The sequence below is a fragment of the Megalobrama amblycephala genome, linkage group LG3 (genome assembly GCF_018812025.1).
Source record: "Megalobrama amblycephala isolate DHTTF-2021 linkage group LG3, ASM1881202v1, whole genome shotgun sequence".
Lineage (NCBI taxonomy): Eukaryota > Metazoa > Chordata > Actinopteri > Cypriniformes > Xenocyprididae > Megalobrama > Megalobrama amblycephala.
In genome coordinates, this window is record NC_063046.1 from 58,652,239 (window position 1) to 58,724,028 (window position 71,790).

At 39.4% G+C, this 71,790-nt stretch overlaps 4 protein-coding genes across 12 annotated transcripts in view; 1 reads left to right on the forward strand and 3 right to left on the reverse strand.

Moving 5' to 3' along the window:
• Window positions 1-11,983: 11,983 nt before the first annotated feature.
• On the reverse strand, window positions 11,984-14,011 carry LOC125264083 (non-classical arabinogalactan protein 31-like). The gene is made up of 3 exons (XM_048183328.1): window positions 13,817-14,011; window positions 12,800-12,935; window positions 11,984-12,543 (listed from the first exon to the last, which is right to left on the reverse strand). The coding sequence occupies exons 2-3, from the start codon at window positions 12,813-12,815 to the stop codon at window positions 11,984-11,986; spliced, it is 576 nt and encodes a 191-aa protein (XP_048039285.1). The 5' UTR covers window positions 12,816-12,935; window positions 13,817-14,011.
• A 1,120-nt stretch (window positions 14,012-15,131) lies between these two features.
• Window positions 15,132-17,259, reverse strand: LOC125265786 (formin-like protein 5). Of its 3 annotated transcripts, none has more exons than XM_048186259.1 (3): window positions 17,051-17,259; window positions 16,032-16,169; window positions 15,132-15,610 (listed from the first exon to the last, which is right to left on the reverse strand). In XM_048186259.1, exons 1-3 carry the CDS (start codon window positions 17,136-17,138, stop codon window positions 15,174-15,176), a joined length of 663 nt encoding a protein of 220 aa, XP_048042216.1. In that variant the 5' UTR covers window positions 17,139-17,259; the 3' UTR covers window positions 15,132-15,173. The 3 variants fall into 3 exon arrangements, with proteins under 3 accessions (XP_048042216.1, XP_048042214.1, XP_048042213.1); XM_048186257.1 differs by having other exon boundaries at window positions 15,132-15,742; XM_048186256.1 differs by having other exon boundaries at window positions 15,132-15,775.
• A 1,088-nt stretch (window positions 17,260-18,347) lies between these two features.
• On the reverse strand, window positions 18,348-20,366 carry LOC125265785 (formin-like protein 20). Of its 4 annotated transcripts, none has more exons than XM_048186255.1 (3): window positions 20,157-20,366; window positions 19,266-19,403; window positions 18,348-18,877 (listed from the first exon to the last, which is right to left on the reverse strand). In XM_048186255.1, the coding sequence occupies exons 1-3, from the start codon at window positions 20,242-20,244 to the stop codon at window positions 18,387-18,389; spliced, it is 717 nt and encodes a 238-aa protein (XP_048042212.1). In that variant the 5' UTR covers window positions 20,245-20,366; the 3' UTR covers window positions 18,348-18,386. The 4 variants fall into 4 exon arrangements, with proteins under 4 accessions (XP_048042212.1, XP_048042211.1, XP_048042210.1 ...); XM_048186254.1 differs by having other exon boundaries at window positions 18,348-18,943; XM_048186253.1 differs by having other exon boundaries at window positions 18,348-18,976; window positions 20,157-20,365.
• A 24,706-nt stretch (window positions 20,367-45,072) lies between these two features.
• arntl1b (aryl hydrocarbon receptor nuclear translocator-like 1b) overlaps window positions 45,073-71,790 on the forward strand; it is a 29,587-nt gene continuing 2,869 nt past the window's right edge. Inside the window, exons 1-18 of one of the 4 annotated variants that reach the window (XM_048186260.1) lie at window positions 45,073-45,206; window positions 48,874-48,937; window positions 55,665-55,729; window positions 55,965-56,109; window positions 58,547-58,567; window positions 62,295-62,333; window positions 64,095-64,121; window positions 64,240-64,400; window positions 64,576-64,655; window positions 64,738-64,830; window positions 64,913-65,030; window positions 65,491-65,640; window positions 67,156-67,402; window positions 69,490-69,596; window positions 69,679-69,829; window positions 69,918-70,006; window positions 70,327-70,423; window positions 70,522-70,618. In XM_048186260.1, the coding sequence (XP_048042217.1) occupies window positions 55,973-56,109; window positions 58,547-58,567; window positions 62,295-62,333; window positions 64,095-64,121; window positions 64,240-64,400; window positions 64,576-64,655; window positions 64,738-64,830; window positions 64,913-65,030; window positions 65,491-65,640; window positions 67,156-67,402; window positions 69,490-69,596; window positions 69,679-69,829; window positions 69,918-70,006; window positions 70,327-70,423; window positions 70,522-70,618 (1,614 nt within the window). In that variant the 5' untranslated portion in view covers window positions 45,073-45,206; window positions 48,874-48,937; window positions 55,665-55,729; window positions 55,965-55,972. The remainder of the gene's footprint in view (window positions 45,207-48,873; window positions 48,938-55,664; window positions 55,730-55,964; window positions 56,110-58,546; window positions 58,568-62,294; window positions 62,334-64,094; window positions 64,122-64,239; window positions 64,401-64,575; window positions 64,656-64,737; window positions 64,831-64,912; window positions 65,031-65,490; window positions 65,641-67,155; window positions 67,403-69,489; window positions 69,597-69,678; window positions 69,830-69,917; window positions 70,007-70,326; window positions 70,424-70,521; window positions 70,619-71,790) is intronic. The other 3 variants (XM_048186261.1, XM_048186262.1, XM_048186263.1) reach the window with 3 other exon arrangements.

The following is a 71,790-nucleotide window of genomic DNA, read 5'->3' on the forward strand; positions in this document are numbered from 1 at the left end:
CCTCAGAAAGGACATTCAATGTCAAAAAACTTGTTAGTCAGCTACAAAAATGAACTTAGAGAGGAGCATTTTGATATATCAACTGTGACTATAGGCTATTGCTTATTCATGTAGGCTACTTAACATGCGCTTCAATACTGAATGTATAAAACCATTTTATGAAGGTCACCATTTAAATGTTTAGGCCGAAATAAATTAATTTTAACCTTTAATGATGTACCAGCTGTGGTTCCCTGTATAGTTTACAGCATTAGTTGAGAGATATGAAGGCTACTGTACCTGATAATCAAATCAAAATCAAATCGCAAGCTTCTGAATCAAAATCGAATCCAATTGTGAAATTTGTGTCAATTCCCAGCCTTAGTGTCAATAGTTTAGTTTTGTTTGTTTTTTTACTTGATGCGAATGTTGTTTTTTCCTTTTAATTCTTGTGGGAGTGCACCAAAATGCTTAGTTTATATGTTAAAATCATGAAAATTTTCTCATGGGGGAGGATGCCCACAGACCCCCTACTACTATTTACTTTGTAAACGTCACCTTTTTCACCACTTTAGAGTTTGCAGGTATGGATTTATTAGGTCAGAAAACTGGGGATTCTATATATATTCTTAAAAACAGAATTTATTCTAAAACTAAGAGACAAATAATATTATTTTTCACTGAAAGTAATGATGCTGAAATTTCAGCTTTGCCATCACAGGAATAAATTATATAAAGATTTAACTAGAAGACAGATATTTTAAGTTGTAATTTTCATAGTATTACTGTTTTTTAAGTGCCAAAAAATTCTTAGTAAAGAGTAGGACTTTTCTACGAGTAGGAGACTTTCATGAAGAAGCTAAAAGCAACTTTTAGTAAAGTATAAGACTGATTCTTAAATGCTGACTTAAGTGTTATGAACTAAGGACTACAATGATGTCAACTAAAAATGGCCGCCCTCAACCTCTGAATCAGCCAATAGCAAGCCTGCAAGGGTGAAGTCACAGCAGCACAACACCAATAATTTAATGTTATTATAAAAAAAAAGAAATGGAAAAAGACACTGAAACGTTTTAATATTTTAAATTATTTTTAAAAATAGCTTTGCATTGTGCAAAATAATGACAAATTAGTGTGGAATCTTTTTCTTTTGATATATGTCTCCTCATTTACAGTTGGAGCAATGATGTGAACACGAGTTCCATCAATGGCTCCAACAACTCCAGGGAAGACCACTATCAACATAAAAGTGGCTTGCTTCTCCGCATGGTTTGATTGTCAGTTGGAAATTCAATGAACTGCCATAGAGTAGTGGCCAAATGTGATGTCCAGCCATATGAAAATGGACATCTTCAACCTTAATTCAAATATTTTTTAAAAATGTATTAAATGATGTAAGCATATCATGTAGCTGTGCTTGGAGTCAATTGTTTCATGTGTGATAATGAAATTTCAAATTATTTCAAATTATTTTTTGCCAGGCTGGGCCATAGGGGAAAGCTAATGAGGGATAAGTGGCAACAGGTGTGACAGAGAACACAATTGAAGATAAGGATAACGAGTGGAAGGGGAAAACACTACACTGACAGCAGAGCACATGGAAGGCTGTCAAAACAAAACTGATGTGCTTAGAGACAACAGGGCATGCAGACACAGAGACAAGACAACAAAACAAGGCAAATCAGACCGAAGTCATGACACATTTAAAAAAAAAAAAGAAACCTTGGCACATCAATTTTGGCCATTATGTTTGGTGTGGTAAGTTTACACAATACAAAAGAGCTCAAAGGAATATCACTGCAATAAAGGTTTATTAGTGTTAACTGCATGGCCAATGACAGCACAGAATCGCGCAAGCCAATGGTGAGCGAGCCCGCTCGAGCCCGCCAAAAGGGGCAGGTATCGGGCTATATAAGCGGCGGTCTCACCATGGCAAATAGATTTAATTCGTCTGAAGCAATGGCATGAGGCGTCTCGCATGTAGCACGGCAAAGTACACAGTACTTGTTCTGTATCTAAGGGAACCGAGGTTACGTTGGGAACCGAGTATGTTCCCTTGCGATACTACACGAGTACTGCGTCGTTCATCTTTTTAATCATATTAATTATTAATAAGACAAGACGCATTTGGGGAGAGTACAATAAGGCCATGCTACACAGGGGGATGACCAAGCATGGGGGCAGAGCACTTGAAAAAGGGCTTGCGACAGATAGCCTGGGCTTCGTGACCAGAAGACCTTTTGTGAAGACCACCGAAGCAGGCAAAAAGCTGTTCCACCTGACGAAAGGTGGCGGAACGGTCAATGTAAATCCTCAGGGCCCTGACAGGACAGAGTAGGTTCAATTCCTGTTCATCCTGAGAAGGAGAGAACGACGATCTGCGCCCTAAAGGGGGTAGATAGGACTTTGGGGACATATCCATGTCTTGGTTTCAGAACGTTAGGCCCGAATTCAAGACACGAGGGGCTCACAGAGAGCACCTGTAAATCTCCCACATGCTTAACTGATGCTAACGCTAGCAGTAAGGCAGTTTTCAGCGACATGGGCCGTAAGTCGGCAGTCTAGATTGGTTCAAAGGGAGGACCCTCTAAGAACCACAGAAAGGTCCCAGGTAGGAACCATGAGGAGACGAGGGGGATTCAACTTCCTGGATCCCAGTCTCCTGGGCGTATTTGCTGGAAGATCTGCTCAAAGTGATCATTCTGAATGTGCGCTTTATCAGGGCCCTGTTCAGATGTCTGAGATCGAGGATGGGTCTGAGACCGCCATCTTTTTTGGGGACGAGGAAGAACCTGCTGTAAAAACCTGACTCGCTCAGTGCTGAGGGAACCACCTCTATGGCTTCTTTCGCCATCATGGTGTTTACCTTGGAATGCAGGACATAAGTGTCCTTGCTTTCCACAGAGGTTTGGACCACGCCGTTGAATAACAGGGCCCGTTGAGCGAATTAGAGTACATAACCTCGTTTTACTATGTTCAGCACCCAAGCTGACACTCCGGGGATGGCCTGCTAGGCCTCGGCCCACGTGGCGAGGGGATGAATTGGTTCTGGCGCTAAGTCGATGTGAGGGACTGTGGTATGTGTATGGGGTGAAAGAGGAAATTTGCTCTCTTTTTGAGTATGTTTGATTTTTATTATATACGCTATAATAGCGGTGCACTGCCAGGGCGTTTGAACAGGCACTGTGCAGGCAACAAACACTTTTTCTTGAGCACCCGGAACTGAACGGGGTGACAGGAAAGCTGGGCGAGGCATTTTGGAGGGTGGTCCAGCCGCAGCAGGACTTAACCCCCTCCTCTTCCTTTCTTGGACATCAGGCCGACTACTGAGGCGCAGGGTCCAGCACTATCTTGAGCCAGGGTCCCTGTCACATCGGAGGGGGGTGGCGCCTAGCAGAGCGCGAGCGCCATCTATGCTCAGGCCGTGGCATGGGCTCAGTGGCTGGCGGCTTGTCCTTGGGTGGCTGCTGCTGAGCTGGCGCTGACTTAGGGCGGCTCAAAGCAGGGGAGTTGGAGCGTATTGGCAGAAAGTGTTGCATGGCCTGGGACGACTTTTGTGCCGATGTGAAGCGCTCGGTGAAACCATCGACGGCAGGGCCAAAGAGGCCAGTGGGGGAGACGGGCGAGTCAAGGAAAACGGCCTTGTCCGAGTCTTTGATCTTGGTCAAGTTGAGCCACAGGTGGTGCTCCAGCACCACCAGGCTGGCCATCGAACGCCCAATTGCCTGAGCCGTGGTCTTCGTGGCGCGTAGGGCCAAGTCCGTGGTGCTACGCAGCTCCTTGAAGGTGGCTGAGTCATGCCCAGCCTCATCGAAGTCACGGAGGAGCTTTGCTTGGTACACTTGGAGTACCGCCATGGAGTGCAAAGCTGAGGCTGCCTGACCGGCCGAGGTGTACACCCGTCCAGCGAGGGTACAGCAGGGCTTGGATGGGGGGGCGGCCTTCGACTTCAATCCAATGGCATCGGGTGGGCCCAATTGTGCGGCCACAGCTTCGTCCAAAGGAAGCAGATTCTCATATCCTTTCTGCCCGGTGCCGTCAATGGAGATAAGAGCGTGAGAGGCAGAAGGTTGCAAGCGGGCAGAGTAGGGGGCATGCCATGATCTAGTGAGCTCATCATGGACCTCCGGAAAGAAGGGCGCTGACCACTGAGGAGTGCTTGGTGGCATCCAGGCAGGAACCACTCATCTAAGCGGCTGTGTGTGGGTTCTTCAGGCGCAGACCACTCCAATCTGAGCTGTTCAACTGCCTTTGACAGCACACGGGTGAGTTCTGAGTTGATAGATGCCCTGGTGTCAATTGGCTCCAAAGACAGCAGTGGGGTGGGGTCATGAGGCAAGCCCGACCACTCTTCGGCATCTGAAGCCGCCAAGGACATGGTGTCATCCAGCGGCTCTTCATCAGATCTCCCGAACGAGACCAGGTCGCTTGCGATGGCAGAGTGGCATTGGTCTGGGCGGGAGAAATGGATGGGGGAAACGTCTCTGTGTGGAGAGAGTGAGGTATGCGGGACCTGAGCCAACTTGAGCTCACTCTCATCTGAGCGCTGAGATCCTCTGCCCTGCTGTTTTTTCCTCACAGGCTCCTGGGAGGAAGAAAACGGGAGGGCACGAGGGGCGGAGTCACATTCTAAAAAGGATGCTATCCCCGAGCGCAAAGAGGCCAGACTCATACTCTTGCAATGAGAGTTGCAATGTTTCAGTGAGCACGAATTCTGCGTGGGATTTCCCCAGACATAACACACACTCACTGTGCCCGTCATCAGCGTGCAGAGGGCCTCTGCATGTGTCACAGCTGTGGCGCGACATTTGCAACAACGTCACAGAAATTTGCTCTTTAGAATAGCTCTTTTAGTAAAGCAACTGTGTTGCAAAAGGATACACCAAAATGCACTCGTTCTACGCTGCAGGCGGCTCAGGGGTGAAGTGCTGACCAGACTGCTTGGAAGTGGCATGGGAACAAAGCTACTTGAGAGGGGCGAGCTGACCAAACTGCTGCAGAGCGGTGAGTTGATCAGCGGTGAATTCCAGCTGCTTGCAGGTGAAGGCGGCTTCAAGTCTCGTAGATCAAGCGAAGAGATGATATCTGCGTCGCTGAAGGAGAATGAATCGATTTGCCATGGTGAGATGGCCGCTTATATAGCCCGATACCCCGCCCCTTTTGGTGGGCTTGAGCGGGCTCACGCAATTCTGCGCTGTCCTTGCTTTGTTTACTTTAACTTTACTAACCAATGGCTGTGCAGTTAACACTGTGTGATTGTATAAAGGCTTCAGAATCAGAGAAAAAGGAGTTTTCCCCATATGCGTCTTTTATTAATATGATTAATAAGACGATCAACGCAGTACTCATGTAGTATCGCAAGGGAACACTTGGTTGATTGTCTGGAGCTGCTGTTCTGTTGACTTGCTGTTAGCAAGAAACTCTTATTTGTATTTACTCGTGTACTGTACATTCATTTGTGCTTCCTTGTCGTTTGCTCATCTGCACTTTATTTTACATGAAGCATTTTTTTGCACATCAGCTGTGATAAACAGACATCCACTCACATTATGTAACAGTGGCCAGATAAGAGTTTTGCAGGTAACTGCACACCAATGCCCACTAGAGAATGAGAAGTTTCATTGGTGGTGCGTTCGCCTTGCATGCCAGCAGTGATCAGGCTGGGGTTGAGGGGTTCAAGACTGACTCGGAGCAGGGTGGTTAGTATTGGAGTGTGAGTTTGAGGCGGAGCAATGAAGAGAAGGGTGCGTTTGGGTTGATTTCCAAAAAACCATGTTCAACAACTGAGAAATCACATACAGCACCTTTAAACATTACATTTAAAGACATTAAATTAGGCCAGTTACAAAAAGAATTGACAAGTTCATATCATTTTATCAACTCCATGTCATCATATAACACCAATACTTATCTTTATTGGAGAGTGTCTCTTTGCTGCCTTCTTGTTACTCCTAACTAGGTTAGGAGACCTCTCCTAAATAATAAAAGTGATTCATAAAAAGGTTCCCAAGTCTAGGAATAAGAGTAAAATTACATCATTCTTAGAATTGACACTTGAGTAAAATTGCTCCGAGCGGCAAAACAGCAACAGAGAAGCAGTTTTTGGTACCCAAAAAAAAAAAAAAAAACTTCAAATCAAGCAGAAAGACTTTACCAAACATGATTTATTTGGCGATTTAAAAAAAACCCCACACATTACAACTGACATTTGCCATCAAATCATCCCTCACAGTCATGGCCATCAGTCATGTCTGTGGCCTCGCCCATGTCCGCCGTGGCCTCGTCCTTTTCTGCCATGACCACGTCCTCTTCCGCCGTGGCCTCGTTTTTTTCTGCCGTGGCCACCACCTCGATGGGGAGTTTGAGGACAGCTTCCACCACACACTGGAGGCATGGGCGGCTCGGCAGCAGGCTTCACTGGAGGCTTGGGTGGCTCGGCGACAGGCTTCACTGGAGGCTTGGGTGGCTCGGCGACAGGCTTCACTGGAGGCTTTACTGGAGGCTTGGGTGGCTCGGCGACAGGCTTCACTGGAGGCTTGGGTGGCTCGGCGGCAGGCTTCACTGGAGGCTTCACTGGAGGCTTGGGTGGCTCTGCGGCAGGCTTCACTGGAGGCTTGGGTGGCTCAGCGGCAGGCTTCACTGTATGGATACAGATAATCAGTCCATTAAGCAGCATTCAATATCATATACAGCACAAAACATACAAAAGCATGAATAGCAAGTCTTACAGAGTGAATTGTGTTTTAAGCAATCATCTTTATTAATTTTGTAAAGCCATCTGTGTTTGAAACAGTATTATGGGCTGAATTCAGGTACTTTTGTCATTGAGTATGACTTTTTTTTTTTTTTTTTTTTTTTTTTTTTTTTTAAAGACCCAAACACTACATAACTGTACAGTACAAATACCTGTATATGGAGGCATACACTGATGTCCACATCCATTGCTGCAGCATTTCTCATTGTTCGGACAGTCACGGTCACGCGAACACAACTCACCACACTTTCTCACTCCAGATATTTTGCTTGGACACTCTCCTAGCTTTGCTGTTATACAGACGTGACAGAGAAACCCATATGACTGAATGCTGAATGTCACTCATGGTTTGAAAAAAAAAAAAAAAAAAGTTGGAAGTTGTTAAAGATGATCAAAGTAGGTTTTACAAGAATATACTGGTTCCTCCTTTATACTTAAGTTTCAAGTTTAGTTCAATGTGTTACATGTCATTTCCTTTGCGATTTGTGAAAGGATAGCAATTTGTGTGAAAACTTGTTTATGCACCATTTTCAGTTTCAGTTATCTGCTTCTAGTCAAGTATTTGATGCCTGAGAGACATGCCAGTGAAGAGAAAGTGCTGGTTTCAGCCTCATCACCAGCTGCAGCCATTTCCTCATCTAAGAAGTCAAACACCTGCAATCAGCAACTACCTGCTAATGCACTCACATTCACAAAGTAGCGTAGTAGACAAGGTTTGGGTGAGTAGAGGCAAAACAAGATATACTACCTTCAATGCCCCTAGATACTGATATTGCTTCTTTATATCAAACAAACTGCTGCAGAAAAAGTTAGGTGCCATACAAAGTGTAATTTATAAAATTGCATTACATCATCATCACAAATGTAGTGGAGTAAAAAGTACATTTACTTGCTCAAATACAGTCAAGAGTCAGTCAAGAGTAGTTATTAATTATATTAATTATGTTATATTATTATAAAAACACTTTGTATGGCACTCATTTACGCATTTCTTCAGGCTGTGAAATCAAGTTAAATGATCTTCTCACCTGCTACGACTACAGCATCTGTTGTGCTCAAACATGCAGACAGACACAACAAAAGAGCACTCAACGAGCAAAACACTCGAGCTGTCATCCTCTCGACCTGCGAGCTCAATGAACTCTGCTAGAAAACACACTGGATTAATAAGTCAGGAGGAATAACGAGGCACAGAAAACGTACTCGGTTACTAACGTAACCTTGGTTCCCTGAGATACGGAACGAGTAGTGCGTATGGGGAAAAGTCTCCCTTTTTCCCCGTCACTGAAGCCTTTTTCAATAACGCAGTGTAACTGCATCGTCATTGGTTCACTCATGAGAAGTTGTTGAACCAATGGCGGCGCGGCATAGCTGCGCGGCCTATGGCGACAAAGCGCGCAAATATTCCCGCCGAAGGGGCGGGGTTTAGTGCTATATAAGCGGGCGTTTCGCCATAGGATTTCAGGCCAATCGACTGAAGCGACGACCTTCAAGCCGCAGCCTCGTGGCACGGCAAGTAACGCAGTACTCGTTCCGTATCTCAGGGAACCGAGGTTACGTTAGTAACCGAGTACGTTCCCTTTCGATACTTCACTCGTACTGCGTATGGGGAACGAATTCAACCGCGCCGTGCCACGGCAGGGAACGACTGGACATGTTTGGGACGCCTAGGGGGGTCCACGAAACTAATGAGAAGGCCAAAGCCGTCGAACCCATAGTTACACTACAAGAGGAGATTACTCCTGAACCGGTTTGAGGCGGGGCTCGAAGAGGCCGCTGCATCACACCGATAGGACCCGAGCTCGTAAAGTCGGAACGTCCAACTGGTAAAATCTGACAAAGGTGGACGGCGAGGACCAGCCGGCCGCCTCACAGATGTCTTTGATAGAAACTCCACTGGACCAGGCCCATGAAGAGGCCATACTCCCAGTGGAGTGAGCTCTAACTCCTATGGTGCATTCTGAACCCATGGAGGAGTAACAAAGAGCTATGGCGTCGACAATCCAACGCGAGAGGCGTTGCTTTGAGACCGGAGACCCTTTGGTGCGGCCGCCAAAGCAAACAAAGAGCTGATCTGATAGCCGAAAGGGCTGTGATCGCTCTACATAAGTTCTCAATGCCCTAACAGGGCAGAGCAACTCCAGCTCTTGCTCTTCTGACGAGACAGGGAGCGCAGAGAGGGAGATGACCTGTGCTCTGAACGGGGTCGAGAGCACCTTGGGGACGTAGCCATGCCTGGGTTTCAATACGACTTTAGAGTCGTTGGGCCCAAATTCAAGGCAAGCAGGGCTCACAGAGAGGGCCTGCAGATCGCCGACACGTTTTACCGATGCTAAAGCCAGTAGCAGAGCGGTCTTAAGCGTCAGGGGCTTGAGGTCAGCTGAGCACAGCGGCTCAAAGGGATGCCCTTTGAGAGCCCTAAGGACCATAGATAGGTCCCAGGTGGGAACAGTGAGGGGGCGAGGAGGATTCAATCGCCTAGCACCCCTCAAGAAACGCACCACTAGGCCGTTTCTCCCCACCGACTGGCCAGCGATAGGAGAGTGAAACGCTGCGATGGCTGCTACGTAAACTTTGAGCGTTGAAGGGGCTCGCCCTGAATTCAAACGCTCTTGGAGAAAGGACAGTATCAGAGATACGTCACACTCCACTGGATCTATGTTGCGTGCAGAGCACCAATCAACAAAGATTGACCATTTCTGGGCATAGAGACGTCTCGTAGATGGAGCTCTCGCCTGAGAGATGGTGTTCAACACGTCCCCGGGGAGGTTAACCGGCTCCCGTCGAGGGACCATAAGTTCTGGCCGTGGGTGCCAAATTGTCCTGTTCGCCTGAGAGAGAAGGTCTCGTCTCAGAGGAATGGGCCACGGGGCTCTCGTGGAGAGCCTGAACAGCTCTGAGGACCAAACCTGGCTCCTCCAGAGCGGGGCCACCAGGAGGACTCTGTGCTCGTCTTCCTTGATACGTCTGATAACCTGAGGAATCAGAGCGATCGGGGGGAATGTGTAAAGAAGGGTGCTGGGCCAATGGTGGGCCAGCGCATCGTCCTTCCTCGAGAAATAAGTTGGGTAATGAGAATTGTCTTCTTAGGCGAAGAGGTCGACCTTTGCCTTCCAGAAGAATTCCCATATTGTGAGAACCGTCTGGGGGTGGAGCGTCCACTCGTCTGAGGGAACATTGCTCCGAGACAGCATATCTACTCCCAGATTGGTTTTCCCAGGAATGTGTGTCGCCCTGAGCGACAGAAACCTGGGTAGAGCCCATTCCAGAAGACGCTTCGCCAGTGTGCATAAGCGGCTGGACGAAAGACCTCCCTGGTGATTTATGTATGACACCACCGTCATGCTGTCCGATTGGACTAGGACGTGGCGTCCCGTCAGGTGAGCCTGAAAGAAGTGAAGGGCACGTATCACTGCCAGCATCTCCAGGCAGTTGATATGAAGATGGCTCTCCTCGTGTGACCACGAGCCGAAGGCCGGTCTGCCCCAACCCGAGTTGTATGCGTCCGTCGAGAGCACCGTCCTTCGCGACGCCGCCTGAAGGGGTACGCCACGCTTGAACCACTCGGGGTTCAACCAGGGCTTCAGGGCTGATAGACAGGCCTGATTGACCTTGAGACAGAAGCGGCCATGCCGCCAGGCGTGGGGGGGGAACCCGAAACTTCAGCCAGTACTGCAGAGGCCGCATCCGAAGAAGGCCGAGCTGTAGAACTGGGGAGGCGGAAGCCATCAGCCCTAATAGCCTCTGGAAGGACTTCAGTGGAAGGTAGGCTTTGTTTGTGACGGAAGCCGCGAGCTGCTGAATGGCCAGAGCGCGCTCTGGAGAGACTACTGCCTTCATGCGGACAGAGTCGAAAACCGCTCCCAGGAACGAAATGCGTTGGCTGGGAAGCAGCGAGCTCTTGGATAGGTTGACCCTGAGTCCCAGGCATTCTAGATGGCTGAGGAGCACAGATCTGTGAAGTTCTAGCTCTGCTCGCGAGTGGGCCAGAATGGCCTGGGCTGTGGCCTTCGTGGCTCGCAGGGCTAGGTCAGTGGCGCTGCGGAGGTCCCTGAAGGCGGGTGCATCAAAGCCGGACTCGTCCATAGAGCGGAGAAGCTTGGCTTGAAACACTTGGAAAATGGCCATAGTGTGGAGCGCCGAGGCAGCTTGGCCTGCGGAGGCGTAGGCTCGCGAAGCCAGGGTGGAGGTAGTCCTGCAGGGCTTTGAAGGAAGGGCCCTCTTAGATTTCCAGCCCACAGCCGTGGGAGGACAGAGGTGAGCTGCCACTGCTTCATCCAGGGGCGGCGGGTGCTCGTAGCCCTTTTCTTCAGCGCCGTCCACAGTCGTGAGGGCTGAACGGTGCGTGGTGTGCAGGCGGGCAGATTTGCAGTGGTCAGGTGGTACAGCGATCACGTTTTAAATAGAAGTTGGGTTGCGTTCATGTTATGAGAAAATATATTACCATAATTCTGGCTTGTAAAAGCATGTGATTCTAGCGCTAGACTGCGTCTTAATGTGCATTTACCCATGCTAAATGGTATTGAAAATTAGTCATTTTCAATACCATTTAGGGCAGATAGGGTGGCACATTGGAATGTAGGCCAGAAATTTCTGAAAGCTACGAGTTGACCGCTGTAAATGTGTTTTGGAGGTAGGAAAAGTATAATAAGTCCGAATCCGATGACGTGAAGGGCTCCAAGTATACAGTACGGACATGTCTGTGGAAAGAGAAGAAACTGCAGAAATTAAGGCCACACCCACCCTCCACCTTGCCCCACCTCTCTTCTCATTAGCATTTAAAGCTACAGACCCAGAAACAGCATGTCCTGATGAAAGCTTATTATGGGACTGGCTTGTAGTGGCTGAAATTCTGCACCAAGGCTGAATTTTGAGAAAAGAGACTTCAGATACAGTACTAGGGACCACTTAGGCCTATATAAGAGCATCCAAAAAGTAGCATGTCATAGGACCTTTAAATTACACTTAAAGCCATTAAATTAGGCCAGTTACAAAGATGAATTGACAAGTTTGTCATTATCAACTTCATATCAGAACACCAATACTTTATATCTTTATTGGAGTGCCCGTCTATTTGCTGCCTTCTTGTTACTCCTAACTAGGTTAAGAGACCTCTCCAGCTCTCCTAAATAAGTGTCAAGACTAGGTCAAGTAAAATTACATAATTCTTAGAATTGACACTTGAGTAAAATTTTGTTCTGAGCAGCAAAACACCAACAGAAGCAGTTTTTGGTACCCAAAAACAAAAATTCAAATGAAGCAGGAAGACATTGAATAAAGATTTATTTGGTGATAAAACAAAACACTACGACTGACATTTGCCATCACATTGTCCCTCAGTCCCATCACAGTCGTGTTTATGGCCTTGCCCATGTCCGCCGTGGCCTCGTTTTTTTCCGCCGTGGCCTCGTTTTTTTTCCGCCGTGGCCTCGTTTTTTTCCCGCCGTGGCCTCGTTTTTTTCCACCGTGGCCTCCACCTTGATGGGGAGTTTGAGGACAGCTTCCGCCACACACTGGAGGAATGGGCGGCTCGGCAGCAGGCTTCACCGGAGGCTTGGGCGGCTCGGCGGCAGGCTTCACCGGAGGCTTGGGCGGCTCGGCGGCAGGCTTCACCGGAGGCTTGGGCGGATCGGCGGCAGGCTTCACCGGAGGCTTGGGCGGCTCGGCGGCAGGCTTCACCGGAGGCTTGGGCGGCTCGGCGGCAGGCTTCACCGGAGGCTTGGGCGGCTCGGCGGCAGGCTTCACTGGAGGCTTGGGCGGCTCAGCAGCAGGCTTCACTGGAGGCTTGGGAGGCTCGGCGGCAGGCTTCACTGTATGGATACAGATAATCAGTCCATTAAGCAGCATTCAATCTCATATACAGCACAAAACATACAGAAGCATGAATAGCAAGTCTTACAGGGTGAATCGTGTTAAGCAATCATCTTTATTAATTTTGTAAAGCCATCCGTGTTTGAAACTGTATTGGGCTGAATTCAGGTACTTTTGTCATTGAGTATGACAATATAAAAAGGACAAAACTTAAAGAGCAGACCCAAACACTACATAACTGTACAGTACAAATACCTGAATATGGAGGCATACACTGATGTCCACATCCATTGCTGCAGCATTTCTCATTGTTCGGACAGTCATGGTCACACGAACAACTCGCCACACTTTCTCACTCCAGATATTTTGCTTGGACACTCTCCTGGCTTTGCTGTTATACAGATGTGACAGAGAAACCCATATGACTGAATAATGAATGTCATTCACAGTTTGAAAAAGTTGGAAGTTAATCAAAAGTATATTTGACAAGAACACACTAGTTCCTCCGTTGTACTTCAAAGTTGTTTAGTTCAATGCATTACATGTTTTCTTTGCGATTTGTGAAAGGATCTAGCAATTGTGTGAAAACTTGTTGCACCAGTTTCAGTTTCAGTTATCTGCTTCTAGTCAAGTATCTGATGCCTGAGAAATCTATTGTTTCTTTTCACTGGCATGTCTATGTTGAGATCTCATTTTTATTTTAGAAAACAAGACTAAACACCTAAGTGTTGCAATAAATCAAGGTAACAGCCTCTTAAACATCTACAAACTCAAGTCTCAGTTGAGCTCAAGTGCAAAAAATGGCCACAAGTAAACCAATATCCTTCAAAATGGTCTGGTCAATACAGCAGATAAATAAAAAGTGCCATTTTCAGCCTCATCACCAGCTGCAGCCATTTCCTCATCTAAGAAGTCAAACACCTGCAATCAGCAACTACCTGCTAATGCACTCACATTCACAAAGTAGTATAATAGACAAGGTTTGGGTGAGTAGAGGCAAAACAAGATATAGTACCTTCAATGCCCCTAGATGCTGATATTGCTTCTTTATATCAAACAAACTGCTTCAGAGAAAGTTAGGTGCCATACAAAGTGTAATTTATAAAGTTGCATTACTCATCACAAATGTAGTGGAGTAAAAAGTACATTTACTTGCTCAAATACAGTCAAGAGTAGTTATTAATTATATCAATTATATTATAAAAACACTTTGTATGGCACTCATTTACGCATTTCTTCGGGCTATGAAATCAAGTTAAATGATCTTCTCACCTGCTACGACTACAGCATCTGTTGTGCTCAAACATGCAGACAGACACAACAAAAGAGCACTCAATAAGCAGAACACTCGAGCTTTCATCCTCTCGACCTGCGAGCTCAATGAACTCTGCTAGAAAACACACTGGATTAATAAATCAGGAAGAATAACAAGGCACAGAAAACACGTGCTGCTGAACCCCGCAACAAAAATCGCTGAGAAACGCGTTTTAAAAGATCCAAGGAGGTCTGGGCAACTCCAGCCCTGATGAAACTCACCTGCATCTAACTTCCTATCCTAATCTTGTTCAGGTGTGTTTGATTCGGGTTTTGGGGAGCAGAGCGCTGCGTTCACGAAAGATCTCGTAATAATTACCGTAATTAAGAGATTATCTAGCGTTTCTGTGGCAATTATCAATGCCTAAATTAATTTGCAGTGGTCAGGTGGTACAGCGATCACGTTTTAAATAGAAGTTGGGTTGCGTTCATGTTATGAGAAATTATATTACCGTAATTCTGGCTTGTAAAAGCATGTGATTCTAGGGCTAGACTGCGTCTTAATGTGCATTTACCCATGCTAAATGGTATTGAAAATTAGTCATTTTCAATACCATTTAAGGCAGATAGGGTGGCACGTTGGAATGTAGGCCAGAAATTTCTGAAAGCTACGAGTTGACCGCTGTAAATTTGTTTTGGAGGTAGGAAAAGTATAATCTAAGTCTGAATCCGAGGATGTGAAGGGCTCCAAGTATACAGTATGGACATGTCTGTGGAAAGAGAAGAAACTGCAGAAATTAAGGCCACACCCACCCTCCACCTTGCCCCACCTCTCTTCATTAGCATTTAAAGCTACAGACCCAGAAACAGCATGTCCTGATGAAAGATTATGGGACTGGCTTGTAGTGGCTGAAATTCTGCACCAAGGCTGAATTTTGAGAAAAGAAACTTCAGATACAGTACTGGGGACCACTTAGGCCTATGTAAAAGCATCCAAAAAGTAGCATGTCATAGGACCTTTAAATTACACTTAAAGCCATTAAATTAGGCCAGTTAAAGATGAATTGACAAGTTGTCATTTTATCAACTCCATGTCATCATAACACCAGTACTTCATCTCTTTATTATAGTGCCAGTCTCTTTGCTGCCTTCTTGTTACTCCTAACTAGGTTAAGAGACCTCTCCAGCTCTCCTAAATAACTTAAGTGTCAAGACTAGGTCAAGTAAAATTACATAATTCTTAGTGACACTTAAGAGTAAAATTTTGCTCTGAGCAGCAAAGCAGCAACAAAGTAGTTTTTGGTACCGAAAAAGACTTCAAATGGAGCAGAAAGACATTCACTAAACAAGATTTATTTGGTGATAAAACAAAACACTACGACTGACATTTGCCATCACATTGTCCCTCAGTCCCATCACAGTCGTGTTTATGGCCTTGCCCATGTCCGCCGTGGCCTCGTCTTTTTCCGCCTTGGCCTCGTTTTTTTCCGCCACGGCCTCGTCCTTTTCCGCCGTGACCTCGTCCTCTTCCGTCCACACCACCACCTTGATGGGGAGCTTGAGGACAGCTTCCGCCACACACTGGAGGAATGGGCGGCTCGGCAGCAGGCTTCACCGGCGGCATGGGCGGCTCGGCGGCAGGCTTCACCGGAGGCTTGGGCGGCTCGGCGGCAGGCTTCACCGGAGGCATGGGAGGCTCGGCGGCAGGCTTCACCGGGGGCTTGGGAGGCTCGGCGGCAGGCTTCACCGGGGGCTTGGGAGGCTCTGCGGCAGGCTTCACCGGGGGCTTGGGAGGCTCTGCGGCAGGCTTCACCGGGGGCTTGGGAGGCTCTGCGGCAGGCTTCACCGGGGGCTTGGGAGGCTCTGCGGCAGGCTTCACCGGGGGCTTGGGAGGCTCTGCGGCAGGCTTCACCGGGGGCTTGGGAGGCTCGGCGGCAGGCTTCACCGGGGGCTTGGGAGGCTCGGCGGCAGGCTTCACTGTATGGATACAGATAATCAGTCCATTAAGCAGCATTCAATCTCATATACAGCACAAAACATACAGAAGCATGAATAGCAAGTCTTACAGGGTGAATCTTGTTAAGCAATCATCTTTATTAATTTTGTAAAGCCATCCATGTTTGAAACTGTATTGGGCTGAATTCAGGTACTTTTGTCATTGAGTATGACAATATAAAAAAGACAAAACTTAAAGAGCAGACCCAAACACTACATAACTGTACAGTACAAATACCTGAATATGGAGGCATACACTGATGTCCACATCCATTGCTGCAGCATTTCTCATTGTTTGGACAGTCATGGTCACACGAACACAACTCGCCACACTTTCTCACTCCAGATATTTTGCTTGGACACTCTCCTGGCTTTGCTGTTATACAGATGTGACAGAGAAACCCATATGACTGAATGCTGAATGTCATTCACGGTTTGAAAAAGTTGGAAGTTAATCAAAAGTAAGTTTGACAAGAACACACTAGTTCCTCCGTTGTACTTCAAAGTTGTTTAGTTCAATGCATTACATGTTTCCCTTGCGATTTGTGAAAGGATCTAGCAATTGCGTGAAAACTTGTTGCACCATTTTCAGTTTCAGTTATCTGCTTCTAGTCAAGTATCTGATGCCTGAGACATGCCAGTGAAAAGAAACAATAGATTTCTATGTTGAGATCTCATTTTTATTTTAGAAAACAAGACTAAACACCTCAATGTTGCAATAAATCAAGGTAACAGCCTCTTAAACATCTACAAACTCAAGTCTGTTGAGCTCAAGTGCACAAAAAGGCCACAAGTAAACCAATATCCTTCAAAATGGTCTGGTCAATACAGCAGATAAATAAAAAGTGCCGTTTTCAGCCTCATCACCAGCTGCAGCCATTTCCTCATCTAAGAAGTCAAACACCTGCAATCAGCAACTACCTGCTAATGCACTCACATTCACAAAGTAGTATAATAGACAAGGTTTGGGTGAGTAGAGGCAAAACACAAGATATAGTACCTTCAATGCCCCTAGATGCTGATATCACTTCTTTATATCAAACAAACTGCTGCAGAGAAAGTTAGGTACCATACAAAGTGTAATTTATAAAGTTGCATTACTCATCACAAATGTAGTGGAGTAAAAAGTACATTTACTTGCTCAAATACAGTCAAGAGTAGTTAATTATATCAGTTATATTATTATAAAAACACTTTGTATGGCACTCATTTACGCATTTCTTCGGGCTGTGAAATCAAGTTAAATGATCTTCTCACCTGCTACGACTACAGCATCTGTTGTACTCAAACATGCAGACAGACACAACAAAAGAGCACTCAATAAGCAGAACACTCGAGCTGTCATCCTCTCAACCTGCGAGCTCAATGAACTCTGCTAGAAAACACACTGGATTAATAAATCAGGAGGAATAACAAGGCACAGAAAACAACGTGCTGCTGAACCCCGCAACAAAAATAGCTGAGAAACGCGTTTTTAAAGATCCAAGGAGGTCTGGGCAACTCCAGCCCTGATGAAACTCACCTGCATCTAACTTCCTATCCTAATCTTGTTCAGGTGTGTTTGATTCGGGTTGGGGGAGTGGAGCGCTGCGTTCATGCCAGATCTCGTAATAATTACCCTAATTAAGAGATTATCTAGCGTTTCTGTGGCAATTATCAACGCCTAAATTAATTTGCAGTGGTCAGGTGGTACAGCGATCACGTTTTAAATAGAAGTTGGGTTGCGTTCATGTTATGACAAATTATATTACCGTAATTCTGGCTTGTAAAAGCATGTGATTCTAGCGCTAGACTGTGCATTTACCCATGCTAAATGGTATTGAAAATTAGTCATTTTCAATACCATTTAGGGCAGATAGGGTGGCACGTTGGAATGTAGGCCAGAAATTTCTGAAAGCTACGAGTTGACCGCTGTAAATGTGTTTTGGAGGTAGGAAAAGTATAATATAAGTCCGAATCCGATGACATGAAGGGCTCCAAGTATACAGTATGGACATGTCTGTGGAAAAAGAAACTGCAGAAATTAAGGCCACACCCACCCTCCACCTTGCCCCACCTCTCTTCTCATTAGCATTTAAAGCTACAGACCCAGAAACAGCATGTCCTGATGAAAGCTTATTATGGGACCGGCTTGTAGTGGCTGAAATTCTGCACCAAGGCTGAATTTTGAGTAAAGAGACTTCAGATACAGTACTAGGGACCACTTAGGCCTATATAAAAGCATCCAAAAAGTAGCATGTCATAGGACCTTTAAAATTACACTTAAAGCCATTAAATTAGGCCAGTTACAAAGATGAATTCAGAAGTTTGTCATTTTATCAACTCCATGTCATAACACCAGTACTTCATATCTTTATTGGAGTGCCAGTCTCTTTGCTGCCTTGTTACTCCTAACTAGGTTAAGAGACCTCTCCTAAATAAGTGTCAAGACTAGGTCAAGTAAAATTACATAATTCTTAGAATTGACACTTGAGTAAAATTTTGCTCTGAGCAGCAAAACACCAACAGAAGCAGTTTTTGGTACCCAAAAACAAAAATTCAAATGAAGCAGAAAGACATTGAATAAAGATTTATTTGGTGATAAAACAAAACACTACGACTGACATTTGCCATCACATTGTCCCTCAGTCCCATCACAGTCGTGTTTATGGCCTTGCCCATGTCCGCCGTGGCCTCGTCTTTTTCCGCCGTGGCCTCGTTTTTTTCCGCCGTGGCCTCGTTTTTTTCCACCGTGGCCTCGTTTTTTTCCACCGTGGCCTCGTCCTCTTCCGTCGTCACCGCCACCTTGATGGGGAGTTTGAGGACAGCTTCCGCCACACACTGGAGGAATGGGCGGCTCGGCGGCAGGCTTCACTGGAGGCATGGGCGGCTCGGCGGCAGGCTTCACTGGAGGCTTGGGCGGCTCGGCGGCAGGCTTCACTGGAGGCTTGGGCGGCTCGGCGGCAGGCTTCACTGGAGGCTTGGGCGGCTCGGCGGCAGGCTTCACTGGAGGCTTGGGCGGCTCGGCGGCAGGCTTCACTGGAGGCTTGGGCGGCTCGGCGGCAGGCTTCACTGGAGGCTTGGGCGGCTCGGCGGCAGGCTTCACTGGAGGCTTGGGAGGCTCGGCGGCAGGCTTCACTGGAGGCTTGGGAGGCTCGGCGGCAGGCTTCACTGGAGGCTTGGGCGGCTCGGCGGCAGGCTTCACTGGAGGCTTGGGCGGCTCGGCGGCAGGCTTCACTGTATGGATACAGATGATCAGTCCATTAAGCAGCATTCAATCTCATATACAGCACAAAACATACAGAAGCATGAATAGAAAGTCTTACGGGGTGAATTGTGTCAAGCAATCATCTTTATTAATTTTGTAAAGCCATCCGTGTTCGAAACTGTATTGGGCTGAATTCAGGTACTTTTATCATGGAGTAGGACAATATAAAAAGGACAAAACTTAAAGAGCAGACCCAAACACTACATAACTGTACAGTACAAATACCTGAATATGGAGGCATACACTGATGTCCACATCCATTGCTGCAGCATTTCTCATTGTTCGGACAGTCATGGTCACACGAACACAACTCGCCACACTTTCTCACTCCAGATATTTTGCTTGGACACTCTCCTGGCTTTGCTGTAATACAGATGTGACAGAAACCCATATGACTGAATGCTGAATGTCACTCATGGCATGAAAAAGTTGGAAGTTGTTAATCAAAAGTAGGTTTGACAAGAATATACTAGTTCCTCCGTTGTACTTCAAAGTTTCGTGTTTAGTTCAATGCATTACATTACACAAAGAGGCCACAAGTAAACCAATATCCTTCAAAATGGTCTGGGCAGCGTTTCCCAAAAGCATCGTAAGCTTAAGTTGATCGTAGCTCCATTGAAACCAATGGCGCTACGATCAACTTAGGCTTACGATGCTTTTGGGAAACGCTACCCTGGTCAATACAGCAGATAAATAAAAAGTGCCATTTTCAGCCTCATCACCAGCTGCAGCCTTTTCCTCATCTAAGAAGTCAAACACCTGCAATCAGCAACTACCTGCTAATGCACTCACATTCACAAAGTAGTATAATAGACAAGGCCTGGGTGAGTAGAGGCAAAACACAAGACATAGTACCTTCAATGTCCCTAGATGCGGATATCGCTTTATATCAAAAGACTGCTGCAGAAAAAGTTAGGTGCCATATAAAGTGTAATTTATAAAGTTGCATTACTCATCACAAATGTAGTGGAATAAAAAGTACATTTACTTGCTCAAATACAGTCAAGAGTAGTTATTAATTATATTAATTATGTTATATTATTATAAAAACACTTTGTATGGCACTCATTTACGTATTTCTTCAGGCTGTGAAGTCAAGTTAAATGATCTTCTCACCTGCTACGACTACAGCATCTGTTGTGCTCAAACATGCAGACAGACACAACAAAAGAGCACTCAATAAGCAGAACACTCGAGCTGTCATCCTCTCGACCTGCGAGCTCAATGAACTCTGCTAGAAAACACACTGGATTAATAAATCAGGAGGAATCACGAGGCACAGAAAACACGTGCTACTAAACCCCACAACAAAAATCGCTGAGAAACGCGTTTTTAAAGATCCAAGGAGGTCTGAGCAACTCCAGCCCTGATGAAACTCACCTGCATCTAACTTCCTATCCTATCTTGTTCAGGTGTGTTTGATTCGGGTTGGGGGAGCGGAGCGCTGCGTTCACGCCAGATCTCGTAATAATTACCGTAATTAAGAGATTATCTAGCGTTTCTGTGGCAATTATCAATGCCTAAATTAATTTGCAGTGGTCAGGTGGTACAGCGATCACGTTTTAAATAGAAGTTGGGTTGCGTTCATGTTATGAGAAATTATATTACCGTATTTCTGGCTTGTAAAAAGCATGTGATTCTTGCGCTAGACTGCGTCTTAATGTGCATTTACCCATGCTAAATGGTATTGAAAATTAGTCATTTTCAATACCATTTAGGGCGGATAGGGTGGCACGTTGGAATGTAGGCCAGAAATTTCTGAAAGCTACGAGTTGACCGCTGTAAATTTGTTTTGGAGGTAGGAAAAGTATAATCTAAGTCCGAATCCGAGGACGTGAAGGGCTCCAAGTATACAGTATGGACATGTCTGTGGAAAGAGAAGAAACTGCAGAAATTATTCTCAGCGTAATGTATGTGATTTGCTTTTAATTCATCATGAATCTGAGAGGGGAAGTAGTCTCTTATCATCTGTAGCTATAGAAGCAGAAGCTAATGTGAGCAGAGAAGTTATGAAATGGAAAATAGAAATGTGAATTATTTGAACTGATTTAAAATGGATTTTTTTTTTTTTTTAACATTGCCTTTAGGCCTACTGTCTCTTTTAAAAGCTAATGGCACATTTTTCACATTTACAATGCAAGACAAACCGCATAATAAGGCACACCCCAATTACTAGCATTCATTTGAAATGAAATGGTTTCAAGACAATATAAATCAGGAAAGCACTAAATTGGTAAATATTTTGACATAGAGGAGTATAGATTTTCTATCTCTCCAATTATTATTATTTTTTTTTTTTGAAACTTTGAAATATAGAAAATCATGAAGAAATAAAGGAGTTTGTTTCTTCCATTTACATGGTAGCCTAACATGAATGTAATATTTTCCCACCAACATTACCATTAGAGTGGATGTGGATGTGGATGGAAGCACTTTCTTCAGCTCAGACTCGTTAGTATCGTTCACTGCCTTTATAAAGCTTAGATGCGCATTAATATATCTCCGATTGTGTTCATCAGAAAGAAGTCAAAGGATGGCTTGAGGGTGAGTAAATCTTAGGGTAATTTTTATTTGAAAGTGAACTAATCCTTTAAGCGTGCATTTGTCTGTCACTTTTAATGCTCAAGTTCTTTACAGCAGGATGGATTCTAACTGGCTGTTAATGTTATTGTTTGTCAGCTGGATGAAATTGTTCTGAAAGGGATTCCAATGATATTTTTTCTCTAAGCTGTTATCATTAAAGCTGTGGTGTGTACTCCGATATTCTTTAATATTGATAAAGTTTTTTTTCGAACTATCTCTTTATTGTTATCTTTATAGGCCTAGTTATCCTCCTTGGTGTGAATGGACCTTTAAAGTCTTGTTTAATATTTTTATTTATTTGTATAATGAACATTATTAGTTGCTGATTTAGTTTTTTTTTTTTTTTTTTTTTTTTTTTTTTTTGTATTTTACTCAATATGACATTTGTGTTTACAGTTTTGTTTTGTTTTTAAATTTGTTTTTTTTGTTTTTTTTTTTATGTATACTGATGCTTTAGAAAGTGTAAAATAAAATGAAATAATAAATGCATTAATAATATGAACTGTTTTAAATTTCTTTGTATTTTTAAATCTCTTATTTTATTCTATTTTATTTTATGATGCATTTCACAGCAGCATGTAACCATGCTTGTAAATGTTTGCAGGCTCTTTTACAACTGTTATTGAGTAAGGTTAAGCTTAATATGAGGGCACGGTCTCCAGCACTCCTTCAGACACACATCTGTGGACACAGACAAAACACCCACACTGAGCAACTTCCGAAACATGTTCATACCTGGCATTCCTCTCTGTTCCCATGTCAGCACATGATTTGCTGACATTTCCAGAATGAGAACCGGGTCACTGGGGTCACCGAGAGGATTATTCCAATTCAACACAAGCTTGGCAAAATAAAGGTTGAACTCTTTATTCAACGGCAGGCTTCGAAGTTACATTTACCTTTCAGACCAGAGGAAATCAACCAGCTGCCATTAGTTTGACAGATTTGATCAGTAAGCGCTATGCCCATACACAGGTTCTTTATTAATGGTTCCATGAACCTTTCACATCCATGGAACCTTTCCATTGCTCAAAAGGTGCTTAACAGCAGAAAAAAAGTTATTTGGATAATGTTCTTTGCACTAAGAAGAAAATAAGGTTTTTCAGGGAACCCAAAACAGTCCTTCAAAATCACCTTTTAGAATCTTTATTTTTAAGAGTGACACATAACATGTATTTATTTCACTATAAAGCTCTCATTTCTTCTCAGTCTTATCCTTTTTAACACAACTGAACTCATTTAAATTACTGAGGAAAACATGGGTAGATCATGCACAGGTTTTGCCAAGTGTCATTTAAAAAAATGTCAAATTTTTTGTTATCTTGCTTAACTCTGACCATAGGCACCCCCTTATAATAATAATTAGACACTTAAAATAATTTAATAAATACCTATACAATAAGCACTTAACTCAAACAACCATTAAAGGGGTACTTCACCCCTGGAAAGATGAATGTGTATTTAAAATTGGTCATTTATGTAGTAGAAATGTGAAATTATTTTTGAATTTGGAGTTTTTTAGACTGAGAAAAGGCAGAAAATGTATTTTTGACTAATGTGGATGAAAGACAACAACTCCCAGAATGCACTTGTTTTGCTGCCCCTGCGAGGCCACGCCCAAACCACGCCTATCGGTTACAGGCGGAATTACCAGGAAAATTCAAACAACTAGGCTTGCTTTGTTACATATTAATTCTATAAATCGTGAGTTAGTTCATACATTTACAGCGAAATGGTGCTAAATTGCTTTGTACCTGGATGTACACCCAAAACCAGGAAAGGACAAGTAAGTTTCCATCATTTTCCGATTAAGTTAAAGATTTGGAGCGATGTCAACAGTGGCTGCGGGCCATCAAACACCCGAAGTTTGGTGATGACACCGTTATAGAAAACCTAAAAAAACGCAGAATATGTAGTCTCCATTTCAAGCACGAGGACTACAAACCAAATATCCTTGCAATGAAGAGAACCATTCTGAAGAACACCGCGATACCATGGATATTCACTTTCCCAGAGGACGAACAGCCTGGGCATCTGGTACTAAGCATATTCGCCTAGAGGTAAGACTCGCTGATACTGGACTGATAACACAGTAGCCTATATGTAGTGTTGTAGGTAGCAGTAAAACTGCAAACTTAGCAAAGTAACGTTAGATAGACAATTACATATAAGTTGCATATAAGTTGACTGTTATCAAAGTAAAGCCACTGTTCTGTAAAACTGAGTTAGTCTATTTATCTATTTATGCTAACGTTACCACAAAAGCCTGTTGCTGTATTGGTTGAGATGACTGCAGAGACCGATAAATTTGCGAGATGAACCACTGATGTAGTGCAGACTATAACAAAATATGTTAAGCTTAAAAATATAATTGACACCCACTTTTGATAAAATCTTTGATCTATGTCCGTGAGTAACCTCAAAAGCGCATATGTATGGGCGTGGTGAAAAAATGCGGAACTACCTGCTATTACTGGCTGTAGTTTTATGCCTCTGGCCAAAAAAGCCTCCGATGACGCAAAATGACGATTTTTGCGTCATCGGAGGCTTTTTTACAGAATAAAAATGCATAAATCTCTCATCTTGGGCTGATATGAAGGGGGAAAGCACAGTAATTCGAAAATACTAGTGGTATTCTACTAATACAAAGCTTAATGCTAAATCCTGAAGTAACCCTTTAAATAATACAATAAATAACCAAAGAACTGTCTGACTAAAATCAGCTTGAAAATGCTATCTCATGAAACAAAGATGGATGTGTAGTTTCTTTACAATTTAAAGGTGTTTCATCAGTCAATCGTGAAAGTCTGGTGGATGAAAGATTTTAGCAACATTAAATCCAGGAGAGAAGAGAATTCTAGAGAAAGAGCTCATAGAGATTCGCGAGTGCACAGGACAAAGTTTGAGTGCACACGTTATATCTGAGCGAGAGCATGTGTCCAGTTTTGTGAAAGAGGTTGAGAGTGAGATATTCGTGCTCGCGCATTACATGGATGCGCTCTTGTGTTACAATAATGCGCTCTCGACATTTGTCATTAAAATAACACCATAGAAACAGCCTTATATGAACTATAAAATGTTGTAAAGTTGTATCCGAAGGCTGCAAGCAATTTTTTAGTGGCATAGGCTATTTGCACTAAGCAAAAAGCGATAGATGCTATTTACACTAGGTGAAAATAGCGATAGATTCTATTTACACCATGTAAAAATATCAGTTCTTTGCAATAAGTGTATCTATACTTTATATTTGCAGATACTTTTTGCATTTTTGTGCATTAACAGGATGCAATAATATCATAGAGTTTAAATGATTATATTTATTAAAAAATATTATATTTATTAGAATAATTTTATTAAAATTATTAAATGGGAGAATAAAAACCTTCCCTACACCTTCCCCTAACCCTACCCAATAAACACTTTTAATATTATTAAACACATGTTCGCAGTTTATTTACACTTTTAGAACATTATTTTCATTTTTATTGAAAATAAATGCGAGCTCGGCAAAAGGCGGATTCGAACCTGCGTCGAACGCATTAAAAGCCAGGTTTGTAATCTTTACTCGCTACTGCTGCGCCACTGAAGACATTGAATGTTGTGTATCAGTTTAATAACTTGAGTGGCCCAACCAAACATTTGTGGGCGGAGCTACTATAAATAGCGTTTGCCAACAATGGATGATATTTGCACTTAGTGTAAACAGACACTCTGTTTTTGAATGGTTAAAATGACTGGAGATTATCTTGTGTTTTTTGGGTGCTCGAGTCCATAATTCTTCTGACTATCTGAAATCTAGAGGACAGTGTATAAGGATTGCCCAGCACAAATGCCTGAATTTCTGTGCCCTAAATGTTTCTTTTATCACACACTATGGATTCAGTTTAAGTGCATGACAGTTTAATACCAAAATAGAACAGATTTGTGAGGAGAAGTGTTATTTTTGATTACTATTAGGCCTAATATTATTTTTCTACCACCTAGCTATCAAACCAGAGCACTCTAGCAATCACTTACTCTAGCAATATCCTAGCAACCACCCATAAAATACACAGTAACATGCTAAAAACCAGTCAAAACACCTTAGCGACTGAATAGAAATGCCCTGGCAAAACACCCAACTTTTCATGTGACTTTTGTAGGCACCACTCAGATTGTCTGCAGAAGATGTTAATATCTCTGTGGGCTGTGATGACGAATTACCTGGTTAACACATAAACCATGGGGCTTAATACTGCTCCTGAAACCAATCATTTCTCACAATGAGCATTGTTTGTTTTGACTGGGCCCCATCCCTGTTGTGACTTGCATGCCGGCTCTTGACTCTACTGTTGCCTTTCTTGGGATGGAGTCAAACTGAGGATGACAGGATGAAATGTGGGGACGGTGGAGTAACTCACAGTTAGGCATTGACTCACATGAGGGGAGATCTTCTCATAGACATTATGTTCAGGCAGAATTTTTCTCTTTGACAACCTGCAAAGGATAGTGCATTTTAAGAGTACTCTAATTAGCCTCAGGCCTATTAAGCCATTAGCATTGGCCTGTTAAGCCAATAAGTACTGAATACATAATCCCTGAGATAGGAAAATGTTAGTAACAATGGCATAGGAACTTTTGACTACATTGCAGTCATTAAGACAGCTTGTTCAGGCAGGAATTATTATTTGAACAAATCCTTAACCCTAAGTATTAAACTTTGGTGTGAATCTCATCTATGGAAGTAGAGGAGAGGTGTGCTAAATTACTTTTCTAAATGGCTGAGCTAAAATGAGGATTGGCCCTTTAATGGGTCAGTAAGCATCAGCATGCCCCAAACCCCCAGAACAACTTAGTAACTGCATGATATAACATTGTAATGAGTACATTTGTAATACAATGTAGTGAATTGTTAATGTTTTAGTTATTCATTGTCTGTGTTTTAGCACGTTGTTCAAAAAAGAGCATATTTAGAAGCATGTAACTCTAGGTCACTTGTGCATTTGTGTCATTTTTAGCAGATGTAAGCTGTAATATTGGGCTATTTCTATGTTCTATATTCATTAATGTTCAAAAGTTTGGGGTCCTTTTTTAATATATATTTTTTAATACTTTTATTTAGCATGGACGATTTCATCTGATTAAAAGTTACAATAAAGACATCACATAATGTTACAAAACATTTACCTCTTCTATTTCTATTAAAGAATCCTGAAGAAAAAAAAAACGGATCTCGGTTTCCACAAAAACATTAAGCAGCAAAAAACTGAACATTATTTACAATATTATTACCCGTAATCCACAGCCTCGGCAAATGGTTCTCCAGTCTGGAGCGCATTCCTGACGCGTTATGTTGTATGCGCAGGAGCTCAAACGTTGAGAATCTGTGTAAAGCTAATCTTCCCTATTAAGATATTGCATAAGGGGCTTTTGCACTGGGCAGATATAGGAACTAGCCACCAGAGTGGTTCCCCGAGAACTAATGTTCCCTAGGGCTGTTTTCCTGGTTGCATTCGCACCGCCAGTAGGAACTCTGAAGTGACGTAACCCGTGCTTGTTGTTGTGACTTTTATTTTGACGGCACTGAGAACGCGGGAGCCTGAGCACACAGCACTCTTATTCTCCATTAGTTTATCATCTGTTTAACAGTTTAACAGAACTGTTATACAAAGAAAGTAGACAGTATATGAAAAAGTATTTGCGTTTTGCCGTGTAGTTGATGCCCAGTGTCGCTAGCTGAGCAGAAGTACATTTGTACTTGTCACATTTATACTTAAAGGTGCCCTCGAATGAAAAATTGAATTTATATTGGCATAGTTGAATAACAAGAGTTCAGTATGGAAAAGACATACACTGAGTTTCAAACCCCATTGCTTCCTCCTTCTTATGTAAATCTCATTTGTTTAAAAGACTTCCGGAAAACAGCGGATCTCAACATAACACCGACTGTTACGTAACAGTCGGGATCATTAATATGTACGCCCCTAATATTTGCATATATGCCAGCCCATGTTCGAGCATTAGACAAGGAAAGGCAGTATTAACGTCTGGATCTGTGCACAGACAAGGTAAGCAAGCAAGAACAACAGCGAAAAATGGCAGATGGAGCAATAATAACTGACATGATCCATGATATCATGATATTTTTAGTGATATTTGTAAATTGTCTATCTAAATGTTTCGTTAGCATGTTGCTAATGTACTGTTAAATGTGGTTAAAGTTACCATCATTTCTTACTGTATTCACGGAGACAAGAGCCGTCGCTATTTTCATTTTTAAACACTTGCAGTCTGTATAATTCATAAACACAACTTCATTCTTTATAAATCTCTCCAACAGTGTAGCATTAGCCGTTAGCCACAGAGCATAGCCTCAAACTCATAGAGAATCAAACGTAAACATCAAAATAAATACTTTACTCACATGATTCGATGTATGCACACAGCATGCATGACGAACATCTTGTAAAGATCCATTTGAGGGTTATATTAGCTGTGTGAACTTTGTAAATGCGCTGTAATATAGTCGAGAGCTTGTGTGGCAGGGAGCACGTGATTTAAAGGGGCGGCGCGCTGAAAAAATCAGTGTATAGTTAATGATGCCCCAAAATAGGCAGTTAAAAAAATTAATTTAAAAAAATCTATGGGGTATTTTGAGCTGAAACTTCACAGACACATTCAGGGGACACCTTAGACTTATATTACATCTTGTGAAAACGCATTCTTGGGCACCTTTAAAGTTGCGTTGACTTTTCTCCTTAGCGTAAAGGTTGAGAGGTCCATCTATCATTGTTTTACATGTTCATAGAGTTAGTTTGTGGAGTAAATACATAGGCTATAAACTGTGTGTGTACACGGCTTTTTAAAAAAATGGCTGGTGTTGGTGTTTTGCGTGAATTCGGCCAATCAGCGTACAGTTACATCACTGATAGTTTATATTGTGCTGAGTTAGACCCTACTCTGAAGTAGGATCTAATTTAGTTTCCCCAAAAGGGGTTCCTAGAAATGGGAGTGTTTAGCAGAAGTTCTACCCGGAAGACTCTAATGCACGTCATTGCTCATTTCTAACCAATTACACGTCACCTGAGTATATAAGTTCTGTTCACACCCACTATCGTGTTCGCAGATACCATCGCCGGCGTTAACCCTTATCCTCCCCACCACCACCAGGTCGGTCCCTGTCCATACAACGGGGGTAGGCTCCGCCCCTGCCTTCATCTTCAGGCAGGATCTGCAAACGTCTGCTACCCTCCGGATTGTACTATGGACGGGGCCTACGCCAAAGAACTTTATCATTTATCTTTGATATTTACATTCATACTGTTGAATAAATTGTATTCAAACGTTTCTTTGCTTCCCGAGTCTTTCTGGTAGAATTAAAATCATACCTAGTTCCTGTGGTGCGAACACGGCAAAAAGTGGGTACTTCCACAAATAGTTCTGGAAACTATAAAAAGGTTCATTCGGTGAGAAAAGCCCCTATATATAGGTTGCTGCATCAAGCACAAGTAAGTAAGATTTTAATAAACAATAAAACACTTATTTCCTCTCTGTTGTGAACATGTGAATTTCCGAGCATACGTCATTATGCATCAGGAAGCTCGCGCTCCAGACTGGAGGACCATTTGCCGAGGCTGTGGATTACAGGTCATTATGTTGTAAATAATGTTCAGTTTCTTGCACAGACTGATCATTTCACTTCATAAGACCGTCAGGCGCGGGTATTGATTTTGTTTTGCCTGTATATGTTTTTTTTTGACCTTCAAAGTGAAGACACCCATTGACTTGCATTTTACAAATCACCAAGGACCACAGTTTCAGCTAAAAATCTTCTTTACCTTTTCTACTGAAGAAGAAAAAAAGACACCTACATCTTGAATGGGGATGAGGGTGAGGACAATAACTGCAAATTTTAATTTTTGGGTGAATTATCCTTTTAACAACCCTTGTCTGATGCTTTTTATTCAAGTGTGTGCATGGAATGAGTTCAATATCAAATTTGTCATTCGCTTCTTTTGTTCTGATGAATTTTAGTGCCCTGTAATGTTTCCCTCCATGGGAAACACAAGCTGCCATTTTACAAAGGTGGAAATCTACCGTGTTGGAGACTGTGCTGTCCCACACTGTGAATGGGGTCAAAGTCCACAGCAGGGCCCCATGGGCCCGGTACACCTGTCATTACTTTCATACAGCGACGTCTAATGAGGTGGAGCCCAGCATAATTCCTAAGGACACTTTGCCGTGTCTCCACAGTGGGCCTCTGATCTTTCTGCTCTCAGAAACAAAGCGTTCGGAAAGCCTCCTGCCTCCGGCTCTAAGGGCCCCGTAACAGTCACTGATTCGGGTGAAGTGTACTTGAGCAGGTCAGCCCATTGCCATTGCTGATTGGCCCCCTGTAGGACTCTGGTGGTTTGGGAAGGGTGTTCATGAAAAGCAGCCCTCTTCAGTGCCCGGCTGTATTAGTGACACAGCAGCGGGTTAGCAACACGACACAGAAAAGTGACACATTCCACAAATTAGCAAGGCTATTATATTGTCTAGAATGGACTGATGTTACTTGACAAGGAATGGGAACAAAATTGCATTAAATATGAGTGACTAACTTCGAGAGAAAATGCATAGACTTATTTATGCTGCAGAAGCATAAATACAAAAACGAACAGCTGTAAAATGATTGCAGTATTATAAAAATCAAAAGTGCAGTTTTGTGTACAGTAGTAAATAAAGTATTGCCATGAAAATGCTATAAACTTATAATAATTAAGTGTTATACTGCAGTGCAATTGCAGTTTAGTACGGAGCTCCTTAGGGGACATGAAGATATGAATTGGGAGGACAAATTATATTTCAGTGCTTATGCATTCTCTAACAAAACTATTGCATTCCAACCAAGAAACTTTGTGTTCGCTTGCAAAACATTTGCATTTTCTCGCAAAACCACATTGCATTTTATATAGTTTTTCCTCCAAGCCCATATTATTTCCATCACAAAAGTTTTGTGAATGCAAGGTTTTTCGGAGGAATGCAAAAAAATTTTGTGAGAAAATGCAAAAGCATTGACGTATTTTACCTCTTATCTCTTTTTTCCATCACCATGTCCCTTTAGTGGCTCTGAAGTTTAGTGTATTATAACTGAAATTCAGCTAAGAGTGTTGGCTTTAAAGGGGACATATTATGCCCCTTTTACAAGTCTCTGGTGTCTCCAGAATATGTCTGTGAAGTTTTAGCTCAAAATACCCCACAGATCATTTATTATAGCTTGTCAAATTTGCCCCTGTTTGGGTGTGAGCAAAAACACGCCGTTTTTGTGTGTGTCCCTTTAAATGCAAATGAGCTGCTGCTCCCGCCCCCTTTCCAGAAGAGGCGGAGCTTTGACAGCTCGCGCTTCGGTTGCTCAACAACAACAAAGCTGGAGAATCTCACGCAGCCAAAATGAGGATTGTCAGTAACGGTGTTCGGCCTTACATTGTTCAAACCGGAGTCGACACTGATGGAGAGACTCAGGAAGAAGTTACAACTTTTAGAATGAAACTGGACGTTTCTGAATGGATAGTGGATAAATTTATGTAGTTGCTGTGGAGTTGATTCAACTCATCCACTAGCATGTGCCGTCATGTTAATCTTTTGTGCAAATCCAGCGTTGAATTGACTCTTGTTTCTTTAAAAGAAAATATGCATTGAACTTTTAAATTTAAAAATGTGTCAAAGACATGTATATTCTATTTGCTTTTTTTTTTTTTTTTTTTTTTTTTGAATGCAAATTTGCATCCTGTGTAAATAGCCTCTAACTGTGCCAGTGAACTAAAGCACAGCTTGTAGTTACAGTATGTTGATTATTAGGGTTTTTTTTTTTTTGTATTTTTTTTTTTTTCTATTACTGATTACATCAAACACTTTGAGTTGCTGATATTCAGGTATTTTCGATGTACCCAGGTATCTGACATATGAGCAAAAAAAAATCACTTTTGCCTGCAGTTTGAACACCATCATGCCCAGCAAACTTGCCCGTGTTAAGTCTAATAGAGATGCAGTATCAGAGTCAATTTAACACTGCCACGCATATGAACTCTACAACACTGAACTCAGATCATACTGTTTTATCGAAAGGGTTGGTGGTATGGAAATAATTACTTGGTAACCATTTCAGATGGTATGCATGTGCTTCTCTCATTACTGCCTTGAGACACACTCATTAACAAAAACCAATGGGGAATTTCCCAGAGAGGACCCTCGAGATTCCAGCTGACCTCACTGATTCACCGATGAGAACAGAGAAGGAACTCGCGTGGAGAACACAGACGCTTCATCTGGAGTACCAACTACCTTATGCGCATGGGAAAGTTGGTATAAAAGAGGCATAGCTTAAGCACAACCCACAGCACCAAATGTTTCTCTCTCTCTCTCACTCTGTGTGTGTGTGTGTGTGTGTGAGAGAGAGAGAGAGAGACACCCAGATTTGCTTCATTGTTTCTTTTTCTCAGAGCGAGTTTCTCAAAGCTGGTTCTCAGCTAGTTTCTGCTTTGTTTAAAATATGCCGGTAGAAACACTTTATGCATGTATCTCCTAACAAGGTCACAGAATGTGATACTGTTCTTCCTCCAAAGCAGAAATGATATTGGTCTCAGTAATTCCTTTTATATCCCAATTTGTAAGGATTGTGTTTCATCTGAAGTGGGGTTGAAAAATAAGATGTCATGAGCTCCGTTCCATTATATGCTGGTTTCATACGTAACCTTCATCCATACAAAGTTATGCAATACAGGATGCGCAACTTGCTTTTGTTAAACAAATACCTGTGAGGAGATGACAAGGAAGTGTCAAAATCAACCTCCAAGGAAAATGCTATCATATAATATAATATATTTTTGAAAAAGAACATACTTGAAGATGGTGTGTCTTCAGGATTTTAGATGTGAAGGGTGTATTTGATAGATAGATAGCATCAAAGTTCTGTCAGCGGTGGCCTTTGACTCTCCTGAAGAAGCATTTACACAAGAAACCTTGACATATTAGCCAACGATTGCTTTGTTTCATTGCTGTTTAGCAACTCTGCGTTTTACTGTTCGCATGTGACGTGTGAACCATTTGAACTTCACGTGTTTGTCATGTCACACATTTTTCAGGAAAAAGTGTTTATTCAAACACAGCTCTGCTAGTGGATATCCTCCCTCTCTTTAAGCCGTCTTCATGCCTCACAATAAAGGCAGTGTTTGCTCACCAATCACTTTTCTTTTCTGTTCCTTGAAAAGGAGCTGTCACCAAGCCATCACACGCTGCGCCAAGCAAACATCACCACACAGAATGGCCAGAAAGTGACTGAAACAAGGGAGCCATTTCAAACGTTTTCCTTCAGCCGTGACGTTACCGTTTAAAGCAGCGCAACAGTTTCGTTTGTGTAACCTTGACAGGTTTTCAGAAGACTGCAAAAGGCTTCATGTCTTTGTACAGGTTGCAGTTGGTACAGTATGTCAGTGTTGTTTTTGTCTTACCCTGATTTACTATGGTAAGCCTATTATAAGTGTTTAGATTTGAAATGTTGTAAAAGCGATAATCTGCTACATGCCTTCTGTCATCTGATTGGTAGTTGATACTTTTTAGCAGTTAAAAATGTTAGTATCATTCTAAAAACGTCCCCCTTCAGATCGTTGTACATGTGGAATCTTTTGATTTTTATAAAGTAAATGTAAGAACAAATGTTATATTGTTAGTAATATTTCAACTTTTAAACTTCATTTAAAATCATGTTAAAATGTGAGTCAAATATGATCCATCAGGCTTTTGAAGAATGTTTATTATTTATCATCGTATTGCAATGCATTATTTTTTTGCCTCTCAAAATAAAAATTACAGAGCATAAAACTAAGCATTTAAATATATATATTAATACATGGTATTGAGAGATATAGAGTGACAACTGATATTTTGTGTGTGCTATACTGTTATAAAGATCTCATTGATTTACATTACAGCTATCAGAATTTCATCTTCATATTTTACCATATACATATCAGCAGCTGCACCAAATTGCAATGCATTTTTGCTCAGTTTGGGCCTTTGAACAAAACTAAAGCTGCGTTTCCACCGCAGGAACTTTCCCCAGGAACTAGGGACTTCGGGGTGGTACTCGGTGTGTTTCTAAATGAAGTTCCGGGTAAAAAATTCCCCCTCAGAAAGTCCATGCTCTTGCAGTAGTACTTTTTTTCAAAGTTCAGGAACTTTTGGGGGTGGGACTTGGGCGCTGAACATGCTGATTGGTTGAATTCACGCAGCATTTTGTGTCAACCACCATTTTTAAAAGTCTGTTGTGGTGCGTGCAGTAAGAGTTGTTTGCTATTCGAATCAAAAATAGAGTTTAAAAAATACGACAGATGGACCGACGACGAGGTTCAGGCTTTATTAAAGGTGCCCTAGATCAGTGGTTCTCAACCGGTGGGGCGCGCAGGATGGGAGGAAAAAAAACTTTTGCAAAAACATTTTATCACTAAACTACTGTCATAAAAAGTTATAGTTTTGTATATACATAACTCCTGAATAAAAATTAAAATGTGTTTGGACTGATTAAAAAAAAAAGTTTTGAACAAATTTGATTGGTTTGTCGATAGTGAGCGCAAATGCAGGTGATAAGCGGTTTTATTAAGCGAGTCATTGAGTCGTTCATTCACGATTCGTTCAAACGGCCGATTCATCACGAATGAGACAGATGTTTGTGAATGGGTCATTGAATCTTTGACTCAAACGATTTGTTCAAAACACTGAATCATTCAAAACACGATTGAGTATTGCTGTGAGATGCGCTATGTTGTGATCTTTGTTTGGATTCATCGGATCTATTTTCGCTGCTAAAATAGACCAAAACAGTCATTATTTCGTCTAAAATGTAAGTTACTTAATATTATTAACTTGTTTGTTGAACTGTCATATCAGTGTCACATTTTCAATCACGAGGTGATGGTCAATTAAGTGATGGTCAGCTCTCCTGGTCGTCAGGTCGTGTGATGTATGTTGCTGAACTGTATTCAAATGTTATAAATATAAAAACACCACATTTTGAAATTGAACTGCAGTATGTCAATTTAGTTGTGTGTGCTGCGTTCAAAGACTTTAGAAAATTTGATTTCTCCTCGAGAAGCTGCGCAAGCCTCAAAAGTTTAAGGTCTTTGCACCCTGACTGAGTCTGAAACTGTCGTATTCGTTTTTTCATTTTCATCATTTGGTGGATCAACTGTCAAAAACCCCTCAAAATATTTGATACGGATGCGAAAAATGCAGAAAATCGAACCATCCGAATTAATTTTTATGACGGACGGACGTTTCAGAGGCTGCAAAGGTCATATATATATATATACACACAGGCAGTGGCGTACCGCAAGTCTGTGAGGCCCCCCCGCAAAGAATGAGATGGGGCCCCTCCCACAAGCAGTGATGTCATGTGTTAAAATTTGTTGTGCACCTGAGTCCATCTGCCCCACAGTTTACAAAAACTGATTTAACAGTGAATCATGTGGTGAATTATCATTGCATTGATCCATTTGATGTTATTATCGAATAATATTATAGCCTAGCCTATATGATAGGCCTATAAAATGTTTAGTGATTTTGATATCGCAGACTAAAATACCGGCAGGAATAAATATTTAGGATAATTTATTCATTAAAACCAAAGGAGCGCCAAGAGAACGGATAACAGCCGCAACGAGCCGCAGCACTCAAAAAAATAACTTGTTGGTCTAACTTAATTCAATTATGACACCTATTTCCACACAGTTGAACTATATATATATATATATATATATATATATATATATATATATATATATTTTTTTTTTTTTTTATTTATTTTTTTTTTTTTGTTACCATCGTGGTGAAGATGTGCGCTTGTGCTTAGGTTGTGAGTAGCTGTTGTACACAGACATACATGTTTCATGACCGTTGAGAGGGATAAAGCTGATGACCATATGTAGACTGTGTAAATTATGTGCTGGCCCTCAAACTAATTTATTTCTATTTCTATAAAAACTAAACTAAAATAACACTTTTTCATATGCTATGTAACATTTATAGCATGCAAGTAATGATCAGGTAAAGAACTTCTCATCACTGGCTTTAGCACAGTTAAAGCTTGTTGAGAACAACATAGATTTATTTCATGTAGCCACCCATTGCCTAACCACAAGGTCTACACTTCAGCATAATGGTAACCTAAAAAAAAAATCGACATAAACTCTTTTAAATGTCAAATATAACTGAACATCAAACTTTAAAAGGTATTTCCCTTTACTAAAAAACACATTAAACAGCACTTAAGTTCAACATTTACTGTCCTGATCTTTCCCTACACAAAGCATGCTGGGAACTAGAAATCCACTGCCCAGTTTCAATCAATGCAACATAAATGATTCATGTCGTCCCAACACAAATGGTTTAGGTTAACCTAACATTTTGCAAATTTAATTTCATTTAACATAATACAATTGAGTGCAAATGCCAATTAAGTAAAAAACTAAAGATTTGTGTTGGTTCAGCTTATTTTATTTAAATAAACTGAACAAGCAGCTAGAATAATTTTTTTGAGTGAGCGAGCACTGGACATGATTTCAGAAACAACACATTCCAGCGGATAGATCGCCTCTTATTTAACACAGACCTATTTCTTATCAAATGGAGATGTTTCTTTCTTTTAGGTACAGTTATTCAGCGAGTTTAAAAGCATTTTTGAGACGTTTCAGAAAAATTCTCGCAGAGAGAAAAAAGTAGACCATTTGTAGTCTTGCACTAATCTGTAGGCTATCGCCAAAAATGACGGAAGGCCTGTTTTAAGTTGTTTCAGCTGTCATGAGGAGAAAATCCATCAGAACGCGCCGGCGCATTCGTCGGCCAGAGGGATAAAGATGTAGCCAATTTAGTTTCATATTTATATTTAAATATTGGGCTATAGCCTATTATTTTTTTAAATGTCATCAATGTTGATTATGAAAAGTGAATAGCATGACGGATGCGCAATGTCGGGAGACATGCAGCGGGTCAGACATAAGTTTGACCACTTCATTAAGTTTTGCTTTATAGTAAGTCTTTCTTTAAAGTGAATTTCGTTTTGTAGAAATTGTATCTTAATTTCAATCAATGTTTCATCAACCATTTGCCTATATTTAATAAATAGGAAGAAAACCAAGAACGTCGGCATTTGAATAAGGCTGACGCAATAGGTGTCTTTCTGTTTTTATTAAATTTCTTTATTACTTTATTACATGTCTTTATTACTTAATTAATTGATAAGATATTTTTGGTCTAACAATATATTTTAGCTGGTCTAAATTTTAAGTTAGACACAAATTTGCGTATAGGCGTATATAAGGTTCCCTTCTAGACAAGCGCGTAAAATGCTGTTTCGGTCGCAAATCTTCAGTAGGCCTAATTTCGATCGGTGCATCAAAAGAACTTAGACATTCCGGTAGCTGTCCATTAGCAGAGCTGGCGATGGGGTAAATACGTTTGGGCAATATATAATAATATAAATAACAATAATAATGTCTCAGCAAAGACCGAACTAGGCCTATTTATTTGTCTCGGCACACATCCGCTAACAGTAGGCCTAACTCAGCGCGTCTTGGCTACCTTACAAACGGCGATGGAAACAACAGTGATGAATTCCCCCCCCTTTTGTGGTAATTTGGCACTATTTTCTATGATCTTCTGCTTGCATTTTGGGGCTTCAGTTGGATGCTTTATTTTCATCTTTAGTCAATTGAGTTCAGTTCTAAAAAAAAAGGCTATAAAGTAGTCTAGCCTAAATAGGTGAATCTGCGACGGGGCCCATCATAGGGTGGGGGCCCCCACGCACCGCGGGGGCTGCGGGGGTGTCCCGTACGCCTCTGCACACAGGGTGCGATTTGTAGGAGGGGATGGGGGGAATTTCCCCCCTTCTGGTCTATGTATCCCTCCCTCTGCTGAAATATCTTTAATATTTAAAAATATTTAATATTTAAAAAAATATCCCCCCTGGGTGATGGTACTCCACAAACCACCAACAGAGCATATAAAATACCAAAAATAAAAATATATCTTTTTTTAAAACATCGGCAAGTAAAACGCTGCGTTTATACAGAACTGTCTCTTCACCACCAAAACAAACGGGACACTTTTCAGACGCGCATTCCGACTTCGTCTCAGTGCCAGCTAGGCTCAAGTCAAACGAGAGCGGAAAAGGTGCAGGTGACGACGAGGGAGCTTCAGTTGAACAACAGTGAATTGCGGTCAGATGAGATTTTGTCAGGCTATGTCTGTAAAACTCAGAAAAATGAACACGACTGTCCAATCAGCCGTTATACTGTGCTCGTGGAGCGCACTCAAGAATTGCATGCGCAAATGCGCCGGCGCGCGCTGCATAATGACTTTATTATAGCTTAAATAAAGCGCAAAAGAAACTACGAGCAATGATGGTCGTTGTTCTGTTGTAAGTGAAGTCATGAAATTGCCAAACATGCGATTAAAGCTGCCTCAAAACTGTGCATGCATGTATATATGTTGACATGGTTTTAAAGCTATTGTTATCCAATTTGTTGGCCTTAAAACGTCTTAAAATGCACATATGTACACCAGGGAAATCTAAATTTTCTCGGGGGAGCATGCCCCCATACCCCCCTAGCAAACAACATTTTCTGACCCCGGGAATTATGAAACCCTGCGTACGGCCCAGCTTAAATTCTATATAACAAAATCTGAGGTAAACGTGTATGCACTTTGATCAAAAATAAATGGGGCCAAACGCGATTGAATGTAAAGGTTTGTGTCTCGTTATTCTATTAATAGCTACCGATTGATTTTGCATTTCTATCAGAAATTAGGAATTATTAATGTCATTGTAGTGTTGCAAATATCTAAGCTATGTAATACTTCAAATCTCAAGGTTAAATCAGAAGATTTAAAAAAAAAAAAAAAAAAAAATGTTTCTGTAACAGCTGCCAAAAATAGTATATAGCACTGTGGTTTTTAACAAAAAAAAAAAAAAAAAAAATTCAAAACATCCTCCACTCTGTTTTTTTCACAAATCGCACCCTGTATATATATAAACGAATAAACTAGTCAAAATATAGGCTACAGTTAAAGCTTTCCTTTAGTTTTTGTGAAATGCTCACACGCACTGGGGCCCCAACTGCAATGATCCAGCTTTGGGGGGGGCCCAGCTTGCAAAAGGTTGAGAACCCCTGCCCTAGATTATGTTTTGATGTAAGATGTAATATAAGTCTAAGGTGTCCCCTGAATGTGTCTGAAGTTTCAGATCAAAATACCCCATAGATTTTTTTTTATTAATTTTTTTAACTGCCTATTTTGGGGCATCATTATAAACGCGCCGATTTTATGCTGCGGCCCCTTTAAATCCCGTGGTCCATGCCCACAGAGCTCGCGCTTGCCTTAAACAGTGCATAAACAAAGTTTACACAGCTAATGTAACCCTCAAAATGGATCTTTACAAAGTGTTCGTCATGCATACTGCATGCATGCGCCGGATTATGTGAGTATTGTATTTATTTGAATGTTCACATTTGATTCTGAATGAGTTTGATAGTGCTCCGTGGCTAACGGCTAATGCTACACTGTTGGAGAGATTTATAAAGAATGAAGTTGTGTTTATGAATTATACAGACTGCAAGTGTTTAAAAATGAAAATAGCGACGGCTCTTGTCTCCGTGAATACAGTAAGAAACGATGGTAACTTTAACCACATTTAACAGTACATTAGCAACATGCTAACGAAACATTTAGAAAGACAATTCACAAATATCACTAAAAATATCATGAATCATGTCAGTTATTATTGCTCCATCTGCCATTTTTCGCTATTGTTCTTGCTTGCTTACCTAGTCTGATGATTTGGTTGTGCATATCCAGACGTTAATACTGGCTGCCCTTGTCTAATGGCTTTTATAATGTTGGAAACGTGGGCTGGCATATGCAAATATCGGGGCGTACACCCCGACTGTTACGTAACAGTCGGTGTTATGTTGAGATTCGCCTGTTCTTCGGAGGTCTTTTAAACAAATGAGATTTATATAAAAAGGAGGAAACAATGGAGTTTGAGACTCACTGTATGTCATTTCCATGTACTGAACTCTTGTTATTTAACAATGCCAAGATAAATTCAATTTTTCATTCAAGGGCACCTTTAAACTTATATGTGGAGGACGAAATCCAGCGGGAAATGGAAAGTCATGCGGAGTCCTACGTCACCGGACTAGTGCATAATCTTCATGGTACTTTAGAAGGATTAGTTCATTTCAGAATGAAAATGTCCTGATAATTTACTCACCCCCATGTCATCCAAGATGTTCATTCTTTAGTCGAAAAGAAATTAAGGTTTTTGAGGAAAACATTCCAGGATTTTAATGTAATCACATTGGAAAGGTCACGTGTAATGTAGGCGAAAGTACCGATCCAGTGTCTACAAAGTGAATGTGCAAAGACTAAGACAAACGGCCTTTACAAAAAAAATGGTATAACAGCGATGTCGGACAATTTTGAAGTTGGAGGAGAAAATGAGATGCAGTTATTTGCCCTACCACGGTACTTCTGCCTACGTCACGCATGACCTTTCTAATGTGATGCATGGCGAACGCAGAGCAGTGCAAGATGAGCATTTGGTTAAAAAGTACATCTTTTTTTTTTTTTAAATGGCCGATGGTTTCTCTAGATAAGACCCTTATTCCTCGTCTGGGATCATGTAGAGCTCTTTGAAGCTGCACTGACACTGACATTTGGACCTTCAACCCGTTGAACCCCAGTGAAGTCCACTATATGGAGAAAAATCCTGGAATGATTTCCTCAGAAACCTTAATTTCTTTTCAACTGAAGAAGAAAGACATTAACATCTTGGATGACATGGTGGTGAGTAAATTATCAGGAAATTTGAATTCTGAAGTGAACTAATCCTTTTAGACCACGATGGAAACGCAGATAGCAACAGGTCTGGGGGAAAAATTACTGGGAAAAAAGTTCCTGGGACAAATTGTTCCGGGTAATTTTCTGTGAAAAGCGGCTTTAGGTGTTTTTCTTTTCATGTATGAGCTCCATATTCTCCTTTTCTTTTTTTATTTTATTTTAATTTTGTATGAAGATTAAATAATCTGTTCCATTTAAAAAAAAAATATATATATATTTTTTCAGACTTTTATTTCATGTCAGTTGGCTTGCATAAATTGCTTAGACTAGTCTTACAAATTAGACTGGTCATTAGTTTTTCAGGTTTGTTACATAAAATCGTAGATTGGTCTAATTTAAATCCGAAAAGTAGGACTGATGATTACCCGTTAAAGGTGGTACAGAGGATGTTTTCGTCGACATGAGCACATGCGTAAGAACAACCCCCCTCCTTCACAGCTCATTTCAAGTGAACGCCTCCCAAAACTCGTGCACGAGTGTTTGTTTACCACCGGCATTCGCTGCGTTATTAAGCCGGGCACACATTTAACGACTAGCTAAAACATTCTGACTGTGCTCAACATACAGCGATTGTTTCCTGCTCCTGAAGCAGATTTATATTCTTTCACATGGAATTTGAACACCGACTGTAATCGCAGACTGAACGCAACTGGCTCTGACTGGACGCGTTTGAGCGCGATCAGTCATAAGTATCAATTTACATTCATAATCGGCCTTACAATCGTTAAGCCGTGCACACACTTAGTGGATTCATTATGTCGGACTCACCGCAGGTAACTCATAATCTGCATTTGTTACTCCTGTCTCCTGACAAAAACATTGCATGCAGAGTGTGGAAAGTTACTAGAGCGCGCAGCCGCGCGTCTCTCACAAGGAACGTCATGGCAGTGATTGACAAGCCAGAGGGCCAATCCGCGCACGCCTCTCACAATGGCAGTGATTGACAAGCCAGAGGGCCAATCGTTTATGCGATGATCGCGTAAACGATTGGCTGATGTTTTTAAGGCCCTACCTCGTGCACAGATGATGTATATTAATAACATTCCTTTCAGTGCACCTAATAAATAGTCTTTTATCAGTTAGTAAAGACAGTTTCAAGTAATATTGCAAAAATGTATAAAACAAAACATCCTCTTTAGCACCTTTAACTGAGTTCTTAAGTAACAGTCTTAACATAGTGACTGTGTTTATGCAACTGGCTTTACAGTGTTTTAACAACCAGTCTGACCAACTAGCAGTTAGCCAAGAGGTAATCAGTTTTGGACATTTTATTTAAAAAATATATACTATATTATGCATGTAACTGACTTTAAAATAGAAAAAAGAAAAAAAAAAGTTATGACCAGTCTAAAAGAAAACAAACAAAAAAGAATAGATGACTAACTTCTAAGACTACTCTAATCATTTCATGTAACTGGCCCCTGCAGGAGGCAACAGTTTATTTGCATAGCCTATTGAATGTTCACTGGGAATACAGAAATCCCAAGAGGATTCTGCCATCCTAATGGACTAATGGATCAGGCTGCCCTCTAAATAAATTTGAAATGTCCCACAGGCTATTTTCCATCCTTTAGGGTCAGACTAAAACAAAGTTGAACAGAGTCCATTTTCAGTACAGCATCTTGCCATTTATATTACTGCAACATGAATGAATGAAACGAAACATGAAATGAATCTGCAGCAGTCAGGTGGTACAAGTAAGAGCTCTGCAAGTTAAAGGGTTAGTTTACCCAAAAAATGAAAATAGAGAGCAAAGCCATTCAAACTCTCAAGATCCATAAAGGTACTAAAAACATATTTGAAACAGTTCATTTGAGTTCAGTGGGTCTATCTTAATATTATATTATTTTATAATTTTTGTGTACCAAAAAAACTAAATAATGACTTTTCAGCAATATCTATAGGCTATGGGCCGTTTTTCAAAACACTGCTTCGGAGCTTTGCGAATCGAATCAGTGAATCGGAGCGCCAAAGTCACGTGATTTCAGCAGTTTAGCCGTTTGATAGGAGATCCGAATCACAGATTCGATTCGTAAAGCTCTGAAGCAGTGTTTTGAAATCGGCCCATCACTATATTGTTGAAAAGTAGTTATTTACCTTTTTTGGCACACAAAAAGTATTATCGCCACTTTATAATATTAATATTGAATCACTGAAGTCACATGAACTGATTTAAATATGTTTTATGGACCTTTATGGATCTTGAGATTCACAATGGCATTGCTGACAATAGAGGCCTCGCTGAGCCATCAGATTTCATCAAAAATATCTGAAGTTTTGTTCCGAAGATGAATGAAGGCTTTATGGGTGTAGAATGACATGAGGGTGAGTACCCAGGTTAAAAAAAGTACATTTCTATAATGTACTTAAAGTGCTGTATTTTTTACTTAATATATTCAATTCTTCTTCAGATCATCTTAAGAACATCTAAGTGTACTCAACTGTGCTATTTTGAGACAACATAAAATATGAACTAAAATGTGCTTTTAATATCTATCTCTGTATTTAAAAAATGTATTTAGATACTACTTATAGTTCATTTGAACCCATAGTGTACTACAAGTTGTATCTAAATACATTTTTTTAAATACAGAGATAGTATATTAAAAGCACATTTTAGTTCATATTTCATGGTGTCTCAAAATAGCACAGTTGAGTACACTTAGATGTACTTAAGATTATCTTAAAAAGTACTAAAGAAGAATTTTTAGTATATTAAGTATAAAATAGAGCACTTTAAGTACATTATAGATATGTACTTTATTTTTCACCTGGGTAGGCTAATTTAATGACATTATTTTCATTTTTTTGGGTGAACTAACCCTTTAGCTAGTATTTTCGGGAAAAAAGAAAATCTTCCCGAACACCACATGAGGATGAAGATTATTGAGAAGCTTGTATCTGTTGACATCTCCGTGGATTTCTTTATTTGCACAGGCTCTTCTTCAGAAAAAAATTACTACACTAAAAAGATTCTGTTCTGAGTAAAAGAAGGTTATTTTCTTTAAGTCAAACTAATAATTACATACAATGGCAGTAAATTCCTGGATATTTTTAGCTCCAAAAATACCCTAAATTCAACCTGAATTGCTAGTTCTACAAACTGAAACCTGTGGCACCAAATGCCACTGTTATGTTTTGGCGCTCTCCAGTGGTTAACATGTGTAAGTGATCGTTTTTATTTAATTTATCCCGTTTATATTTAATTTATCGTTTTTGTTCAATTCATATATTTTTTAATTTATATACAAATTTATCAAAATGTTCATATTAGTTAATCAGAAACAAACACATCACTGGGGACAAACCAGAAGACGAGAAATATTAGGAATAAATAAATATCAATAAATAGTATAAATTCATACATATATTTAATAAATAAATAAATGTGGATTTTGTTGATATGTTAAGCAACAAATGCCTGCTTAAAGGGTTAGTTCACCCAAAAATGAAAATAATGTCATTTATTACTCACCTTCATGCCGTTCCACACCCGTATGAACTTCGTTCATCTTCAAAACACAAATTAAGATATTTTTGTTGAAATCCGATGGCTCAGTGAGGCCTGCATAGCCAGCAATGACATTTCCTCTCTCAAGATCCATTAATGTACTAAAAACATATTTAAATCAGTTCATGTGAGTACAGTGGTTCAATATTAATATTATAAAGCGACGAGAATATTTTTGGTGCGCCAAAAAAACAAAATAACCACTTATATAATGATGGCCGATTTCAAAACACTGCTTCATGAAGGAGCGTTATGAATCTTTTATGTCAAATCATGATTTGGAGCGCCAATGTCACGTGATTTCAGCAGTTTGGCGGTTTGACGCGCGATCCGAATCATGATTCGACACAAAAGATTCATAATGCTCCTAAGCTTCATGAAGCAGTGTTTTGAAATCGGCCATCACTAAATAAGTCGTTATTTTGTTTTTTTGGCGCACCAAAAATATTCTCATCACTTTATAATATTATTTTTGAATAACTGTACTCACATGAACTGATTTAAGTATTTTTTTTAGAGAGGAAATGTCATTGCTGGCTATGCAGACCTCACTGAGCCATCGGATTTCAACAAAAATATGTTAATTTGTGTTCTGAAGATTAACGAAGGTCTTACGGGTGTGGAACAACATGAGGGTAAGTTATAAATGACATTATTTTAATTTTTTGGGTGAACTAACTCTTTAATACTGATAGCAAAAGTTAGAGGCAGCGTTTCATTATTCAAGTCACTTCATGAGGGACAAAAACAAATAAAGCCATTTTTGTGGAATGACTAATGTAAACTGTAAAAACGATAACCGCACACCTGACCCTAATAGTTCTTAGTGTTTGTTTACTAATAATTACTAATAATTAGCCTAACCCACACAAACAACGCAGCGCTGTTTCGGAATCCACCACTAACCCTTTGTTTACAGTTGTTGTAAACAACGCTCTTTCTCCGTGTTTTCTCATTGGCTGTTAGATTCATCGATCTTTTTCTGATTGGACAAAGGGGTCATCGCTTTATCTGCACTGAAACATCATTGGCTCAGTAAATAGGTTAGTGGCCCGCTAGTTATTAGATTGAGAGGAAAGTAGGTCACAGCGAATGAAGCAGAAACTGCCCAGCTCCGTCCATATTCGCTTCATCATACATGTGCTTTTCTGCCTTTTCATGTAAGTAAGACTTGTTTGATCTCTAAACGTGCTGAACTGTTCTGTATGTGTAAAGGCAGCTTGATAATTAATTCGCTATAGTCACCGCGAGCTGCATTAAAGTTTCATAACCTCGACTTTTTAAGTAAAATGCAATATTTCTGTCAGGGTTCGTACATTATTAGCACTACAGAAATATTAGTCTATATTTTGCTGCATACTCGCACTTCTCTTTAAACTCATGGCAGGTTATATAAGGTCTCGGAGTAAGAAGTTAACGTGTTAATTACGCGTCATTACGCATGACTGGGTCATATTTCTAATGAAAATATATAGGTTTAAATTAAACCTTAAGCGCAGTCTTTTGCATGGATAAACACATTACAGTGCACGTGCTTTCGTTGTGCTGCGATATGTGCACGAGCCCTTGATCATCCCACTGTAAGCTCTCGTGCACTTTTACTTCTGTAAACACTGAAGCTGTACTAGAATCCCAGTGAACTGACTAGTGTCTACCTGGGCAACATTATAGCGTTATTGGCGCTTGCAGCATGATTTTTCGTTATTCAGCATCACTTTGAGCTGTTTTAGGCATCATAACTTTTACCTTCACTGGCTTGTACTGCAGTTTTGGGGATCATTGGACAACACAGTCAGGAATCAGCATGTTTTGAGGATCAGTTTATAGGGGCTTGCACCATAAAAAAAAAAAACTTTGTCTCACAATTATGACGTTTTTCTTGCAATTGCATGTTTATATTTCACAGTTTGGACTTGTTTTCTTGTAATTATGAGTTTACATCTCGCAATTCTGACTTTATATACACCGATCAGGCATAACATTATGAGCACTGACATGTGAAGTGAAAAACACTGATTATCTCTTCATCACGGTTCCTGTTAGTGGGTGGATATATTCAGGCTTGGGAGGGTTACTTTAAAAATGTATTCTGTTACAGTTGCAAATTACTTCATAAAAAAGATATTCAGTAACGTAATCCAATTACCACAATATGAAAGTAATGTAATCTGATTACTTTTGGAGTACTTCAAGGTCATATATATATATATATATTATAAAGAAAGGAATCAACTTTACTATAAAAAAATCACATTTTTAATTTTAATTATTTCTTCTCAATTTCTGCAAGTTTTTAAATGTTACATATACCAAACTGAACAAGCTCGGATCAAACATTTCTGTTCATGTTTGTTTTGCTTTAATTTTAATCTTTAGCATTTTGGTTACTTTTAAAACCTATTAAAACTAAGCAATCATGTCTCATTTCCACAACTTGGAAATAGAGTACCTCAGGGATGACGCATTTTTGTAGGCAAAACCCGGAAGCGAGTTAGCATTTTAGGGTTGTCCATGTGGATGTTACTTTGACACGTACCACCTACCTAAGCATTGTTGCAGACCATGTACACCCTTTCATGGAAACGGTATTTCCTGGTGGCTGTGGCCTCTTTCAGCAGGATAATGTGTCCTGCCACAAAGCAAAAATGGTTCAGGAATGATTTTAGGAGCGCAACAACGAGTTTGAGGTGTTGACTTGGCCTCCAAATTCCCCAGATCTCAATCCAATCGAGCGTCTGTGGGATGTGCTGAACAAACAAGTCTGATCCATGGAGGCTCCACCTCACAACTTACAGGACTTAAAGGATCAGCTGCTAACTTCTTGGTGTCAGATACCACAGCACACCTTCAGGGGTCTAGAGGAGTCCATGCCTCGACGGGTCAGGGCTGTTTTGGCAGCAAAAGGGGGACCAACACAATATTAGGAAGGTGGTCATTATGTTATGCCTGATCAGTGTAAAAAAGTCAGGATTGTGAGATAAAGAGGTTGCAGTTACCTTATTTTGTTTTATTTTACTTTTTATTCCGTAGCAGAAACAAGCTTCAACTTATCATTGGGTATCACAGTCGAGAATGATTTTAGGCAGTTGTTTTGGGGATCAAATTGTATTCAGCAAATTCAGGCACCATATTCTAGCTGTAGCTGTGTTCAATATTTTTGAGCTTGTGCAGTGGCATGCAGTTTTTGGGAGATATCTGTTGTTGTTGTTGTCCATTCAGCATTTTTGAGCATAATAAATGCATCCAGTATTTTTGGACATTAATGGCATGGTATTTAGACATCATATGTGTGTACAGCTGGTTTGTGGAAATCCTAGTTATGCACAATTTTTTTTTGGCATAATAGATGAATGCTGCAATTTTTGGACATCAAGTGCACAGGTATTATTTTTAAGGCCATAATGATGGATTTAGGCTAAACACTACAGTGTTTTGCAGTAACTTCATCTGCACACTGTGTGTTTGTGCAGTAAAAAGTTTGTTCGATTTTAAGGACTTTTTTTGGATTATTTCTGTACAAATAAAGAATTTGGGGTGATCATGTTGTATTGCACAACACTTGTGCTGCTATTAAGGTGGGATACGGATAAGGTTAGGGACAGGTTTGATGGTATGGTTAGGTTTAAGGGTGGGTTAAGTGTAAAGGAAGGGTAACTGTAATTATAGCTGTAATTACAGAAATTAATTACAACTGTAATTGCATGCAGGGATTTTTTTTAATATTGAAAAACATGTATGTACACAATAATTGCATTGTATCAAATGATTAATTTAAATGTTATTACATATAAAGAAACTTAATATAAAAAGTAAATGTATACTTAATATAAAGTGGGACTGGATTTTGCAAATGTGTTAAGGGCTCATCATTACCTCAAACTTGCATTGAGAGTGTGCAGAGTATCTGCTTTAAAAGTTCTTTTTTTGTGTGTGTGTGTGCGCAGTGAAGCTAATTTGGCAAAGGTGTTGTTGTTGTTTACCTTTACACCTGTATGTGTTTGTATGTGTATTTATTGTGCTGATGTAGATTGTGTAACAAGGAACTAACTGAAAAAAACAAAAGATAGGAAAAAAGAAATGGAGGTTAGAGATTACAAATAGGAATCAGGAAGATGGTGACGATAAGGGACAATAAATGTGAATAAGTGAAAAAACAAGGTGTTAATGAACAAAGGGGGGTAATGTAAAACAGGGATGGTTAATATATAATCCTATAGAATTGAGGAAACTTTTTTTGATTGCAGAGTCTCTATCTGAACTAAGTGATTTTTATTACTTTAAAAAATAAGTGACGGTGGGGGGGCGATGCCGCGTAACACCGTCAACACCGACTATCGCAGCAAGCTTAGTTGGTTGAGGTCGTTGGGATAGGTTGGGAGAGATTGGTTAAGGGGTCTGGATGTGATTAGGAATGTTGTAGTCATTGCAATTGTGAAAATCATGGCGTTAATAACATTGTAGTTGTGGCATTCGTGGTGATCGTGGGGTTCTTGCATATGTTGTAGTGCACCATGACTTGTTGACGCTGTGCAGGTGAAGGCAGTGCATCTGGTAGTACAGTTAAGCAGCTTGCAGTCCGTCCGGCCGGACTCAGAGCCTCTGTCCTCCCATGATCCTCAGCTAACAGTACACCATGTGTATAGAACCCATCTGCTGCCCCTGCAGTCACAGGCATTACTCATCACAACAGCTGATACTGCCAATGACTCCTCATACACTCAGCACAGCAGTTTGGTGGAGTAATGCTGCTTTCCTAACTTTCATACGCTCTTTCTTTTTGTTTTTTTACCTCCTCCCTGCCTCTATCTATGGCCTGTGCTCTCTCAGGTCCAGTGCCTGTTCGTGTATTTCAGCAGAAGCCAGTGCTGTGACGAGACAGCTGTTCTCTGAGGTATGTGCATATTTGGAAACAGAATGTGGAATTAATTCCCGGGTATTCCATCCAAAAATAAAAATCTGTCATTATTTACTCACCCTTGAGTCATTGTATGATTTTTGAATGATTAATGAGTTAAATGTCAGTCTGTTTCTCATGCAGAACTGTTGCATGGCATCAGATGAATTGAAATAGAGCACACAAGTCATATGGACTACTTTTATGGTGTTTTTTGGTCATTTTGTAGCTCGACAACATCAATTTCTGGTTGAATGTAACGAAAAGGTGTCCAGGTCACATTTTGGGTTTCATTTGGGTTCATTGGTTTTTTTGAGATTCACTCTCAGCTGTCAACTTTAAATGTATGGAAATGTATGGAACTTTAAATGTATGGAAAAGAGCAGCATGATCATTCAGCTAAATTTCTCCTTAAGTGTTAAGGATAAATCTTATCCTGTTATCAGTTTCCAAAAGGAGGGCTGTCAAGCGATTAATCGCGATTAATCGCGTACAAAATAAAAGTTTGAGTTTGCATAATATATGTATGAGTACTGTGTGTAATTATTATGTATATATAAATACAAACAAATTAATGTATATAGTTAAGAGAAATATCTTATTTATGAACAAAATATTTTTATTTATATATAATATAAATTATATAAAATATAAATAAATACATATACTTGTAAATATTTCTCAAATATATACATGAATGTGTTTGTTTGTATTTATATATACATAATAATTACACACAGTACTCACACATATATTAGGCAAACTCAAACTTTTGTTTTGTATGTGATTAATCGCGATTAATCGTTTGACAGCCCTAAACAAAAGACAATCATTTGGGTGATTAAATGATGACAGTATTTTAATTTTTGGGTGAACTATTGCTTTATGCCCTAGTCAACAATGTAAAAACAAGAAGCTATGTTTTTGAAATCATTAAAGTCATCCATTGAACTGTCAAACGATTATTATTTTGTACTCCATTTGATGATGTACTATATACTATATGATATGCCTATTATAATACCAATGAATTGAGAACTGTGTATGAATTGTGAACTCTGTAATATTTTGATCTGACTGTGGGGTAAATAGGTCAGATGTACCAAATAATTTTCTTCATGAAAACCATAATCAACACACATCACTTCAGACCTTTTCATGTCTTTTTAATAAGGATAATAATGTTCTGTAACAGACTTACTCAGGTGACCTACATTCACTTGTGTATGTCTGCTTGTTGCCTTTCCTCCTGATATTCTCACGCAGAGCTTTTGGTTTCCTCTCTCTGCTCATGTAACCTACATTGTTTTGATATGATCTAGTGGTTGATTTATAATCAAAGATAGTTTGACTTGTCTGTTTTCAGAGTACTATTATGACTGCTTTTTAAAAAAAGCTAATAAGTATTAATATATATTATTAAAAAAACAACTTACTTTTTACCTACTTGTTTACTGAGTCTGACATGGTGATGGAAAAAAAAATGAGATGGGAGTAAAAAAAAAAATATTTCAATTTAAATTTAATTTAACTTTTGCATTCTCACACAAAACTTTTGTTCCTCTGAGAAACTTGCAAAACTTTTGCATTCACTGCCTAAAAGTTTTGTGATGGAAATAATATGACTTGGGTGGAAAAACTATATTTCAGTGCTTTTCACAACATTTCTCAAGGGAGCACAATAGATTTGCAAGAGAGCGCAAATGTTTAGCAAGTGAATGCAACTTTTCTCACGGGAACACAATAGTTTTGAGAGAAATGCAAATGCAAAAGCATTGGAATATAATTTTGATTGCTTAAAAAGGTTACAGCGCACATCTCCTTCACCGCAAGACGCTCCTTACAGTTCCTGATAGAAATGTCAGCAAAGTTCATGATGTGTAAATGTAGAGAATTCATCAAGGTCAGTCTTCAGTGATTCTTACTGTTGTAATTTCCACACATTTGTCACAGACTTGTCACATTATCAGTGTCCTTCTGTGCTTGTCTGTAGGCTTAAGTTTCTCAATGCAAATTACTGGCGTGAATAGAAGCAGGTGTCAGTCTGACCTATAATGATTGTCCCAGAACATAATCGAATGTGGGCCTCTGGTGGCATGGGGAGATAAGGGTGTTACATAGCAGGTTTAATTGGGTGTCACGGCACCCTGGATCTGTTAGGTCACCTGGATCAAGTGTCAGTTGGTGAAAAATAGGTCAAAGATAATGATGAAGTCAAAGGGAGTCTTAGGGTGTACTCACACTAGGCACGGTTGCCTTGAACCGAGCGTGATTGTCTCCCCTCCCAACTCCCCCGCATTGCCCTTAATGTTCCAGGCATTAAGTCATATACGATGCAACTTTTTGAATGGAAGAAAACAGGAAGAAAAGCACTTTCGCTGAGATACTGCCGCGCAGCGATTTTCACTTGCACGTATCAGAGGATTATTACAAAGGCAGCTGACGTTAATGGAGGAATTTGCAGCTTTACTCGCAAGCTACAATTCCTGTTCATCAATAAGGTGAGATCTATGCCTGCTATAAACCCAAATACACTCAAATTAATTACATGAATTGATGTGTACTATCATAGTAGTAATAAAGATGTTTGCCATCGTAATGATGACAGTAGTGCACACAAAAGTAGTAACTGTTCCGTGGTCAGGCACTGTTAGCGCTCACACTGCATGTGAACCGTGCACGAGCCCAACCAAACCGTGCTCTGGCCCATCTCTTTCAAGCTTACCAGGGCCAGCTAAATGAACCGCGCCTGGGCACGGAACGGAGCGATCACACTTGTCAAGCGAACCAGGCTTTGGCGGTCAAACGCGCTCGGGCACGGTTCAGAGCACCTAGTGTGAGTACACCCATTCTGTATTATCGGCAGGTGTATCATGTTGCAAATTCTCTGCATTGATCAACATAAGCTGCTTGATTTCGAGGGTGACCCGAGTAAGCATTGCTTCTCACATCACTACATTATTAACATGGACTCTTTGCCTGTAAATCTCGCTGAAGTTATACTGCACTCCCCACATGAAGGAGAAGGATATAAGGAGGAGATCAACCATCCATTTCATATCATCAAAAGTTTTCCTTTTTATGCACATTGCTTAAAAGCTATCAGGTTATTGGCAGCATGCTTGTTACTTAAGGTTTTCAGTAACATGCTTGTTTCTAGGCTTATCCGATCATATTAGCAATGTCTGTTACTTAATTGTTGTCATTGTTTAAAACTACCCTTGTGCTTTAAGGCTATCTAGTTGTTTTTGGTTGATTTAGGCTTATCTGGTATCATTGCCTACATGCAGTGCTAAGCTGTGCAACACGGGTATCAGTAACATTATTTTCATTGTTATCGGTACCATGCTTGTTTCTTTAGGCTATCTAATATTATTGCCAACATACTGTACTAAGCTTATCTGGGTACCAGCATCATGCTTGTTCCTTAAAGGATTAGTTCACTTTAAAATGAAAATTACCCCAAGATTTACTCACCCTCAAACCATTCTAGGTGTATGACTTTCTTCTTTCTGATGAGCACAATCAGAGTTATATTAATAAATATCCTGATGCATCCAGGCTTCATAATGGCAGTGAATGGGACCAACGAGTATGAAACTCAAGAAAGTGCATCCATCCACCATAAACGTACTCCACATGGCTCCGGGGGGTTAATAAAGGTCTTCTGAAGCAAAGTGATGCGTTTGTGTAAGAAAAATATACATATTTATAGATGGATGCACTTTCTTGAGCTTCATACTCGTTGGTCACATACACTGACATTATAAAGCCTGGATGCAACAGGATATTTAATAATATAACTCTGATTGTATTCATCAAAAAGAAGAAAGTCATATAGCACAAACCTAGGATGGATTGAGGGTGAGTGAATCTTGGGGTAATTTTCATTTTAAAGTGAACTAATACTTTAAGCCTAGTGTATGTAATGTGCTTATTGCTGCTAAGGCTTATCTGATTATTATTGGAATCCTGCTTGTTGCTTTAGGCTTACCTGGTTATCATTGCCAACATGCTAAGCTTAAGCCTACTTTGGTATCAGCTTGTTCTTTAAGGCTGTGTAGTTGTTATTGGAGCATGCTTGTTGCTTTAGGCTCATCTGGTTATTATTGGAAACATGCTTATTGCTTTAAACTTATATGATTATTACTGCCAACATGCTGTGCTTAATCTTATCCTGGTATCAGTAACATGCTTATTGCTTTAAGGTTATCAGGTTGTTATTGGATCATGTTTGTTGATAAAATGCACAGTATGTAAGTTTCACCTCTAGAGGTCGCTTATTCAAACACTAACAGCGTCGTGGCTTGATAATGTCAAGAAGGAGTGTGGAATCATAAGAGTTGTCATCTTCACCTCCACAAACAATGGAATCATTCCTATGGGACTCAAGCTGAAATCTTGTTCATGGATGAGGAAGCACAGTGTGTTTTCTGGTTTCTACAGGAGTAAAACCGACAACTGAGAATAAAAAGGATATGATGTCAATTTCAGGTTTCCTCCACTATTTTTAGATGCATTTTGTATTGGAAGTTTATTGAACCTTTGGAGAAAATCGGAAAACAAAAAAAAAGAAGTTTGCATATGTTTTATTATTATTATTATTATTATTATTATTATTATTTTAATCTCATTGAATACATCAGGCATTATGGCTTATCAGTTGCTGATATTTATATTGCCAGAAAGTATGATTCGGGTGCCGTATTCACAAAACATTTTATCTTACCACTGAGAGTTCTATTAAATAACAGTAAAAGTTCTTAGCTAAGAGTTTTCTCTTAAAACCTATTCACTGCTGAGAGCAGCTTTTACTAAGCAATAGAGAGAAGTTTTAAGCTAAGAGTAAGGGTGGGTTTGACCTCGTTGCTATAGATGATGTCAACACGCTTACTAACTATGCCCACAGTGATTGGCTGATAGGGGAGGAGTCTCTGTCAGCAATCATAGAAATATTGTAGAATGAGGTATCATGTTGCCATATTCAAATAAAGGTTTTAAAATAGAAATGTTGCATATTCAAATAAAGATTTTTTAATAAAAATGTTGCCATATTCAAATAAAGGTTTAAAAATGTAGGCTAAGTGTCACTAATTAAAGGTGCCCTAGAATTAAAAATTGAATTTATCTTTGCATAGTTGAATAACAAGAGTTCAGTACATGGAAATGACATACAGTGAGTCTCAAACTCCATTCTTATATAAATCTCATTTGTTTAAAAGACCTCTGAAGAACAGGCGAATCTCAACATAACTCCGACTGTTACGTAACAGTCGGGATCATTAATATGTACGCCCCCAATATTTGCATATGCCAGCTCATGTTCAATGCATTACACAAGGGCAGCCAGTATTAACATCTACTGTAGATCTGTGCACAGCTGAATCATCAGACTAGGTAAGCAAGCAAGGACAATAGCGAAAAATGGCAGATGGAGCGATAATAACTGACATGATCCATGATAATATGATATTTTTAGTGACATTTGTGAACTGTCTTTCTAAATGTTTCGTTAGCATGTTGCTAATGTACTGTTAAATGTGGTTAAAGTTACCATCGGTTATTACTGTATTCACGGAGACATTTTTCACGTCGCTATTTTCATTATTAAACACTTGCAGTCTGCATAGTTCATAAACACAACTTCATTCTTTATAAATCTCTCCAACAGTGTAGCATTAGCCGTTAGCCACGGAGCATAGCCTCAAACTCATTCAGAATCAAATTTAAACATCCAAATAAACACTATACTCACATGATCCGATGTATGCATTTAGCATGCATGACGAACACTTTGTAAAGATCCATTTTGAGGGTTATATTAGCTGTGTGAACTTTGTTTATGCAATGATAGAGTCGAGAGCTCGGGAGGGGGCGGAGAGCGCGAGCAATTAAAGGGGCCGCAGCCTGAATCGGTGCATTTCTAATTATGCCCCAAAATAGGCAGTTAAAAAAATTGATTTAAAAAAATCTATGGGGTATTTTGAGCTGAAACTTCACAGACACATTCAGGGGACACCTTAGACTTATATTACATCTTAAGACATCTTATTACATCAAAAAAACGTTCGATGGTACCTTTAAACTAGTATATGTTCAGCTAATTGTCTAGTTTTATCGCTAAAAAGCTTCATGAAATAATCTTAGAGCAAAAATGTAGGTGTCCTAAATTTAGGACTGACACAACCATTATTTTTAAGAGTTTCTCCTAAATCTGCAAAATAGGAGCTACTTTTAGTCTTAAGATGTTTTGTGAATACGGCCCCTGATATCTTGAAATGTAAATTATTGAGATAAATAAACAAAGTACAGTTTATAGTTAATACTTTTTAGCAAAAAAGAAAAAAAGAAAGTATCATTCAGATGACCGAAAGCATGTAGTAGATACAACAGGTTTTTCAGCAAAGTTTAGATCATGTTGATAATTTAAAGAACTTAGAAATTTTCATATCAAATATGATACGGTAGGTTTTATATGGTTAATTTTAAGCCATAGCTCTTTTAAATTTGTCAATACTTGGATTATTTCCAGGTTTAAAAAGAATACAATAACATATTTTCTCTGTTGTGACTTTTGGACTCTCTTGTATATTACATTCAGGAGCTGCGGTCTGCTCACTTACATCATCCAGACCCCTCTCTTGTGTCCAGGTTATGAAATGGTCAAGCTTTGTCAGGGTGGAGATTATATATCCCCCTTTACTACAGCTCTGTTCTCTTGCAGAGGAGGATCGCGTCAGACAGCCTCAGGAAATGGTGAAGGTAGAGCAGCCCTCGTCTATCTCTGTGGTGAGTTTAAGGAATATTCCCTTTTACATTTCTAATTTCTGCTCCTTTACTGTAAATAATGAAATTCAGATTTAAGGTATCATTTGCATTAGGTATTTAATTATCATATATAAAAGCTGGTCTTTGGAACTCTAAACTTTAAGTGTTTGTGTTATTGCAGATGTCTTTCAATATTGTTTTAACAATAGCAGAATACAAGAAACGAAGGGATTACATTTATGTTTGTGTTTTGCAGATGATCTAATGGCAGACCAAAGAATGGACATCTCCTCCACAATGAATGAGTTCATGTCCAGTTCCACTGACCTGATCAGCAGCTCCATGGGAACGCCAGGCATGGACTACAGTCGCAAGAGGAAGGGCAGCATCACCGACTATCAGTAAGAGCGGATCCTAAATGATCCTCTAACTCTTCATTCTTCATCGATCATGTTTGTGTGTTCATAATGGACCTCAAGCATAATGTCTAGTTCTGTGAGAAAGCGTGTGCGAACAATTGGAAGTGTGATCAAAAATTTGAAAGAAACTAAAACTTTTATTCAGCAAGAACACATTATATTGATTAAATGTGACAGTGAATACATTTATAATGTTACAAAAATGCTGTTCTTTTGAACGAAGAATCCTAAAAAAATGTATCACAGTTTCCACAAAAATATGAACTGTTTTCAACATTAATAAGGAATGTTTCTTGAGCACCAAATCTGAATACTGGAGTAATAGCTACTAAAAATTCAGCTTTGCCATCAAAGGAATAAATTATTTTTTTTTAAATATGCAGACTTGGTGAGAATGAGACTTCTTTCAAAAACATTTTGAAATTTTGAATGATAGTGTATATTGTACCAAAGTATGTGTGGTGCGGAGCAGAGCAGAGTTGCATCATTTTGCTTGTAGCAGGTTTTTGTTGTTGTTGTTGTTGTTGTTGTTTTATTGGAAAGTGAACATCTGTGTTCCTTCTCTGTCTAAGATCGGTCTAATATCACTTTAAAACATTGTTCTTTCACTCCACTATGTTAAACACAGTATTGATACTCTATTAGCAATAATATTGAAAAAAGGGAATTTATGAAGTATTATCTTAAAGATAACAAAAATCCTAAATAAGAAATAAATAATACTAAATAGTGGGTAAAAAGATGGGTATATAGTGTGACTCTCTGCTCTCAGATATGTAGTTTTTAAAATAATTCATCATCAACAATCAAAAAATTATTTCAAGCAATCTAATCATCATACGCATGTAAATTGTGAAAACTGTGAAAGTGAGAAGCAGGAAATTGAAAACCCGGAATGGACCAGAATCTGAGTAATTACACAATGCTTTGCATTGTGGAGGGAACTTGCTGTCATTCCTCTCCACTCACATACTTGTCTTCTTTGCTTATGAGTTTTAAACCATAAACATTTACTGTAAGTTAGCATGATTTGGCATATTTTGTATAGTCCACACAATAAATAAATAAAAAATATTGATTCTGTCATCATTTACTCACCCTCAAATCATTAAAAACCTGTGTGACTTTTTTTTTTTCTTCTGTGGGACATAAAAGAAGATATTTTTAAGAATGTTCAGTACTTCCCACAGGTTTGAAATATACTTGCGGTGGTAGCCGGGTGAAAAATCCTCCTATTACCCACGGCACAAAAATGGTCTACTACATGTGACAAACAAATAATGTGTGATTTTTAACAGTATTTTTATTCATTTAATTTTAATTACATAGCATACTATTACATTTAATTACATACTAATATTATGCATTATTATGCATTGCAAATTATGCAAAATTACAGCATTTAAATGGTTATTTTCGTATGTTCTCCTTGCTGTCATATAGTGTCTCTCTCAGTGAATGGGACACAGATTTTACTAGTAAAATTGTATAATTTGTGTGTCAAATACTGTTCTTAGTCTTTTCTTCCTGTGGGGGAGACTACAATAATTTACTATGAATTAAATGGAAATCAAATTAAATACAATTTATTGTGTAACTAAAATACCAATAATGCCCAAAAGAAAAAGAAAAAACTTAGCATGTGACTTTTAATTATAAACAAGCCCGAAATACACAGAGACTCTTATTTTGAAATGTCTGTACTATTGCAGGGTGATCCTTCAGATTCTAAAACCGTATAAAACGTTTTATATAAAGGCCATAAAGTAGACATTGTAAAAATTCATTAACTTGAGTTCATTAGCAATCGCTTGGCATAAATCTGCGCTTTTCATTGATTGAGAATCACTTTGAAGCAGACTGAAGCGCTGTCCCGTGAGCTTGTAGAACGCGCAACAGTGCCCCCTTGTGACTTTGCAACATGCAGCACCTGCGGGAATGTTAGCGGGAGTGAACAGTTCTGACGCACACATAACGAGCAGGTACGAAACGACTAGTTAATCGATCGCGGATGGTTTCATTATCTTGGGCAGATATAAAAGTATAAAAGGATAAAAATAATAAAAGCAAAAATGTGTCTCCAATATACTTGGGCGGCCGTTATTATACCTGGGCGGCCCGCCCAAGTAAAGTCTATTGATGTTGATAACTGATGTTGGTAACCAACCAGTTTTGGTTCCCAGTGACTTCCGTGGTATTTTTTTGTTAGTTCAATGAAAGTCAATGGGAATCAAAACTGTTTGGTTACCAGCATTATTCAAAATTAAAAAAAAAAAAAAGAAAGAAAGTTATAGAGGTCTGAAATGACACAAAGGTGATTAAATTATGACAGAATTTTCTCTTTTTGGGGGAGGGGTGGACTATTCCTTTAATATAAGATTATAGGAAATTGATTTTGTCAATGTCTTTTTTTTCACAGAATCGATGGATATTCTTTTGAGTAAGTATCAAAACATCAAAATGACTTTACAATAGTAAAAAATGTGAATAAAAATGTACATTCAGTTACAAAAAGCTATAACCATGGCATACCCTGGTGCATGAGCAGTATAAAACACTACCATGATATATATATATATATATATATATATATATATATATATATATATATATATATATATATATATATGTATCATATTACCATGCTATCATCACTAAACATGGTACTGTCAGAGTACATTTTTGTAAGTGTTTGTGTCTCTCTTTAAAGACAGGCACATCATTCATCTAATTAAAGAGAAAAAATAATTGGGTGCAACTTTATTTTACAGTACATGTACTTATAGTGTACTTACCTAAGAAAATACTGGGTAATATAAGGTAACTACAGGGGTTAAGGTTAGGTTTAGGGGTAGGTTCAGGGTAAATACCGAGTTATTACCCAGTTATTGTAATTACTATAATAAGTACATCGTATGTACATGGGTAACAGGACTGTAAAATAGTGCTACCAATAATTGTATCAACTCACCCGTTTGATTTTGAGAAAAATGCCAATTTTATCCTCTTAGATCTGAGGCTTCATGGATGAGATTCCTCATCCCGAGCTCACAGCTCACACATTCCCCTGAGAATGAACGGTCAGTGAGTATGGATGAAGAGATGCTAACTGGTCAAACTGTCCAGTCTGTGCTTATTTTGAGACAGATGTACTCCAGCACCTTTGATATCCAAATTCTCACTTCACGCAGAGCAATGGAACACAAAGTGTTTCAAGGACAAAAATTGTGAAAATTGTCTTCACACTTGTAGTTCTCTTGGTTCTTTTGGTCCAGATCAAAAAAAAAAAAAAAAAAAAAATGAGAAGAAGATACTTTTAGTCCTGGTTTGCTTGGTGCTTACACCGTCATTTTTAACAACAAACCTAAAGATACAGAACAAAACAAAACAAAAAATGGCTTTTATGACGTATATCTTTCTGACGTACAATGCTGTGTGCTGGGATAAATGTGCTTCTTGTAGGCACAATATTTATGTGCATACAAATGGTATTTTTTACCAGCTGAGAACTCATGAAAAGTTTATTAAATGTGTAAAGGAGTCTGTAACGAAGTTCACATTCAGGGAAGAAGGAGGCGGTGAACGTTCAACACTAACTTTAATCATAAATAAACAACAAAACGAAAGTAAACGGCAGCCCCTCATGGATGACTGCAGCAAATAAACATAATAAAACAATAACATAAATAGTCCAGGCCTAGTCCTCTCTCGTCTTGCACTGTCGTCACTCTTTTATCCTTCTGAGGCCTTGTCTACACTAATAAGTTTAGTGTTTGAAAACGCATCTTTTTCTCTCCGTTTTGGCCTTCCGTCCACACTGAGACAGTGTTTTTATTAGCGAAAACAAAGCTTTTTGAAAGCGCTTTCCAAAGTGGATAATTTTGAAACCGTAGTTTTCCCGTTGTGGTGTGGACTATGAAAACATAGGTATTTGAAAATGATGACGCAAGTTTAGTCATGTGACGCATATTGTACCGATAGATATTCATGTTTATACCGCTATTGTGCCCGTTATGTGTTATTCATTTTCAGACAGTTACTAAAATGTAACTTTGCACATTCTTCATATCACAGTTCTGCAAAGAGGACAAAAATTTACTCACATTTGTCATCCTGTGCCAAAACATGAGAACAGTTGCGTTTTAGACCAAACGATGGTGAGTGAGTGCGACCTGGACTCATCAGTGAATGCTGAGATATTTTGTGAAATAAAATGATCCTGCCAGAAGTATTGCATGAGAACTTTATGTCTTGTTCCATCTGTATCATCTCAGTGAGCTTTTATGAGGGTTTTACACATGCGTAATAAGGTGAATTCAGTGTGGACGAGAAAGTTTTGGAAAACGATTGAAAACGCTAGTTTAGACGGAGAGAGTTTAGGAATGAAAACGTCATTTTCAAAGGTATCCGGATTAATGTAGACGTAGCCTGAGCTCACCGTGAGACTCGCTCCGTTCCCATGGCTCTTGGCCCCACCCTGCTTGCCACAGAGTCAAAAACAGCACCAGGAATTCCTCTGTCGCACACACAAATGATGATCCGCTGCAATGAGATGGCGATTCTAAAGCCTGTACTGAACTGTAATGGGCAACACAGGGATTATGATGAGAAGAACCAGGTGTTCTTGAGCATTCTGTCCTCACATCTTGAGACATCACATCCTGTTTTTGATTCATTTAGATGTGTCTTTGGTCTGTGTTGCATTCATTTTTCAGTTGAAGTTTGTTTGGAAGCAGACTGAGGCCCAACTTTTGGTGTGCACCAGGGTTCGGATGGCAGTGTTTACACTTAGACTAACTGACTAACACTAACAGAGCAATCACATCAGAGTTTGTTTTAATCGAAGCAAACCTGCCAAGTGTGAATACACCCTATAAAGTCACTAACTAAACGCCCACAACCATTGGGCTGGCATTCGGACTCAATTACTCAATTAAAGGGAAATTCCCTAAACAGTATTTCCGCACAAAAACCTTATTCTCCCAGCACCCACAATCCAGTGTAACCAGGTGCTACCTGTGTGCTGGCATTAAGTTAATGTTTTCAGTTCAGCCTTTCTGTTAAAATTAGACTTAATTATAGATTGTTCCCTATGTACATTGCTGGTGAAGTTAATGTTGGGCTATTAACGCCCGTGAAGAGGTAAGCGGTTAGCGAACGCTTATCATAATTTTACTCAAAACAGATGTTTGAGACAATACTGATCATAGCTTTAGTTATTCATCCAGTGATGGACGAGCACTTTCTGCATTTAAAGAGCCGATTCATGTGCTTGGATTGTTGCTGTGTGCTGCTGTCAATTATGATAGTCTGCCATTACTTGATTTGCATTAATTGTTTTTGGTGCTCAAACTACGCAAACAGCATGTGCACATAACACTATCATTACAATTTACAGTCACAATGAATTTTAAGTGAATTGACCCATTTTAATAACTATTTCAGTGTTTAAAAATCATGCAAAATAGTAGTTATTGTATGCAGCTGTGATTTTTAATGTTCGTTTTTAACTATAACTTGTAATGCAGGGTTTCCTATCCAAGGGTTTGTATACAACAGGGTTCTTTAGATTCTAATGGCATGAAATTAGTTATTTTAATTGTTGGCAAACAAGAACAGATACATTATATTTATTGATATTTTGCTTAAATCTCAGTCATTACTTTAGGTAAATGATTGAGGTCATAGGGTTTCAGATAGATTAAAAGTTACTTAACCAACAGAAAACAAATCTGCAGTAGATGTTATCACAGTGTGAAGCCCTCAGGTAAAAGGCGTGTAAAATTTCTCTCATTATGGTCAGTTATGAAACCAGCCATTATGAAACAACCAAGCTGGAGTTGATGGTGCGTGAAATGGGAGTTATATCCATATCAAGTCATAGTATATTGTTTCTGGTACCATATTGTGGGGAATAATGAGGTGAAATTCATTAGAGGTGCCCATAGCCTAATCATTTATGGTCTATAATGACAATTAACGAGGAAGAGAAAAATGATTTAGTTTTAAAGATTACTATTCAGAAATATTAGTTTTTGAGAAATATGTTGTCCTTTTAACTTGCAGTATAAACATGTGACTTTCATGCATTTGAATTTTAAGTACTTTATATAGGTTGACTCCTGAACTATTTAAGCTAATATATTTGTTTACTGTTTATTTTTAAGGGACAATATGGACACAGACAAGGACAAACAACTTGGAAGGTAAACTGAATTAATGATCAAGCTATGTATCGCATATATACACATTATGGTCTAAAAGTCTGAGAACACAAATGAAAATGCTTTTATTTTGCATTTTTCAGACTTTTTTAATAAAAAATTATATTATTTAAATGGAAACAAATAGCATGATTTCACAAATGAACTGTATTTGATTAGTGACCTGTAAATATAGCAGAATCTTATTCATGTCTTATTCATTTTATTCACAATTTGTTTAATTTTTTTTACATGCAAACTGTGCAGTCTGAGCGTGGGTAAGGCTGGGCAAGGCTTAACCTTCCCCTGGCCACAGACTTGAGACTAGCATGGGATTTTCTCTCTTAGAAATTCCTTTTAGAGGGAAAAACTGCTCATAACTGCTGGTCTACGATCAGTTTTCTCCATAATAATAGCATATTGGCGAAATAGATTTGGCAAGCAATCCAGTGTGTCTCTGTGTTTCGCTCTAGAGATTGTCAAAGGTTGATTTTGGTAGTATTTACAACATGTTTTTGCAGCGTTGAACAATGTAGCCAATCACAAACATGTCTGTTGATTTCTTGAACGCAATGGCCAATCAGAAGTGTTTAAGTTAGAATCCACTCACCGCCCAAAACGCCCAAAAAAAGTTTTTTTCCAGTGCTGAGTTCTGCACGCTCGTGAATCCTCTCATGATAACAAAGTGAAAATCACATTATGAAATGAATGTTTTTCTCCAAAACACGTTGGCCACAATTATAGAAATTCTTATGAGTAAAATATCTCTGAAGTATATTCCCATTCATATTTACATATTTTTAGCCCATCAGGGAGACTAGGAGCATGAAATTGTCCAACCATGACTTCACAGGAGTATAAATATGAGGAAACACAAAGGCCAAATTCCCTTATTCATCCACATTGTGTAAAACCAAAGAATATAGTTCTGATGTGCAGCAAAAGATTGTTAAGCTTCACAAAATAGAAAGTGGCAGTAAGAAAATAGCTAAAGAATTGAAAATTCCTATTTCCACCATCAGGGCAATAATTAAGAACTTTCAATCAACTAAATATATTACTAAATGAAATTACTAAATTAAACGCTTAAATATACTTCAGGATCTTTGAAATTGTGGGCCTATTTTTCTTCTGGAGGTCCTGGACATATTGTTCAGATACATGGCATCATGAATTCTAACAAATACTAACAGAGAAAAAAATTAAAACCTGACCAACCTCTGATAGAAGGACAATGATCCAAACCAAACATCAAAATCAACACAAAAATGTGTCACTGAGCACCAAATGAAGTCCTAGTTCCCTGTCCTGAACATTATAGAAAATGATTGGGGTGAACTGAAGATGAGAAACACCAACATGGAGCTGGGAATCTGAAAGATCTGGAGAGATTCTTTTGTCAGGTGTTCTCCAAACCCATCAGGCATTGTAGAAGAAGACCCAGAGCTGTTATCTTGGGAAAAGGAGGTTGAAAAAGTATTGAATAAAACGGTGCCATTAATTATGGCCAAGGTGTATTGGAGAAAAACATTTCATAATGAAACTTTCCCCACATTTTCAATTCTTTTACTTCAATGAAATGTTAGATTGTTGTGACTTTTTGCAGATCTTATTTTCACAGCCAAATTGCATCATATTTACCAAGTGTGCCAATAATTCTGACCTTTTCCAAGTAAAATGGTTCATCTATAACTGGTGTTTATTCTTAGTTTACATAATTGATTAATTTCTCGGATGTTAAGCTCATCATTTTTCTCTCAACAGGGTCGATCACCAGATTAAGAATGCAAGGTACTGTAATTCAGCATTTCTGTTTTTTTTTTTTTTTTTTTATCAGTGGATAAAGCCTATTGTAGATCAAATGCCATTTCTTCCAATTGTAACATTGTTTTGGACTCTTGGTTGTCAGCAGGGAGGCTCACAGTCAGATAGAGAAGAGACGCAGAGATAAAATGAACAGCTTTATTGATGAGCTGGCTTCATTAGTGCCTACCTGCAACGCCATGTCCCGCAAGCTGGACAAACTCACTGTGCTGCGCATGGCGGTCCAGCATATGAAAACACTTCGAGGTGAGATTCACACTGTCATTCACATAGAACCATTATGGCCTGGCTGGGATTTTAAATGTAAGTAATTTGGTAGCTGAGTACTGTAGCATAAATATAAATATTTATATTTAAAATAATTATATTTCAATGCTTTTGCGTTTGCTTCCATATGCATATTTTTTCCTGTCTTTTTAAGGTGCTGCAAACCCTTATACTGAAGCTAACTACAAGCCAGACTTTTTATCAGACGATGAGCTGAAGCACTTAATATTAAGGGTAGGTGACCTAAAGAAATGTTGTGTTATGCTGAGTGATAATCCCTGGCTGTGATTCATTGGTGATTCACTCTGGGTCTCAGGCTGCTGATGGTTTTCTATTCGTTGTGGGCTGTGATCGGGGGAAGATCCTTTTTGTATCAGAGTCTGTCTACAAAATTCTAAATTACAGTCAGGTAAGGCCTACTAATGCTTCATAACATCCATAATATGATTCGGAACTCAGACTGTGAAGTGACTCATATTGCCGTCTTACAGAATGACCTGATTGGCCAGAGTTTGTTTGATTATTTGCATCCTAAAGACATTGCAAAAGTCAAAGAGCAGCTCTCGTCATCTGACACAGCACCACGGGAGAGACTCATTGATGCTAAAAGTAAGTTAGTAACTGCTGCTATATGCCTTAAATACAGCATTATGCAAGCAAACAGTAAATGCTGGAGTACACTACAGGAAATCAGAACAGATTTTAAAACACTAGGCATACATCTTTTGCCTTTATACATATTGCGGACTTTTGCAAATGGTTACAGAGGAAAAACTCATTCAAGTTGTTCTGAACGCAATAAACTCAGGAAAAACATGTCACGTTGATTAAGGAGATTGCCTCAAAATATCATATGTGCTTGATATCCTCTGACTGGATGGAATCATAGTCTGAAGCTAAAAAGCTTGTGCCCATCATGCATTACATGATTTTATGGTATTTCTGTCAACTCCGACACTCCAACACAAATATGTACAAAAGTCATGTAGTGTATCCCAGCCTTTAATTACATACATTTCATTTGTTTCACCAGTTGTTGAAATGATCTGACAGTGCATTATTTTCACAGCTGGGCTGCGAGTCAGGACAGACATTGCCCCTAGTCCCTCCAGATTGTGCTCGGGGGCCAGACGCTCCTTCTTCTGCAGAATGAAGTGCAACAGGTCCCTTGTCAAAATGGAGGAAAAAGATTTTTCCTCGACTTGCTCCAAAAAGAATGGTAAATCATTTATTTCATTTACTTTGTCTTAGTGTTGTCATAACTTTGATACAGTACCTTGACAAATATCGATATTCAATACCATTTTCGATACAACGGGTAAAACTGCCATATATACATTTTATTATAATCTCATAATTTTTTTTTTTTTTATAATTTGGTTAACTTTGATGCAATAGCTTACACACAGCACAGGGAGGTTTTATTTGGAACTCTGAACTAAATTTACCAAAAAAAGACAAGAAAACAGACTGTAAATAATATAAGAACAAATAGACAAATTGCAAATTATAGCACAAATACATTCAATAGAATAAAGAGACAAATGAAATGAACATGGCTTTTAAGTGTTTCAGGTGGGTCTAATAGTAATATTCAGGTAAGAAATATACAGAAATTAAATAATGTGAAATTAAATCCAGTGTGTAATATTTAAGAGGATTTACTGACTGAAATGCAATATAATATAATATAATATACATAACTATGTTTTCAGTGGTGTATAAAGTTTTTATTACCTTAGAATGAGCCATTTCTATCTACATTCACCACAGGTCCCCTTACATGGAAGTCGCCATTTTGCGCCACCATGATTCTACAGTAGCCCTAAATGGACAAACTGCTCTACAGAGCCTCATTGCTTGACTAGCTACTTTCTGCTGTCTCAGATGACGACATCTTTGTCCTGTGTTGGCCACTGTAGCTTCTCTGTGTGCTTCGAAAGGAAGGAGTGAGCGGTGGACTGAGCTGTTGGTTGCAATTCGCAACCTCACCGCTAGATGCCACTAAAATTTACACACTGAACCTTTAATCAGATGTAAAATAACACTGGATAGTCTTCATTGTAAAAATTAGATATGGATTAATCCTTACAATTAGTTACAGAAGTTGTTCAGTCAAGAGCAAAGAGTGACTTTATCTTTTGTTCTTTGATTAACAGACAGGAGCAGGCTTATTAGGCTGCTGTCACTTTAAGAGCTTATGCACGAATTCAATATACTGTTACACAACATGCGTTTTCTTTCTCAACTATTTCCGTTCCAAAACTGACTGTGTTTACCTGAATACTCATCAAGACCAGCATTTTGACATCATTTTTGTGTGTATTTGACTGTTTAAGTGCAATAAGCCACGAAAAAGAACTTAATTTGGTACTCGCACGCTGTTTGAGAGGCGGCTTTATGTGTGCACTTATATAGATCAGTAGTGCGTGTGCTTTTGGTGAGCGTAATACATGCAACACTATTCATCCGGAATGAATGAGATGAGTGAGTGAGATGGAAGTGGGTCACGGGTGTGTCAAACTGTCAATTTGCCTTCGGAGAGAAGAGAGAGTGAAAACATGCAGCTGGTATCGGTGTATTGATACTGCAGAAAAGGAGTATTGTAATCGATATTTCAGTATTGATACATATCGAAATATTGATATTTTTAACAACAGTGCTTTGAATATTGTTAAACATTCAAAAACAACGATTGATTGACAACGATATTGATTTGTTTTTTTCCCTGCAGCCGATCGCAAGAGCTTCTGCACCATCCACAGCACTGGATATCTGAAGAGCTGGCCGCCAACTAAGATGGGCTTAGATGAAGACAATGAGCCTGATAACGAAGGCTGTAATCTCAGCTGCTTAGTGGCCATTGGCCGATTACATCCTCATATTGTCCCGCAACCTATGAATGGAGACATCCGGGTGAAGCCGACAGAGTATGTCTCGCGCCATGCCATTGATGGGAAGTTTGTCTTTGTGGACCAAAGGCAAGTGGTGACTACTGGACACCCAAACACGAAATACAATTGCAGTTTAAAGGTGCGGTCGCATGTACCGTTGCTCAGCGAAATTTTGCAAGCAAATCCACTCGGTAATTTTAATGGGAATCTGTGCAATGAAGAATTTTGCCTGATGGACTTCCAGTGGCAAAAAAATTTCTATATGTGAATGTCGCATCAGGTTAAAGTTGGATGAACTTTGAAACTCAAATTCACAGCACCAACCAATAGCAAGCAGTGAGGGCAGAAACTCATAACTTAGAACAAAGCAAAACTGAAGATCCACGGTGGATGAGACACTATGCTTCAATATTTAAAAAAAAAAAAAATCCATAAAGAAGCTGTTTAGAAAGCAGTTATTTAGGGTTGGTTCGTTTGCTTGCTGGCAGGAATGGCTTTGGATGGCCTGCTTTCTTTCGTCTGCAACATTTAGCAGAGCAACATGTGACCGCAACTTGCTTGAATGTGACATATCTTGCTTAAATAACCTTAAACAATACCAATGCACTGCAACATGTGGCATGGCTTATATAATATGGTATACTTTTCCAGATTCTAAATTACATTAGTGTAAGCAAACTATTAGGTAAAAGTGATTATTGTTTGAGTGATGTTTGTGTTGTCTACTGATGGATAAACTGATTTAGGATCAGACGTTTGACCTTATGGCCAATCCTGATAGCGTGACAGCTTATTTGATTTTGTGAGCACAATGCTGGTCAATATTCATATATAGAAATGGATAAATGGCCCAGCTGGAGGTAAGGTCACGGCCTGGCTAGAGGCCTCTGTGACAGGAACAGTTGCAACTTAATATCTCGCAATTCTGACTTTATATCTCACAATTCTGACTTTATATCATGCAATTCTGACTTTATATCTCACAATTCTGACTTTATATCTTGAAACTCTGACTTTATATCTCTCAATCCTGACTTTATCGCAATCCTGACTTTGTCACGCAATTCTGACTTTATATATCGCAATCTTGACTTTATATCACGCAATTCTGACTTTATAACTCACAATTCTGACTTTGTCATGCAATTCTGACTTTATATCTCACAATTCTGACTTTATATCTTGAAACTCTGACTTTATATCTCTCAATTCTGACTTTATATCTCACAATTCTGACTTTATATCATGCAATTCTGACTTTATATCTCACAATTCTGACTTTATATCTCACAATTCTGACTTTATATCATGCAATTCTGACTTTATAACTCACAATTCTGACTTTATATCTCGCAATCCTGACTTTATATATCGCAATCCTGACTTTGTCACGCAATTCTGACTTTATATATCGCAATCTTGACTTTATATCACGCAATTCTGACTTTGTCACGCAATTCTGACTTTATATCTCACAATCCTGACTTTGTCACGCAATTCTGACTTTATATATCGCAATCCTGACTTTATATATCGCAATCCTGACTTTATGTCACGCAATCCTGACTTTATATCTCACAATCCTGACTTTGTCACTCAATTCTGACTTTATAACACGCAATTCTGACTATATCTCGCAATTGTGACTTTATATCTCACAATTCTGAGAAAGAAATTGCAAGATGTAAATTCGCAAATTGCAAGAAAAAAGTCAGAATTGTTACCTTTTTATTTTTTATTCAGTGGCGGAAACAAGCTTCATATACTTCTACTACTGCACAGTACATCACAACTTTGCATATTGCCCCCTAGTAGACTCTTCTGTCTCAACATTCACCATCTGCGCAATTACAAAATATTATATATTCATATAGTGACATATGTGAGTGAAATGGCTTATTCAAAAAGAAAAAGAAAGTAGGTCAGGGACTTTGTTCTATTTAATGGTTGAGATGTGACTATTACACTCAAAAATGGAGGCGGATCAGAGTGTGAGCTTGCGGTTGATTGTAAGAAAGAGAAGCAGTCCAATATGCGTCCACAATGACTTTGATGCTGTCATTATAAACTGATCTACAGAACATCTAAAAAACGTAGGCTTTATATTAAGTGATTTGAGATGAATGAAGAAAGTACAGAAAATTGTGTGTAAAAGATTCCTCTTTTCATTTCAGGGCCACGGCCATTCTTGCTTATCTACCTCAAGAGCTGCTGGGCACGTCTTTCTATGAGTATTTCCATCAGGATGACATCGGACATCTTGCTGAATGCCATAGACAGGGTAACAATAGAGCGATCCTCTCCATACATTTCCTGCAGCGTGACCAGACTCATGTCATGATTTCTGATCTGTCTGTTTGCAGTACTCCAGATGAGAGAGAAGATCAACACTAACTGTTACAATTTCAAGATTAAAGATGGCTCTTTTATAACTTTAAGAAGTCGCTGGTTCAGTTTCATGAACCCTTGGACCAAAGAAGTAGAATACATTGTCTCAACTAATACAGTCGTCTCGTAAGTAAACAAAATCTCTACAAACAAAATATGTTCTCAGTGTTCTGATAGTTTGGTTTACTGACTTGAATGGCTGTGTGTTTTTAAGGGGAAGTTCACTTGAGGGAGCAGAGCCTCACTATCCTCAGCTCACTGCCTCCCCCCAGAGTATGGACAGTGTCCTTACAGCCGGTGACGGTATGCTGATCTAATTTACTCTCCACATCCTAACACAGCAAATAAATTAGTGACTGTTAAACCATGTCCTAACCCAGAGGTTGGGAACCTGTGACTCTATATATATATATATATATATATATATATATATATATATATATATATATATATATATATATATATATATATATATATATATAATATTATAAATATGACGGAAAGAGTTTGCTACTACCAAAGTTTGCTAAAGGGAGCATACTATGCTGGAAGGTTGCATAGCATTTCGATTGTAACAGATATACGTAGGCAGTCGGTGTCTTTTGTCAAATGTTTTACTGCAGGATCAGGGAAGACTGTCCCTGGAATACCTGGAGGCACAAGACCCGGAGCAGGAAAGATCGGACGCATGATCGCGGAGGAAGTGATGGAGATCCAAAGGTGATTGGATTAGTTTACATGGTTTTAATCCTAATAATCTGCACTTGAGTCATGGTGATATTGCATTTGGTTTTATTTTTCTTTGATATGATTGACAGGATAAGAGGCTCATCCCCCTCTAGCTGTGGCTCGAGCCCCCTCAACATCACCAACAGCACACCCCCTCCTGATACATCGTCCCCTGGGGGCAGGAAGGTAACGTTTGGGTTCACTTAAGGATCAGTCTCTGACAAACATATATAGAGGTACCAGGGGTGTGCGATATTGACAAAAAAAAAAGATATAACGGTAATTAGACAACATTTTGCTGTGTGTGTTTCTGTGCTGGTACCTTGACTGGTTTAAGCCTGTCATGGACTAGCTTTTCGTATTCTATATGGTAGTTTGTTGACAGAAATTAACTTTAACATCAAGGTATCACCACCTTAATAAGGGCAATTTTTTCAAACCTTATTAGATGTATGCATAATGTTTTGTCAAATTGTGCCAAATTCTTACATTTAATCAATAAAATCATTTAGAATAATAAGAGACTATAGGCTGTCAATCAAATGAAATCAGTATCAACAAAATCCATTTTTGCACTGCAGAAGCTGCATCTAAAGCAACATTTAAATTTATTTACATTGCAATTACAATTTCATAAATAATGCTATGAGATTAAAGGGGTCATGAACTGAGAAATCAAATTTTTCTTGAGCTTTTGACATATAAGTGGTCATCATACTATAAGAATATCCTGTAAGTTTCAGAACTGAAAATTCCCACCCAGATAATGACTCGTTGTGGAATGTGCCTCTTTATTACATAATAATGTTTTTTTATCACGCAATTCTGACTTTATATCACACAATTCTGACTTTATATCTCGCAATTCTGACTTTATATCAGGCAATTCTGACTTTATATCACGCAATTCTGACTTTATATCAGGCAATTCTGACTTTATATCACGCAATTCTGACTTTATATCACACAATTCTGACTTTATATCACACAATTCTGACTTTATATCTCGCAATTCTGACTTTATATCTCGCAATTCTGACTTTATATCACACAATTCTGATTTTATATCTCGCAATTCTGACTTTATATCACACAATTCTGACTTTATATCACACAATTCTGACTTTATATCTCGCAATTCTGACTTTATATCTCGCAATTCTGACTTTATATCACGCAATTCTGATTTTATATCTCGCAATTCTGACTTTATATCACACAATTCTGACTTTATATCACGCAATTCTGATTTTATATCTCGCAATTCTGACTTTATATCACACAATTCTGACTTTATATCTCGCAATTCTGACTTTATATCACGCAATTCTGATTTTATATCTCGCAATTCTGACTTT

What these genes read in the sequence shown, in the direction of transcription:
- LOC125265786 (XM_048186256.1), bottom strand. Translation starts at nt 17,138, where the DNA reads ATGACAGCTCGAGTGTTCTGCTTATTGAGTGCTCTTTTGTTGTGTCTG. An exon ending in AGATGCTGTAGTCGTAGCAG is followed by an intron (nt 16,170 to 17,050) that starts GTGAGAAGATCA and finishes TCTGTATAACAG; the next exon opens with CAAAGCCAGGAGAGTGTCCA. An exon ending in GTGTATGCCTCCATATTCAG is followed by an intron (nt 15,776 to 16,031) that starts GTATTTGTACTG and finishes GTATCCATACAG; the next exon opens with TGAAGCCTGCCGCCGAGCCT.
- LOC125265785 (XM_048186252.1), bottom strand. Translation starts at nt 20,244, where the DNA reads ATGACAGCTCGAGTGTTCTGCTTATTGAGTGCTCTTTTGTTGTGTCTG. An exon ending in AGATGCTGTAGTCGTAGCAG is followed by an intron (nt 19,404 to 20,156) that starts GTGAGAAGATCA and finishes TCTGTATTACAG; the next exon opens with CAAAGCCAGGAGAGTGTCCA. An exon ending in GTGTATGCCTCCATATTCAG is followed by an intron (nt 19,010 to 19,265) that starts GTATTTGTACTG and finishes GTATCCATACAG; the next exon opens with TGAAGCCTGCCGCCGAGCCG.